Below are 70,251 nucleotides of genomic sequence, written 5' to 3'. Positions count from 1 at the left end.
GTAGCCCCCGAGGCCCTAGAGGAGTGGGTTTACTCCTCCAGGGGATTTTTTCTCCATTGAGCAAGGAGTCTTATCGTGCTTGCCGGGCCCGTGGATGCGAGTTCGGGTCGCAGGGTCTCGGCAAACTTGCAGGAAGAGCCCCCTAGCCTCTGCATGGAGCGAGAGGGCCGTCAGGTGCTCTCCTGGCTTTTTATACGCCTCTCGCGCGTGAGGGTTTGTTTGCTGAGACCCCCTCGGGTGCGAGCCTGGGTCACGGGGCCTCAGCATATCTACAGGAAGAGCTCCCTTGCCTCTGCCCGGAGTAAGAGGGCCGTCAGGAGTTCCCCTGGCTTTTTGTACGACCCTCGCGCAACCTTTTCGTTCGGAAGGAGGGGTTTGTTTGCCGAGCCCCCTCGAGTGCGAACCTAGGTCGCTGGGTCTCGGCAAAGTTGCAGGGAGAGCCCCTTAGCCTCTGCGGGGAGGTCCGTCAGGGGTTCCCCCTAGCTTTTTTATACGACCCTCGCACTTCATTTTCGTTCGGAAGGAGGGGTGGAATATGCCAGGCTACCATCGGTGGGCACGAGCAGTGACACTTCCGGTGAGCTGCTATCGGGTAAGTCCGAGTGGAGGCCCGTGCCCCATTCGATAAGGGTCGGCTAGCAGTCTAGAGATGCACTCCAAAAGTACCAGAGGGCTTCTCTATTGGGTCCCAGGGCCGTTCGATTGGCCCCGGGGGCTCGGCGCCTCCCTACGGTGGGATCCCATTCAGAGAACTCCCTGCTGGTCTCGGACACGACTTAGGGCATCCCGAGCGATCGCTTGCTCGGGCCATGGCCATGTACGGGCTCGCCCATAGCTGTTCCTGACTCTGTTGTCCTGGGGTGGCTGTCGGAACCCTCGGTGGTCCAGCCTTCGAACCCCTGGACTGTAACGGGCTCGGCGCCCTTTTTGTTGCTTTTTTCCGAATCCATGAGTGTGGGCTTGGGTCGCTTGTCCTTGTCTGGGGTGCAGAAGGAGCCCCCGAGCCGCCGCACAGAGCGAGAGGGCGGTCAGGGGTCCCCCTGACTTTTTTGTTCAGCCCTCGCGCATCCTTTTCGTTTGGATGGGGGGGTTGTTTGCCAAGCCCACTCATATGCGAACCTGGGTCGTTGGGTCTCGGCAAGCTTGCAGGAAGAGCACCTTAGCCTCTACACGGAGCGAGAGGGCCGTCAGGTGCTCTCCTGGCTTTTTATACGCCCCTCGCGTGTGGGGGTTTGTTTGCTGAGAACCCCTCGAGGGCGAGCCTGGGTCGCAGGGCCTCGGCATATCTGCAGGAAGAGCTCCGTAGCCTCTGCCCGGAGCAAGAGGGCCGTCAGGAGTTCTCCTGGCTTTTTGTACGACCCTCGTGCAACCTTTTCGTTCGGAGGGAGGGGTTTGTTTGCCGAGCTCCCTCGAGTGCGAACCTGGGTCGCTGGGTCTCAGCAAAGTTGCAGGGAGAGCCCCTTAGCCTCTGCGGGGAGGTCCATCAAAGGTTCCCCCTGGCTTTTTTATACGACCCTCGCGCTTCCTTTTCGTTCGGAAGGAAGGGTGGAATATGCCAAGCTACCCTCGGTGGGCACGAGCGGTGACACTTCCGGTGAGCTGCTATCGGGTAAGTCCGAGTGGAGGCCCGTGCCCCATTCGATAAGGGTCGGCTAGCGGTCCAGAGACGCACTCCAAAAGTACCAGAGGGCTTCTCTATTGGGTCCTAGGGCCGTTCGATAGGCCCCGGGGGCTCGGCGCCTCCCTACGGTGGAATCCCATTTGGAGAACTCCCTGCTGGTCTCGGGCGCGACTTTGGGCATCCCAAGCGTTTCGCTTGCTTGAGTCTCGGCCATGTACGGGCTCGCCCGCGGTTGCCCCTGACTCTGTTGTCATAGGGCGGCTGTCGAAACCCTTAGGGGCCCAGCCCTCGAACCCCTGGACCGTAATGGGCTCGGCACCCGGTTCCTTCACCTGAAAGGAATAGGGTGGGGGGATATTTCCCCCATCGATTCGACAATGGCCGGCGCGCCTTTTTAGGCGACTTCCTGGGGGAGGCGGAACGACGTCTGCTGCTGCTGCGGTCGGTCATGACGTGGCGTCAGTGGATGGGACGTAACTGTTCCCGCGATTAATGAGGAAAAGGTGGACACACGGGCAGTAAAATTGGATCAGGATTAATTGTGCCGGATCTGAGGGAAACTTCCCTGATTTCGTCGCCTGCCCGTTTCGCTTTCACCCTGTATAAATACGCAACGAGCCTTGCTCCTCCCCACCTTACCTTGCCCGTATTAGCTTTGCCGTGTTTGAGCCATCGCCAGAGCAGAGAGCCCCGGGAGGAAGAAAGGAAAGAGGCGAGGCAGAGGGAGAGAGAGAGAGACTCACCGCCGTAGTCGAGCCCTCCACCGCACTCATGGCGGGCGACATTGTTGTCATCGAGGTGGATCCTTGGGATCCATCCGACGTCACTGTGGAGATGCTTCAGTCGCTCGTCGACGGCGGGCTCCTTCGCCGGGTGACCGACCCCAACAGGCCGGAGTGGATCGCTCCGTCGAGCGAGCCAGAGCTGAGGCCTCGCGACGGTTACGTCGTGAGCTTCGTGTCCTTTCACGAGCGCGGCCTCGGCGTCCCTACGGACCGATTCATGCGGGCGCTCCCGCACTACTATGGCGTGGAGCTCCACAACTTCAACCCCAATTCTATCGCGCAAGCGGCTATCTTCGTCGCTGTCTGCGAGGGGTATTTGGGGATTGCTCCCCACTGGGAGTTGTGGCTCCATCTCTTCCGAGCGGGGCATACCACCAAGCCGGCGGGCACGTCGGGCATGAGGAAGGCGGTGAGGGCCGGCGGCTGCACTCTCCAAGTGCGCCAGGATCGTCAGCACCTCTATATCCTGGCCCAGCTCACGACATCCAACCGTCGATGGTACACGAGCTGGTTCTATCTTCGCAACGACGACGGCGGACTTCCCCCCTACACTGGACGGATTGTGGGGGGCTGCCCAGAGCGGTGGAAGTATGGCGTCCCGAGGGAGGATCAGCCCAAGCTGCAGCCGCTCCTAGAGGGGCTGCAGAGGCTGCAGGACCACCACCTTACTGTGGCTGTGGTCGTGGCCGCTTTCCACAGCCGGAGGGTGCTGCCGCTGATGGCTCGGCGGCGGCGCCTGTTCGAGATGAGGCCGGACGAGTCGATCGCGGGCATCCGGCTGTCCGCCTCCGCCCTTTCTGACAAGGAAATTCTTCGCCGGGTGAGGGAGACGGTGGAGGCGAAGCCACGGAGCGGTGATCTGACCACCCTCGCGATGCGTCCGTCGCGAGGGTATCTCTCGCTGGTAAGTCACGCGCCGTTGCATCCCCCGAGCCCTCCCCGTTTCTCATTATTTCTCGTTCCCTTATGCGTGTTCGCCGTTCCTGCAGGGGATGAGGGACGTGCGAGCCTCCCCGCCGCCCGTTCCCGGGGACGCGAGGTGGTGGGCGATCAATCGGGCGCACGCCAAGGCGCAGAAAAAACGGAAAGACGCCAAGGCGGCCAAGCTCAAGAAGCAGATTCTTGCGTGCGAGAAGCTAGATGCACGTCGTCGGCAGCAAAGGAAGGACGGCCTCCCGCTGGAGGAGTCCCCGTCGCCGTCGCTATCGACGGACGCCTTGGGCGGAGATGACGAGGGCGAGAGGGGGCGGGGTCCCCTGGACCATCTCCCTGATGTTGAGGAGACGGCGCCCGAGGCATCGGCAAGTAGTCCGGCGCTCCTAGGAGGAGGAGGAGCCGCCTCGGGGTCGGCGATTGCCCGCCTCGGGGCTGAGACCGACACGCCCGAGGAGCGAGTATTGGGCAAGCGTGCCGTCAGCTCGGTGGGCTCGATGGCAGCGGTGGTGCAAGTGGCGGCGGAGCTGACGCAGCTGCTCCCGCAGAGCACCGAGGGGGCGCCGGGGTCCGTCGAGGACCGACCGGCGCCGACGGATACGGAGGTCGTGCTTCAGCCGCCGTCGCCGCCTTTGCTAACGAGGGTCGCCGTGCCGAAGCGGTTGGTGCCCCGGTCGAGGTAAGCGTACTTTAGGTGGCGCCACAGCGTTTTTTGTTCGTTCCTTCGTCTTGTGCTGACCCTGTAAGCATTATGTTCTTAGCCGGAAACGACCTGCGGAGGTGCCTTCTTTGGCGCCGCTTAAGGCGCTCAAGGTGACCCCTGGCTCCACCGCCCATTGGGTGGCGGGGGCACAAGCCGCCATGCGATGCGGCGCGGCGTCAGCGAGAGCCAGCCTGACGGAGTCGGTTTCCCAAGGAGGGGCTGTCGAGGCTACCCCGACACCGACGGGGGAGGGGGCGCCTCCGCCCCACGAAGGCGAGGGCCGAGAGTCGGATGTGGTCGGGGTGTCCTCGGTTGCCGAGGCCACCGAGGTTGAGGCCCGCAGGGTCTCCGAGGCCGAGGCAACCGAGGAGGCCGCAGCAGCGGAGGTCGAAGCCCCCGCGCCCATCGAGGCCACGATGGCGGGGGCCGGAGCCGCTGGGACCACCGAGGCCGGCGTAGTGGTGGCGAGGCCGTCGGCCCAGGAAGTGGAGATGAAGGCGGTGGAAGCCTTGGTGGCACCCCTGGTTCAAGGCCCGCCGTTGTTGCAGGAGAGCGCCCGGGAAGTAGAGGTCCTTCCGATTTCCTCCGACGATGTTTCCCGGGCGCGGGAGATGGCCGACGGCGAGGTGGCCGGTGCCGTGGAACAGCCGGTTCTGACCCCAGGCGAGGGAAGCTCGGCCCTCGCGCGGGTATGACCCGAGCCCCGCGGGTGGGACCACCCACGTGTGCTGTGGCAGAGCCAGGGCGACCCTGAGGCGGAGCCTCTGTTTGCCCTCGAGGACGCGGCCGAGGGCGGGCGCTGGGACACGTTCGAGCAATACCGCCAGCTGGCGGAGCGGTCACTTCGGACGGCGCTGTCCGTGGTGGCCGACGAACTGCCCGGAGTCGCCCAGGTTCGCAATTTCTTTCCTCACGCGGTGGTCCTCTTCTGAGTTTTCTTTGTAGGGATTGACCCCTGTTCTGTTTCCCCTAGGAGCTCGAGACCCGGTCTCTCGGGAAGTCGGTCTTTCTCTAGCAGGAGAGGGACGTCTGGGACCAGCTTCAGCGGCAAAAGGGGCTTCTTGCCGGCGCCAACGAGCTCCTGTCGGCGCGGAGCGCAGAGGTGAAGGACCTCCACCTTCGTTGTGCCGATGCGAAGGTCGAGGTGGTCATAGCCCGGGAGCAGGTCGCCCCTCTAGCGGCGTGGGTCAAGGAGTTGGAGGAGGAGCTGACCCGCGAGGCCGGTGAGCGGGACGCCTTCAGGTCCTGGGCTGGAGAAGCCACAGCCTTGGGCAAGGTCCTTTCCGGGCAGCTGGGGGCGGAGCAAAGCACGCACCAGCTGACGAAAGGCGCCCTGGATGAGGCCCTTATGGTGGCTGAGGCCTCCCAGACCGAGGCTGTGATCTGGAGGGGAAAGGTAGAAGGTGAGCCTCGTTCCCTTTATTCAATTCGTTTTTCTTGTGTTTGGTCCCTAACTCCTTGGTGCGATGCAGAGCTGGCGGGAGAGGCTTCTAGGGCGGCTGAGGTAGCTCGGGTCGAGGCCCAGCACCTGAAGGAGAGGGCCGAGGCCTCTCAGGTCGAGGCCCGACGCTGGGGGCAGAAGGCCGAGGGTGAGTTCCGTAGACTTCCGCCCTTGCTCTGGCTTGTACTTTTTGCGCTCAACCTTGTTCCGTTGCGTTTGGTGCAGAGCTGGAGAGAGAGGTCACCCAGGCAGCCGAGGCCTCCGCCGCAGTGCAGGCGGTGCTTGAAACCGAGATCGAGGAGCATGATGCGCTAAAGAGCGCCTCCCGTACTGCCTGCGAGGCCCTGGAAGTCGAGGGGGTCTAGTCAGGAAGCTCTCTCGGGAGCCGCTTGGTTGAGTTGAGCGGCCAAATGCGCGAGCGACTCCGAGGGGCGCTGCATACGGGCGTCAAGCGCGCACTGGCCGTCATTGCCTCGCACTACGTTGGCGTTGACCTCCAAGCCATCAGCGACGGCTACGTCCTGCCTGATGATGACGAGGAGGCCGACGAGGCAGTGACGAAGCTGATGGAGGCAGCGGAGGGTCCCGGCGCGGCGCTGGCTGGGCTATTCGAAGAGGAGGTTGTCCCTCCTCCGCCGTCCGCCGATGTTGGAGACCCTACGCCGTGACCTGGGCCCAAGAGGCCGTGTAATTAGATTAGGGATTATGTTGCCCTATCATAACGTTGGTGGCTGTTGAGGCCTTTTTAAAGTGATCGTGCGCCGATGCTTTTTTAATCGTTTTTCCTTATTGTATTTCCGAGCCTCTGCCCTCTGTCTTGTTTCTGAACGTATCTCTTGCAAAAAATTTCCTCGGAGCCTAAGTTGCCCCTTGGGCAGAAGGTGGTGAGGGAGTGCCGTAGCCCGAAGGCGTAGGCCGTCTCACGACTCAGCCGGCCTTCTGACCTTGAGACAGTCTTTTGGTCCTTAGGTTCTTTTACAATCGATTTGTCAGAGCACGCTAGAGAGTTCGGCGTAGGAATTTTTTTTCGAAAAACGACTAAAGAACGGTGCGTGGGACTTAGGGGGGGAGTCCCTCCCTCTAGCCCCCGAGGGAGGCTCAGTTCTGGAGAGACAGAGCGGAGCCTTCCTCATGGTGTTATCGTAATGCCGAGCCCCGCGATGGGCTCGGCGGGTTTCTAGAAAATTTAGAGCAGCTAAAGAATGCTTCTTAATTGTATTTCGAGAAACAATGTGTACAATGCTTGGAAATTCTAAGGGTAGAAACGACGTAGCTGTTCTATGTTCCAAGCGTTGGTGAAGATTTCGCCTTTCTCGTTGGCCAGCTTGTAGGTCCCGGGTTTTAGTACTTGGGCGATGATGTACGGCCCTTCCCAAGGCGGGGTCAGCTTGTGGCGGCCCTTATTGCTCTGCCTCAGTCTCAGCACCAGGTCGCCCACTTTCAGGTCTCGGCTTCGTATGCGCCGGGCTTGATAGCGTCGTAGGGCTTGCTGGTACTGCGGCGGTCTCGAGAAGGTCTCGGAGCTCGCCGTGGACTCGTCGCCCCTCCGTGGTAGAGGGCTCGGGCATCGCTCGGACTAGCATCGTTGCCGCCGCGACGTTCTAGCTAGCGCGATTGAAGATTGGGGGTTGCTCACTTCCACCGTCGTTGTTGATGCGGCGGTGCACGTCGTGGGCCTTCCGCCGGGCCTCTCCGCCATCACCGCGGCCCTGCTGCTCCTGCTTGAGAATGTCTCGGAGCTGCTACAGCAGGATTCGATCTTGGTCGACCTTTGCCCGGAGCTCACGGAGCTGCTCCAGGTCCAGGCGTCGGATATCCCCGGGGGCGATGTTCACGTTCCGCGCCGTCCGGAGCTCGACAAGCGGGGGTGTGGCGTCGCCCGCCCCTTGGCGGAGTGGGGACCGGTTGCCTGCCCTCTCACCCTCATCACTTGCCCCTGGCATTCCGAGCCCGACGTGGAAGCACTCTCGAGTGGGATCGTAAGTGCTTTCGTCATCAGAGTCGGAGTGGCCGAAGCAGTAGTCGCTTGCGGCCAAGAAGCGGCGCATAGCCTCGGGGTTACGAAGCCCGGAGAAGTCCGCTCCGGCCCATGCCTCATCCTCCTCCGAGGACTCAGTGTGGGTGTGGGTCGAGATTGTGGTGGAGAAGTCGAGGGCGAATCGTTGGTGGTGTTCCGAGGGCTCCGCGTGCGTGGAGGCGTAAGCGAAAGCGTAGGCGGCGGCGATGTTTTTCAGCCCGAAGAGGTACGGGGATGGCGCCACCGCTGGGCTCCGTTCCGTCTGAGTCGATTCCTCAGGAAGTGGCGGGGCAGAGCTTGACGATGGGACGTCGCTGCGCGCTACCAGCGTCTTTCCCCTGTCCAGGCTTAGGCTAGACAGGTCCCTAGCCAGGGACTCTGTACCAACAGCCGGGCAAGGGATGTCGGCGGAGTGCGGCGCGCAGCCCTACGTTCGCATGGCGTCAGAGTAGTCCCGCTCGCGTCGTGCCTGGCGAGCGTGACGAAAGCGGCGGCCCGGGCGCCGTCTGCGCCCGGGCTGCCGATGTGTGACGTCGTCGCCGGCCGGTGGGGCTCTAGGTGTGAGGAGTACCATATCGTACTCACATCCTAGAGCCATGAACTCTAGGCTCCCAAACCAGACCACCGTGCCGAGACGTAGTGGACGTATGGGGTCAGCCATCCGGAACTTGTTGGGACGATCACGCTAACACGCAGAGGCCCCTACCTGGCGCGCCAACTGTCGGTGTTTCAGACCGGGGGGTCCTCAACCAACCAGTAAATATGAACTGCGTGCCCCTAATCGCGGATGGTGATGCAAAGAGACACAAGGTTTATACTGGTTCAGGCAATCGGCGCCCTACGTCCAGTCGGAGAGATCGATCTTGTATTCCTTGCACCGAAGTGCTTGTAGTAGGGGGTTACAAGCTGGGTGAGAGAGGGAGCTAATCCCAAGTCTTGGCGTGGGAGCGGTGCGGGCTGCTTGAGTTGTTGCTCTCGGGCAGCGTGGGAGCGTGCGTGAATTGAGTGAGTGCGTTTGCGCGTGAGGGCCGGCGTGGTCTCGATCCCTAGAAACGGCCCTGGTTGCTTCCTTTTATAGTCACATGGAGGGAGCCAGGAGTACATGAGAGAGCTACACCTGGAGCCTTAGAAGGAAGATCTAGTACTCTATCCTTGTAGCAGCACAGTGTTGGGAATGGCAACTGGTACTTGATCACTGGTGCGTCACGCAGGCCATGCCCGAGGCTGTTGAAGTCATAGGAGTCCTTGTTGACGTCTAGTCAGCATGGCCTCCACTGTAGGTGACATGTCATGCTCTGGTGGACTCTTGTGCTGGTGGAGTGCCGAGGCCTAGCGGGTGCTGGAGCTGATCGTGCCGAGGCCTTCTTTGTCGAGGCATGTTTCGCCGAGGCCTTGGAGGTGACCTGTGTGCGACGCGGGGGTCTCGGTGGTCTGTGTCGTACCCGGTTCCGGTGGAAAGGTGTGGAATGGGCGTCCGTCGGGCGCGGTAGTTCCTGCTCCGTCAGTAGGGAATGGTAAAAAGGAGATTTGACCGCCGTCCCATCGCCCCTGTTGCCATACCCTGCCAATCATGGCTGACGTAGGTGTAACCAGGGGTACTTACACGGATGGGACGGCCCGCCAGAGGGGCAGTTGAGGCGGAGACGACGAGGATGCGGGACGAGCCCGGCCTCAGCCGAGGTGGAGAAGGAACAGTACGTCCGAGGCCCTGCCGGGGGGTCTCGGACGAGGCAGAGAACGAGCAGCTGGGCTCTCCTGCGGTTTCCGAGACTACAGGGTCATGGACTTGACCTTCCATGCTGCTTTGTCCTTGGCGCAGGGGTTAGGTAGCAAAGGGCGGTATGGGTGTCAGTAGGGAGCACAGTGGTGAACACAGTGGCAGGTAACCCCTGCTGCGCCCGGACTACTGTGCCTGCGTGCGGCTGACGTTTGCTAGAGTGGTTGGGCGCATTAATCCGGACGTGACGCTTTGCCAGAGGAGTTTGGTCGGGACGGAGGTTACGAGTATGTTTGCCGAGCCCGGCCTCGAGCGAATCGGAGAATTGGCATCCCGTCCGAGGCCTTTCGGGGCGAGGCCTCGGCGAGAGGGTCTCGGCGAGGGGCCTCGGCGAGAGGGCCTCGGCGGGGCGCTTTTGGCCTTTCGCATGAGGCCTCGGCGCAAGGCCTCGGGCGAATCGGAGAATTCTGCTGAGACCTTGCGGTAGTCTTTTTGGCTTTGATTTTTGCAAGGTTTAAGCGATATTTTTGGTTCTTGCTTAGGTTAGGGGACAACTTGCGGTAGTCATGTTCGTGCAAGCAGGTTTTAAATGAGGCTGGACAGGGGACAACTTATTTGTGTTTCATATGTCTGAAACTTATTATGCAGAAAAAAATCATCAGTGACTGAAACCACAGCTCTAGATGGCACTGTTGATTTCTTACTGTTGCTGTAACACGATTACATGAATGTCTGGAACTTAAAATGCATCCATGGCTGTTGTTGTAGCTTAACCCTCTAGTCGCCTAGTCTATCTGCTACATTACTTGGATTTACCTTCACCATTTGGATAGAATTCATACAGTATTTCAGCCTTTTAGGATATATGTACCAGAATCTGTAATAATCATGTTAAAATAGTAACTGATATAGACAAATTAGATGCAAACAAGGACTCATGTTACTTACTGTAAACTCATGTTGCTTACTGTAAGTGATCTGCCGAATCTAAATACCTCTTGTTTTCCATTCAGAGAGGAGAAGAAAGAAGAACCAGAAACACCCAGGTATTGTGATCATGCTAAGGAGTGTCGTGAAGATCAAAACCCAGATTATGAACCTACAGAACTTGGTTCATTTGATGCAGTGGTACCTCCTGGGACTGATTTGTGGTAATAGATCACATGCTCATTGATCTGGCACTTCCATCTGTGCTTAGTTTATTTTTCTACATTTTCTGGAATCCTAATCTCTGCAGTGTTTGTGTCACAGATTGGTCACATGCCCACAAGATTTCAGTTGAGAAAAGCAAATATCTTGGAGGTTGGTTGTGATTCTATACTTTCTTTAAGGAGATTATTTCCTTTGTTTTTGGTGAAAATCCCTTTGGCATGTCTACTTCTTACCTCTGTTTTGTATTGCTTTTAATTCTTCTATGTGTATGTACAAGTATGCATACCTTTGCACGAGCTGTTTGAATCATGACTTCAGTACAAATAGCTGTTGTTTAACATAGTCTTATAAATTTTCTAAGTGGCATGCCTGTTGTCCGATGGCCTCAGTTTCAGAACATCATTTTTTCCAAGTGAAATATAAATCGTTAGCACTAACTCGATCATTTAACCGAAACAATCTGTCATTCATGAATTCTTGTAATAGAGAATAAAGGTAGAGAAGGCGACACTATATATTGTATATTCTCAGGTGCCGCTCTTTATGTTTCCATCTAAGGAGCTGCTCTGTGATTTGCGTTCCATTTCCACTTCATGCTTTTAAGGTGATTTGGAGCATATACATCTGGTCAAGGGCTTGGACTATGCTCTACTTCACAAAGTACGGAGTGAATTGAAAAGAAACCTGAGGCAGAAGATGGGAAGGATGCAAAGTCAAGGTAATCGTCAGCCTTATGTCATGTTATCATAGTTTTCCCCTTGTATGATGGTAACATTGAGTAGGGTTGAAAGAAGTCAGTGTATTTGTATTTTGAATGCTGTAGTATGCGTATAATAGTGAGTGTTATGTTTATGATATTCAGTTCTTCACTTGTACAGGAAGCAAGCTGGTACAGATTTTTTTATATGATGACTCCGTTATGTGGACCAAACTTTTTTCAGCTAGCTCCATCTAATGAGCTGCTCTTTGATTCTCATTTTTCTAGCTGGTGGTGCAAAACAATCAAGGCTGCTCCAAAAGAGATAAGAAAGGGACTGAATTCACTCATCATTCTGGTTGCTTGGGAGTTGTAGAAGCATAGGAATGCTTCTGTCTTTGAGTGTGCTAGTCCGTGTGTTCAAAAAGTTTTATCTGTAGTTTCTGAAGAGTGTTTGTTGTGGTTTGGGCTGGAGCTAAGGCTCTGCAATAGCTTCTTAGTAGGTTGCTACCTTTAGCTGTTTAGGGTTTCTTGGGCAGTGGTCGCCTGTTTTTCATAGTGTTCTAGAGTCCTGTAATTGGTTCTTGGGGGAGCAGCATCTGCCTCTTCTCCGTTGTTTTTATTCTCTTCTTAATGAAATGACACGCAGCTCTCCTGCGTTGTTAAAGAAAAAAAAAGTTTTGGAGTTTGAGTTGACTTAAGAGAGATTCAGTTTCTTTCCTCTTGAATTTCAGAAGTCTTATGTGTGAATAAATTTCTTGTTCCTGCATATTGGTACTATAAATTAAGGAAGGGGTTGTGCCTCCTGTAATATTTGCATTTGTTTTTTTTTCAAAGTAATGGCAGGAGCATTGCCTTTCAATTAAGAAGAATAGAATTGGCCTAGTTTATAAGGGAAACCATGCCTGAAAACTTTACATAGGCACAGATTAAAACACAGAAATTACCCACAACTCCTTTTTTATGTAGACCTTCATCATTGCCACCTGGCAGATTTGGAAGTAGAGAAACCACTTTATATTTGACAGAGGCCGGCCGTCCTTTGATTCTTGGAAAAGCTCCTTCTATGAAGAAGTTAGACTACAGGCCCATAGATTCAGTTCTGCTAAGTGCTCTGTCTTATTTTCTTGTACAGCTGCTCTAGTTTAGCTCCGCTGCCCACCTTGCACTTACTTTCCTTTTTTGTTTTCTCTTGTATAGAGTTGTTTCACTTTTTGTTTAAATAAAAAGTTTACAGTGGGGGCCTCCCCTGCTGTATTTTCCCCTCAACAAAACATCATAGCCCTGACGACTAACACACATAGGTAACACACAAACCAACGAAGCCCACCGCGTGTCCTCATTGCCGAGCTGATCACATTTGCATTTGTATCACTTGTATTACTTCATAACTTTGCCAGCATATATTCCTGAAGCCATTGTTCACAGTTGATTTAGTGTCATGCTAACTCAGATTTGTGTAAGGTCCTTTGTCTTTGTACAATCAATAATGTTGCATTGTATTTGGAGGTAAATAATTAAACATTATCTCAGCCAAATATCATTTCCTGCTGTCATTAGCACCACCATGTGCCACAATGTAAAGTATAATCCATCTCCTAATTTCAGATGTAATGATACCTGTTACAGCCTCATGTTTTTACTCTGGCTGCACCTAGTGCTTTGGGAGCATAACACTTATCTTTTACTTTGGTTGTTCAGAGCAACAAAAGAAGATCAGGCAGTCTCCTTCTCACTGCAACTGCAAAGGTATATTTCCTTTTTAGTTATCAGGTAGTTTTTATTCCTTCACATGTTAATGGTTGATACAACATGGCTGTTGATTTTCATTCTTTGCTGATTGCAGTCTGTCTACCAAAAAATCATAAAGCCTCAAAGCATAATTAAAGAGAATGAATAGTTTCTTCCTGGTCGGATGCCATTTATTTACAATATGGTAATGCCCTTAAAAGTATTCCTATTGTAATTTATTTGCTTCATTGCATAATGGAGTTCATTATGATACAATGCAGAAATTCAGAATAATCATGCATTGTAAATTGCAAACTATAAGCATTAAATCTTCCTAATTTTTTCTCCACAGAAATGACCAGTTGCATGCATTATTTTATTTTTCATCACCCATCAGTGTTCATTATACTTACAGACATGGTATTATGTATAAATATCCAAAGCATTCTGAGAAATTGAAAGTATGTTGGTATATTGGTTTACTAAGATATTCATATTTCATATTTTAACCTTCTTATCCAATAATATAATACAAATATCATATGATTATTTGTTGTCTTTTGCAGTATACAAAATGCATGATTATGTTTCATTCTATGATAAGAAATTGTCTGTTTCTCTGCTGATCACCAGAGTGCATAACCTAAATCAGTTTTCTGAATTTCTCACTTGGGAACTGAATAGTCTTGTGATTTTATTATGCCCCATATCTAGTATAGTGTTAATTTACTTCACCTCTGATGGCGTGATTTACAGTTCATGTGAATTTGATTGTCATTGCAGTGCATTATGGCTTCATGTTAGCAAGTTATGTTTGCCTCCTAGTCTATTGTGCCTGCGCCTTGGACTCTGGATACAGCCATGCGCCAGGCTAGGCACTTGTGCTATTTAGTATGAGTTAATTAGGTTCCTAGATTGTGTTCACACCTTGAACCCTTGAGTTCTCCTGCCTATATATTGTAATCCCTTGTAATCTGTGATCTATCAATATATACTATTCAGAGTTTATCTCTCTCACATGGTATCACGAGTCCGGGTAACACCCGTTTTCTCTTCCGCTTCTCTAGCGTGCTGCTTCTAGCGCCGCCGCCTCCGGGGTAACACCCGTTTTCTCTTCCGCTTCTCTGGCGTGCTGCTTCTAGCGCCGCCGCATCCGGCGTGCTGCCCCTTGCGCCGCCCCTCCCTTCTCCACCATGGCCGGCTCCCTTCACCCCTCTGCTGCTGACAACGAGGCCGAGCGCAAGCGCCAGGAGGCCGCCCGCGCCGCCCAGGCTGCCGCCCGTCGCGCCGCTCTCGCTCGCGCCGAAGAGGCCGAAGCCAAGGCCGCCGCCGCGGCAAACGAGCGCGACGCTGCGGCTGCGCGCGTCCGCGCCGCCCTGGAGCGCACGGCCCAGGAGCGGGCCGCTGCCGACCCTCCCCTTGAAGATCCGCCAGAGGACCGCGACGAGGACGCGTCCTCCCTCTTCGATGGCCCTCGTACCTCAGTTCAGGCCGCCATAGCTCTTCAGGAGGCTGCTGCTGTTCTTCACTTGCACGCCCAAGCTGTAGCCGTCCAGAACATCCGTCATCTTGTCCGCGTCGTTCTCGACGTCACCTCCGGCAGCTTCGCTCGGTGGCGCGAGCAATTCCTGCTCGCCCTGGGCAAGTACTCCCTTCAGGGCCATGTTCTTCAGGACGATCGTCCCCTGAACTCGCCAGACTGGGAACACATGGACTGCATCGTCCGCTCCTGGCTCTACGGCACCCTCTCCGACAATCTCCACGACATTGTCCGGCATCGCGGCGACCAAGGCGACACTGCCCGTACCACTTGGCTTGCCATTGAGAGCCAATTTCTCGGCAACCGGGAGGCGCGCGCTCTCATTCTTGACACCAAACTTCGCACGCTTGTCCAGGGGGACCTATCTGTCACCGACTACTGCAAGCTTCTCAAGACCACCGCCGACAACCTCGCTGATCTGGGTGAACCCGTCAGCGACCGCTCCCTCGTCCTCAATCTCATCCGAGGTTTGAACGAGCGGTTTGTCTCCGTTGGCCGTCCCTTCCCTTCCTTCTTGGAGGCCTGCGACGAGCTCTCTCTCGAGGAGCTTACCATGGGGGCCCCGACTCCGTCTCCTCCCATGGCTCTCGTCGCCAGCACAGGCAGCGGCTCTTCGTCCCCTCGTCCTGCCTCCCAGCAGATTTTTGGGCATCCCAACACCGAACCTGGGGGTGGCAAAGGGGGCGGCTTTGGTGGCAAAAACAATCGTCGCGGTGCTCAGGGCCGAGGCGGCAACGGTGGACACAGGGGCGGCAAAGGCGGCGGCTCAGGCACGTCTGCTCCATCCAACCAGGGGGCGAGTGGGTCTTGGCCCACCCACTACAACCTGTGGCTCATTGTCCCCGGGCCGCGTCCTCTGTTTCGCGGTGCACCCACCCAGCCACCACAGCAGCAGGCGTTGCTGGCACAACAAGGAGCCTTCCTGGCTTCGCAGCAGCACCCTCCAGCACCGTTTCAGCAGCAGTACCTGCAGCAGGCCTCTCCTGCTGCCTTCTATGGTCAGCAGGGTGCTCCTGTGCCTTTCTTCGGCACCTCAGCTCCTCCCGGCTTCTACACCTCTCCAACCGGTCTTCCGGCAGCCTTCGATCAGCAATCCCTTGCTTCCACCTTCAGCATCATGACACTACAGCAGCCGCCGAACAACGACTGGTACTTCAACTCAGGTGCCACCTCCCACATGACTTCTGATTCTCGCACTCTTTCACACCCTAACTCTTCACAGTATCCTTCTCCTTCTTCTATCATTGTCGGTGATGGCTCCTTACTTCCTGTCACTGCCACTGGCACCACCACTCTCACCGATTCTCTGTCCCTCAATAATGTTCTTGTTTCACCACGCCTCATTAAAAACCTCATTTCAGTACGCCAATTCACCACTGACAATAATTGTGTTGTTGAATTTGACCCTGCTGGTTGTTCTGTGAAGGATCTGGAGTCTCACAAGGTGATCATCAGGTGCAATAGCTCCAGGCCCCTCTACCCATTACATCTCCCCGGCGCCACCGCCCTTGCTGCTGATTCCTCACCTGCACTTTGGCATCGTCGGCTTAGCCATCCTGGTCGTGACACGTTGTCCAAAGTCACCTCTGTTATTCCTGGTTGTACTAAAGAACTTGGTTCTATTTGTCATGCATGTCAGTTAGGGCGTCATACACGCCTTCCGTTTCAAACATCATCTTCTCAGGCCTCTAATTTATTTGAACTCATTCACTGTGATTTATGGACTTCCCCAGTTGTTAGTGTTTCTGGCTTCAAATACTACTTAATTATACTCGATGATTATTCCCACTATGTTTGGGCGTTTCCTCTTCGTCTCAAATCTGACACGTTTACCACTCTAACTAACTTTCTCGCCTATGTTCACACTCAGTATGGCACTGCTGTAAAAGCTATCCAGTGTGACAATGGCCGGGAGTTCGATAACTCTATCTCCCGCTCCTTCTTCCTCACCAACGGCATCCACCTTCGCATGTCCTGTCCATATACTTCATCTCAGAATGGGCGGGCTGAGCGCATGATCCGCACCATCAATAATGCGGTTCGCTCCCTTCTTATTCAAGCTTGCATGCCCCCTTCATACTGGGTTGAAGCATTACACGTCGCCACACATGTTCTCAACATCCTACCCACCAAAACCCTTCACTCCTCCACACCTCACTCTGTCCTGTTTGGTGTTCAGCCCCAATACGACCATCTTCGCGTCTTTGGCTGCGCTTGCTATCCTAACCTTTCTGCCACAGCCACCCACAAACTTGCACCTTGATCCTCCTTGTGCATCTTTCTTGGCTATTCCTCCAACCATAAAGGATACCGCTGCCTCGACCTTCAAACCAATCGTGTTCTCATCTCTCGACATGTCGTGTTTGATGAAAACTCGTTCCCCCTTTCCCAGCAGCCCACTCCTCCCAATCCAGCGGACTTCGATTTCCTAACTGATGATGCTGATCCCATGCCCAGTGCACCCCTACCTTTATTTCCTACAGGTACCTCCGTTGGTGTTCCTGCATGGCCACGTGCAGCACCCCCTGTCGGCACGCCATTAGCACCCTGCATGGACTGTCCTCGTGTGGCATTCAGTGACGGTGCAGCCGTCGAGACAGCAGCTGCCACTCTGGTGCCGGGCAAGGTTCTTTCACCAATATCAGGCGCCCGGCAGGCCACTCCCTCTCCACCTGCTGCTGCTGCAGCTCCAGGCGCTGCTGCAGCCTGGCAGGCCGCTCCATCTACGCCTGTTGCTGCTGCAGCTCCAGGCGCTGCTGCAGCCCCCGGCGCCGCTGCAGCCCCCGGCGCCCCAGGTCCCTCCGTTCCTGCAGCAGCCCCCGTCATGCCTCGACCACTGCTGGTGTATTCACGGCGCCAGGCAGTCGCTCCTCCTCCGCAACCGGCTGCCTCCAGCCCGCCGGCTCTGCCCAAGGGCGCCGTGTCTGTGCAGCCCACCGTCAACAATCACAGCATGACAACACGCGCCAAAGCTGGTCACCAGTTTCCTAGTGTCTACAACAGCACAACACTGTCACCGGTGCCCCGCAGCTTCCGTAGTGCCCTTACTGATCCTAATTGGAGGGCTGCCATGGAAGAAGAGTTCTCTGCTCTCCTTCAGAACAACACATGGGAGCTTGTTCCTCGACCGTCTCAAGGCAACATTGTCACTGGTAAATGGATTTTCAAGCACAAATTCAGGGCTGACGGGTCCCTAGAGCGCTACAAGGCTCGTTGGGTCCTTCGAGGCTTTACTCAGCGCCCGGGGATCGACTTTGACGAGACATTCAGTCCTGTTGTCAAGCCCGCCACAGTTCGGACAGTGCTCTCCCTCGCCCTCTCCCGCGAATGGCCAGTTCACCAGCTCGATGTAAAGAATGCCTTTTCTACACGGAACCCTGTCTGAAACTGTTTTTGCTGCACAGCCTGCTGGTTTTGAGGATCCCACTCATCCCGAATATGTCTGTCGACTCAACAAGTCTCTCTATGGTCTCAAGCAAGCTCCTCGGGCATGGTACAGTCGCTTTGCTACATTTATTCTCTCACTTGGATTTGTGAATGCCAAGACAGACACCTCCCTATTTATCTTCCATCATGGTGCCGACACAGCATACTTGCTGCTGTACGTAGATGACATCATCCTCACTGCCTCCTCCACAGCTATCCTCCGTCGCATCATATCTGCCCTACAACGTGAGTTCAACATGAAGGACCTTGGCAAGTTACACCATTTTCTTGGAATGCAAGTTCAGCACCGGGATGGATGTCTGCTTTTGTCTCAGCAACAATACATGATGGAGATTCTTGACCGGGCTGGTATGACTGAATGCAAACCCTGCTCTACTCCAGTTGACACCAATCCAAAGCTATCTGCAGTAAGTGGTGACCCAGTTCAGGATCCCTCTGATTTTCGCAGCCTAGCTGGTGCTCTTCAGTACCTCACTTTCACTCGTCCAGACATTGCTTATGCTGTTCAGCAAGTGTGTCTCCACATGCATGATCCACGGGAACCTCACTTGGCTGCCCTCAAGCGGATCCTTCGGTATGTTTGCGGGACTCTACATTTGGGGTTGGTGCTCCGCCCCTCATCCCAACATGAGCTGGTCGCCTACTCTGATGCTGACTGGGCCGGCTGCCCGGATACTCGCAAGTCCACTTCTGGATATGCGGTCTTCCTTGGTGATAACCTCATTTCCTGGTCCTCCAAACGCCAAAACACCGTGTCCCGATCCAGTGCCGAAGCTGAATATCGCGCCGTTGCCAACACTGTTGCAGAAGCTTCCTGGCTGCGCCAACTTCTCAGCGAATTACAGTCCCCCTTGCAGCGTGCTACATTGGTCTACTGTGACAACATCAGCGCCGTCTACATGTCCGCCAACCCAGTCCAGCATCAGCGGACTAAACACATCGAGATTGATCTCCATTTTGTTCGGGAACATGTTGCTCTTGGTGCTGTTCGAGTTCTTCATGTTCCAACCACCTCTCAGTATGCCGACATCTTCACCAAAGGATTGCCATCTTCGCTCTTCACAGAGTTTAGAACCAGTCTGAACGTCTGCTGCACCGATGCTCAGACTGCGGGGGGGTGTTAGCAAGTTATGTTTGCCTCCTAGTCTATTGTGCCTGCGCCTTGGACTCTGGATACAGCCATGCGCCAGGCTAGGCACTTGTGCTATTTAGTATGAGTTAATTAGGTTCCTAGATTGTGTTCACACCTTGAACCCTTGAGTTCTCCTGCCTATATATTGTAATCCCTTGTAATCTGTGATCTATCAATATATACTATTCAGAGTTTATCTCTCTCACACTTCATAATTGCATGTTCTATTAGTGCAACCACGAAGCAAGCGAACGCTAGGCCAGTTGTCTGGCTGTGCACTTTGCACCCTGTCGGCCAGAGTTCGAATCCCCTCGGGGGCGGAATTGTTGGCTGGAGGAGGCGCAGTTTATCTGCGCGCTGAAAAAAATCTCCTTGTCTGCCCTTCGCCAAAGGTCTAAGGCGGCCAGCCCAGTCTCACGGGAGTTGCAGTGCCACTGTGTATGCATGGGGCAGAGGTTCGGGGGGTTTTCTTGACCTGCGTGAGAATGTCTTCTTCTTAAGCACAATCCCCGGGGGCTGTGCCCCCCGTGGTTCGAGGTTTTTTTTTAGCGCAATCACGAATCACAAGCCAGGAATCATGTCTGGCTCACAGTTGGGGCGTATGATGTGTATGTGTTGGTTTGCTGCATATATGCTTTCCACAGATTTTCTCAGAATAATATAGTAGGGTGCCAGCAGAGCTTATTCTCCTGAAGTTGCCAGTGTTGTTGAATTCTTTTATTTTGTATTCCAACTTTCGTTGCATCATTTCATCTGTCTCATTTTATTTTGGGTTTGAACTTTTCGTTTATAAAGCATAGTAATAATCTTTTTATAGTCCAAATCAGGAGGAGGGAGTAACCAATGATATTCCAACAACTCTTCATAGGAGCAAAGCTGATTGTCTGGTTCCCGAGGTATTCTAACAATATGACTTATCCCATTTTGGAGTGTTTTATAACTTTTCTTATTGACCTTACTTCTACAGGTGATGGTAACTGTCAGCGTGGATGTATGACATACCTTTGGCTTGGATCATCAGGGAAGGTCTTGAAGAAAAAGAAAAAGAAAAAGAAAAAGGAGAGAAATATAAAAGGTGTGTTTATGAGAATAAATACTATTCTAGGGATCTTGTTGAGTTAGAACTGAGAACAAGAGAACATTCATGGTAAAGGCATTAAAATATGCTAAAGTGATTTGTTTGGAAGAGCTAATGCATTTTTAGCTATATACTTCCTCCAGTCATGATAGCATGAGTACATGACGTTGGGACCACACAACTGAACTATAGAATTAGTTAATTTTGCTCTCTGCATGTCATGTTATAAGGACCAGTAGGAGTAGAAAGGTAAAGTTGCTTGTTTTGCCTTGGTGCATGAGTTTTATTTGAACTGTATACCTTGTATTCTTTTTAGAATTATCTTCAGGTGCTTAATAGATTAGGTATCTTGTTAATGTACTGTGTTTGCTACAATGCAGGAAGAGCAATTTGGCAAGTGGTGACTATGATGAGTCAGTAAAACCTTCCCAAATTAATGAGTCAGTAAAACCTTCCCAAGAAGATGATGTGGTGGAAGTAAGCACCCCACACTACATTTACTTTTATCCTTCCCTTGTATTTCATCTTCGTGTCCTGTGTCCAATGCCCACCCAACTTGTTCTTGTCTAGTAGTCCCACAATTATAGCTGTTCTCTTGTCCATTTCATATTTCTGATGCATAACAGCATAAGTCGAAGAATAACTCTTGATGCTATGGTTAATTTGTTACCATTGTTTTGACATGATTACATGAAGGTCTGCAACTTAGAATGAGCAATCACAGCTGTTGCTGTAGCTTAACCCTTCAGTCATGCTGTCGGACTGCTACATTACTTGGATTTACTTCCACCCTTTTGGTGAAGATTCACTGATCCCTGTAATCTTTTGAAAAATAAACACAAATACCTGCCATTATGTTTGTCTGTATCTGTAATATATTATCCATCTCTACAAAATTCTATTTGGCATGCGTATCACAATTCACAAGCTATTGATGAAAAGGAAATGATTTAAATGGCCCAAATGCTAAACCAAGGGAGCTATGAAAATATGCAGGACCACACACTTAGGATTGTGGTCTTGGACAGAATTCAGAGACTTTTTCAGCCTCTCAGTATATGTTTTACAATCTGTAATCACGTGAATGCAGTAAGTGATGATGATAAAATAGAAGTACCTACAACATAGGACTCATGTAACTTATTGTAAGTGATTTGGCAAACCTAAATATCTCTTGTTTTCCAATCAGAGAGGATGAATAAAAGAACCAGAGACCCAGAGACACCCAGACATCCTGATCATGCTAAGGAGTGCTGTGAAGATCAAAACCCAGGCATTGAACCTATGAAGCATGGTGCATTATTTCATGCTGTTACACCTCCTGAGACAGATTTAAGGTATATAACAGTATAGCACATGGTTCATTTATCTGAGACTTTTTTTTTTTTTCTGCTTACTTTGTCGTACATTTTCTGGAATTTCCATTTCTGCAATGTTTGTGTCACAAGCTGGCAGGTGCACACAATTTCAATTGAGAAAAGCAAATATCTTGGAGGTTGGTTGTGTTTCTGTACTTTTTTCTAAGGAGACAATTTCCTTTTTGTGGCGAAAACTCCCATTATCATGCCTATTTCTTACCTCTGTTTTTTACTACTTCTGTGTATGAACAAGTGGGCATACCTGTGCATGAGCTGCCTGAATCATGTCTTCTGTAAAAATGAGAATGGTTGAAATAGTCTTATAAATTGGTATATTGGTAATGCCCTATATCCTAAGTTTGTGAGCATCATTTTCTCGAAGTGAAATGTAAAGAATTATTATACTAATTGTCAACGTCAAGACCAAGATAATGGCTTCCGTCGCTCCCGCTCCCCCTCCCGGCGCCTCCCTGTCCCCTAGCTCCACCAGCCGCTCGCCGCTGCCTACTCCGGGCGCGCCGACCACCCAACCCCCTCCCTCTCCGGCGCCTGAGGGCCCCTTCTCCTCCACCCCCCGGTGCCACGGCTGGGCGCTCCAAAGGCCAGCGATGGTGCGACGACTCCCCGTCTTCTGGTGGCTTCCCTGTGGAGCTGGAACCCCCTACGTTCAAGGATGTCCTGCTGGGCGGCGGCGATGCATCTCCTCTTGCTGCCCCGGTGCCAGCTGCTGCCTCGTCGGCCCTTCTTCAGGCGGATGTCTCGTCTGCGGCCACGGCACCTCCTCGTGCGCCGGTGCGGATTATCCTCCGGCCGTGCGATAGGCGCACTCGTCCGGCCGCGGCGGCTCCTCCTGACCGCGATGGTTGGGTTACCTCGGAAAGTCGTCGCCGCCGCCGCGAGCGTCATCGGAGAGCGCTTCCCCCTCGGCGGCCAGTCCCGAAGGATCTACGAGGGCGCTGCTTCAACTGCTTGTCTACCGCTCACTTGGCCGCGTCCTGCCGTTCCCGTCCGAGGTGCTTTGCTTGTCGGCGTCTTGGGCATCGCTCTGATGTCTGCCCATCCCACCGTCGTCCCCGCCCCGCTTCTGGCCGTAGGCTGCTGGTCTGGCGTCCCAAGGTCTCGGCGTTGTCGCGACCGACGGACACGCAGTCTCCAGTTGTTGCTGGTGGTGGAACGGGCGTGCAATCCTCGGCCTCGGGCGATGGCACGACGCACAGGCGTAAGCGACGCCGTCGCCCGCGGAGGGCGCGTCCCGCAGCGGATGCGGCTTTCCTGGGTGGCGATACCGGCGATGAAGACGACGCCCCCGCCCACCCTCTGCCGGAGCCTACCGTCGAAGCTACGCAGGGCGTTGATGCTCCAGCGGTTCCCAGACGCATTCTCGACTGGTCAGACCGGCTCTCCCGCTGCGAGGATGCCTTGAGCTGCGCTCTGATTATCACCTGGCTTGGAGGTTCAGGCGACGGCGGGATCGGGTTCGTACGTGCCACAATTGCCCTTAGGTTCGAGATCGAAGAAACTCGGCTGTCCCTTCGTCCCTGGGGTCCGTCCAGTTTCCTCTTGATCTTGCCTAATGAGGAACTCGCTGGCACTATCTATAATGGAGGGCGACCTATCGTCACCAGCTCTGCCCGTTTGCACGTCAGGCGGTGGACGAGGTTTGTCCAGGCCACGGCGGCGAGCCTCCCAGTGGCTGTAGAGGTTGATCTCGTGGGCATCCCTACCCATGCCTGGAGTTTGGAGACTGCTGAAGTTCTCTTGGACGAGCTTTGCTGGATTGATGGACTGCACCCGGGCAATGCTGATCGTCGTGATGTATTCATGGTAAAGGCATGGTGCTCCGATCCCGCTCTCTTCCCCCCGGAGATGATGCTGGAGATCGTGGAGCCCGCCTGGGAATGCGGTTCCAGCGTACGGACGTTAGCCTACCCCATCAAGGTCAACGTTCGTCCTCTCGCCGAGCCGGGTGCATATCAAGATCCTCCCCACCCCCCTCCAGAAGATGCAGAAGATGAGGATGAGGATCGTGATCGTCGCCGGAGCCGTAGGCCTCGTTCTTCTCCGTCGTCTCCTATGGCTCCGGCCGCGGCGCCGGGTGAAGCTACGAACGCCGGTCAAGCGAGCAGGGCTCCTGTTCACCAACGCTTGGGTCCTCGCGTCCAGGCAGCAGTGGATCTTGGCATTGATGATCAGTACGACGAGACTACTGGGGCCTTGCGACGCGCGCATAGTCTCGAGGCGGCTCGCTCAAAGTCCAAGGCGGCCGGGCCTGCGGGTGATGCCGTTAACGCGGGATCGCTGCCCGAGGGCTCATGCTCTCGTGCTACGACGTTTATGAAGAGCGCGGGCAATCTGGACGTGGATACAGCGGTGGATACGGCTGTGGCTGCGAATGAAGATTTAGATGTCGGGCAGGTTAATGACATCGTGAGGCGACGGATCGAGATCCCTCTGGAGCTCTCCGATGGGCCTTCGGTGTGCCCTGAAGGGCATCAGCTGGTGGTTTCTGGGCTGCTTTCCATATCCCGCCTGGATGGGCTGTTCGAGGCCCAAGCTCCAGGTGGCCCAACTTTCAGTTTTGCTAGCACATCTATTCCGGCTGAGACTCCCGTCAGCCTCGTGTCACCGGCCACGTCTCCGTCATCCCCAATCCCGCAACCGTGTTCTTCCCCCGCCGCCCCCTCCCCGCCGCCCGTCAGCGCCTCTGCTGCTATCCCGCCACTGAGCTCACCACCCCCTGCTACCGCTGCTCCCACCGCCTCTAACTCTACCTCCTCGCCACGGCCATCCCCTGCGCCCCGGCCGAGGTCTGTGACTTCACAGCGGACCCAACGTGTCTCCTCGAGTCGCCAACAGCTAGCACGTTGTGCCCCAGCGAGGTACGCCCGACCCATCCAGGTCTACACCCGCCGTCGCACCAGGAGGAGATCACTTGGAGCTCGCTCTGTGGCTGCGGCGCCATCCAGCCCGGTCAGTCCTGCATCAAAGTTCATTAGCAAGCTCTCTAAGCTGCCGGGGCGGATCCTGCCAATCCCGTGCATCAACATACGGAGGAGAAAAAGGATTCCGCCACCCAGCGACGCACCAAGACGAAGTCGCCGCCTCGCCGGGCTGGGCGTACCAGAAGCGTGTCCTGACCACTTAAAGAAACAAGTTGTGCGGGCCCTGGATTTTGATGTGGAAGAAGAAAGGGAGCAACTCAGCCAGCACATTCTGGAGGAATATGTACGACGATTTCAACAACCTCTATCACCCCTGCACATCAAGGCATTGGCTGCTCTATTTGGATGGCTCTCTCCTGATGAGATCCCTGTTGAGGAGCCAGTTGAGTACCTGGTATGATGGAGGCTTCCTCTTAATTGGTCGTTTTTTTTTTTTTACTCTCAATATTTATGGACCCATCTCATATATTGATATGGAATGTAAGGGGGCTTAATTCAGTAAATAGACAAGATGCCGTCAGAACAGTTGTAAACTCTTACAAAATTGATGTTGTCTGTTTACAAGAAACAAAAATGACTACATTTTCACGGCAGCTTGTGCTCTCTATGCTCGGTATTGATTTTGATAACAACTACATATTTCTACCATCGACCGGAGCCAGTGGAGGGATTCTGATTGCCTGGAGAAGTTGCCTGGGTTCAGTAAGTGCAAGTAGAGTGGATACTTTTTCCACATCTGTTCAATTCAACTCTGATAGTAGAGGCTCATGGTGGTTGACATGTGTATATGGGCCACAAGATAATGAAGCAAAGATCCAATTCTTGCAAGAGCTGCAGGATGTACGTGTCCAATGTACAGGCCCTTGGATGGTGGCAGGAGATTTTAATCTCATATATAAGGATGAAGATAAAAACAATAATAATTTAAATAGAGCAATGATGGGAAGATTCAGGAGATGGATTGAGGATATGGCGGTTAATGAAATCCCCTTGCATGGTCGTAAATTCACATGGTCTAGTTCCCTAACCAGTGCTTCTCCTACTCTGGTAAGACTAGACAGAGTGTTCTGCTCTCTTGACTGGGAGGAAATGTTCCCGGAAAGTCTTCTTCAGAGCTCAGCTTCTGATGACTCTGACCACTGTCCGCTCATCCTCGGATTGTGTGACAGACTGCCAAGCAAAAGACGCTTCCACTTTGAAGCCTTTTGGCCTAGTCTTGATGGATTCCAGGAAACTATTGAAGAGATGTGGTCTTCTGTCCAACCCCGTCGTTGCCCTTTGGAGACTCTATCCCTGAAACTTAAAGCAACGGCAAAAGGCTTACAAAGATGGAGTCAAAAGAGAATTGGTCACATCAGTTCCCAACTGTCCATGGCAAGGGAAATTATTCATCAGCTTGACATAGCCCAAGACAGTCGTGCTCTCCAGCCTGACGAGCTATGGCTGCGCAACAACTTGAAGAAGCACTCGCTCGCTCTAGCTTCATTAATGAGAACTATAGCCAGGTCAAGATCTCGAATAGGTTGGCTTAAAGAAGGGGATGCCAATACCAGATTGTTCCATATGCATGCACGACATAGAAAAAGGAAGAATTTTATTGCTAGATTGAAGGCGGGTGATCACATTGTCACTGCACATGAGGAAAAGGAAGCTGAAATCTTCGAGTTTTACTCAAACCTGATCGGCACAGCCTGTGACAGAGAAAGAACTATAAACCTTGAAGCACTCAATATCCCAGAATATGATCTAGAGGCCCTGGACATACCGTTTACGGAGGAGGAGGTTTGGAGAACCATCAAACACTTGCCAACTGATAAGGCCCCAGGTCCAGACGGGTTCACAGGAAAGTTTTATAAAACCTGCTGGACAATAATCAAAGAGGATGTAATGTCTGCTCTGCACACCATTTGGGAAAAAAGATTCAGGAACTTGTGGATGCTAAATTCTGCATTTATCACCCTAATCCCAAAGAACTATGAGGCTGCTCAGGTAAAGGACTTTAGGCCCATTAGTCTGGTACACAGTTTTGCTAAGCTAGTGACTAAAATCCTTGCCAACCGGTTAGCTGGCCGTCTTGATGAAATGGTTTCCCCCAACCAAAGCGCCTTTATCAAAAGACGATTTATTCAGGACAATTTCATGTTGGTGCAGCAGACTGTAAAATACCTACACTCTCAAAGGCAGCCAAGAATACTCCTGAAATTGGATATCACAAAGGCATTTGATTCAGTAAATTGGTCTTTCCTGCTGGAGGTACTCCGAAAGCTCGGCTTTGGTGCTCGATGGTGTGATCTTCTTTGCGGACTGCTCTCAACTTCCTCCACCCAAGTGCTCCTAAATGGCAGCCCTGGGGAGACTATTCAACATAGAAGAGGGCTCCGCCAGGGAGATCCTCTCTCTCCAATGCTTTTCATCTTGGTGATGGATGTGCTGAATCGGATGGTCACACAGGCTGATGAGGAAGGAATCCTGCAACCCCTGGCTAGAAGGCCTATTCAGCACAGAATTTCCTTATATGCTGATGATGTAGCTCTCTTCCTCCAACCTGCAGCAGCGGATATCAATTTGACTTTGAGAATACTCCAGCTATTTGGGGAAGCTTCTGGACTCAAAACAAATGTGTAGAAAAGTAACGTAATGCCAATCCATTGTTCTGAAGAAAATATGGGAGTTGTTCAGAGTCTGCTACCTTGTGGTATTCAGGGATTTCCTTGCAAATATCTTGGTTTGCCTCTCTCCATCAAGAAGCTGACCAAAGACCAAATCCAACCAATTATCGATAAAATAGCTGATCAGTTGCCAAGATGGAAAGCAGATCTAATGACAAAGGTAGGAAGGGTGGTGCAGGTGCAACATGTCCTGACTGCAATGTTAGTATACTTGGCTATGGCAATTGAGCTTCCGCCTTGGGCTATTAAGGCAATTGATAAAATCAGAAGAGCGTTCCTTTGGAGAGGCAGAAAAGAAGCTAATGGAGGACACTGCCTCATCGCTTGGCCCAAAGTTTGTCGATCTAAAGAACTTGGGGGCCTGGGAATTGCGGACCTAAAATCCCTAGGTTTTGCACTCAGAGCTAGGTGGCCATGGCTGAGAAAATCTGAACCAAGTAAACCTTGGGCAAGTCTGCCATTTCAAGTGAGCAAGGAGGTGGATGGCCTCATCTCTATGGCAGTGTATACCGATGTAGGAAACGGAGCTAGCACTCTGTTCTGGAAGGATAGATGGCTGGAGGGGAAAAATATTGAGGAAGTAGCGCCTAAGATCCTTAGTTTGGTCTCTAAAAGAATAATAGGCAGGCGTACAGTAGCGGAGGCCTTGACTGATGAGAAATGGATCGAGGACATCCGAGTGGGAGTACCTGTGGAAGCTCTGATGGAATATCTGGAATTGTGGGATAAATTATCTAATATTGAGCTGCAGGATGGGGCACAGGACAGACACATTTGGAGGCTTTCGGCTTCAGGAAAATACACAGCGAAGTCTGCCTATGATGTATTTTTTCAGGGCGCCATATACTTCAGGCCATATGAGAGAATATGGAAGTCATGGGCTCCTCCCAAATGCCGCTTTTTCATGTGGCTGGTGGCTCATAAACGGTGCTGGACAGCTGACAGGCTTGCTCGGAGAGGACTTCCTCACCCGGCCAAATGTCTACTCTGTGACCAAGAACAAGAAAACATTGATCACCTCCTAGTTGGTTGTGTGTTTGCCAGACAATTCTGGTTTGCCCTCTTGCAGCGCTTCGGACTCTCTTCACTCACGCCTCAACCCGAGGATTCAGCTTGGGAGGATTGGTGGGAGAAGGCAGAGGCGGCCACCACTGGAGATGTGAGAAAAGGATTAAACTCCATTATCATCCTTGGAGCCTGGAGCATCTGGAAGCACCGGAATGACTGTGTCTTCAATGGGGTGGCACCTAACATTAACACAGCCCTTAGTATAGCTAGGGATGATGCCCATTGGTGGTGTTTGGCAGGAGCCAAGGATCTGTCCTTGCTCACTGCTAGGGGTGCTTAGTTAGTTAGCATGCTTGGTCGCTGTACTCTCAGACTCAGGTGATGTAGCTTTAGAAATCAGGGAAGGTGTGGGGGTGAGTGTTTTTGGGTCTATGTATGACTCCTTATTCTTCTACTAATACAAATGATACGCAGCTCTCCTGCGTGTTCGAGAAAAAAAAAAAAGAAATGTAAAGAATTACCATCAACTTGATCATTTAACCTAATCTAAGTCATTGAATTCTTGTAACCGAAAAGAAATATAAAGAAGTGACATTACATATTGCATATATTGGTGTGGATCTGGTGACCCAACAGTCTCAGATGCGTTTTTTGCCTTCCATCTTATGGGTTGCTTATTGATTGACATTCCATTCACCTTATCATTTTAAGGTGATTTGGAGCATACACATCTGGACAAGGGCTTCCACTATGCTCTACTTCACACAGTACGCATAGGAAGAATGCAAAGTCAATGTAACTGCCAGCCTCATGTCATTTTATCATAGTTTTCCCCTATATGACCGTGACATTAAGAACGGTTGAAAAAAAGTCACCATATGCAGTTTTCATTTCACATGCTGTAACATGCCTATTTTAAAGCTGTGGCCATAACATCCTACTTTCTGATTGCTTGCCACTTTTCAGGCACGCCCAAGTTACCAAAAGACTACGTGAAGAAGCAGCATCTTTGAGGCATGGAATCTGCACCATCATTAAGCAGGATTGCCTCGCAGAAACCACCAGAAATCAGGACGTAGAAACGTACTACTAGCACACTGGAAATGGCTGTAAACTCGCCGCATTGTGCACAGAGAGTTGTCATTGTTAGCCGTCCTGTGAATAGTGGCCACATGAAACTCAAAATTCTAGTATCGCTAGTTTATTACTGAAAAAACTTTCTTGTTTGATCCGTGTGCAGTGCACTGTTTTGGTCTGAAACTTAGATGGTACCAGTTACGAAACAGATGGAGATGGGTTATTCTGAAACTGTCTTTTCATCATTCAGAAAACCTTTTTCTCTGCCTCAAACTTAGAGTGCAGTAAGTGATGATGATAAAATAGAAGTACCTGCAACATAGGACTCATGTAACTTATTGTAAGTGATTTGGTAAACCTAAATATTTTTTGTTTTCCAATCAGAGAGGGTGAATAAAAGAACCAGACACCCAGATATCCTGATCATGCTAAGGAGTGCTGTGAAGGTCAAAACCGAGGCATTGAAGTCTTGAACCTATGAAGCTTGGTGCATTTCATTCTGTGACACCTCCTGAGACAGATTTAAGGTAATACTTACTATATCACATGGTTCGTTTATCTGAGACTGCATTTTTTTTTCTTACTTTGTCGTACATTTTCTGGAATTTTCATCTCTGCAATGTTTGTGTCACAGGCTGGCAGACGCACACAAAATTTCAACTGACAAAAGCAAATATCTCGGAGTTTGGTTGTGTTTCTAAACTTTTTTTTAAGGAGATAATTTTCTTTTGTGGCAAAAACTCCCTTTATCATGCGTATTTTTTACCTCCGTTTTTGACTACTTTTATGTGTATGAACAAGTGGGCATACCTGTGCATGAGCTGCCTGAATCATGTCTTCTGTAAAAATGAGAATGGTTTAAATAGTCTTATAAATTGGTAATGCCCTTTGTCCTAAGTTTTTGAACATCATTTTCTCAAAGTGATAAAGAATTACCATCAATTTGATCATTTAACCTAATCTCAGTCATTGGATTCTTGTAACCAAAAAGAAATATAGAGACGTGACATTACATATTGCATATTGATGTGGATCTGGTGACGCGACAGTCTCAGATGTTGTTTTTAGCCTTCCATCTTATGAGCTGCTCATTGATTCCATTCATTTCATGATTTTAAGGTGATTTGGAGCATACACATCTGGACAAGGGCTTCCACTATTTTCTACTTCACACAGTACAGATAGGAAGAATGCAAAGTCAATGTAATTGCCAGACTCATGTCATTTTGTCATAGTTTTCCCCTATATGACCATATGAAATTAAGGACGGTTGAAAAAAGTCACCTATGCAGTATTCATTTCACATGCTGTAACATGCGTATAACAGTGACTTTCATGTGCATGATATTTACCTGTACAGAAAGCAAACCAGTACAGAAATTTGTTCCATGGGGACTGAATTATATGGACCAAACTTTCTTATGCGATGATAAATTTCTTGTTCCTGTAAATTGGTATTATAAATTAAGGAAGTGGTTGTGTGCCTCCTGTAATATTTTGCATTTGTATCACTACGTAACTTTGCCAGCTTATATTCTTGAAGCCATTGTACGCAACTGATTTATTAGTGTGCTAACTGAGATTTGTGTGTGGTCCTTTTTTTGTACAATCAACAATGGTGCATTGCATTCAGAATGTATATAACATTCTCTCAGCCTATATATATCATTTCCTGACCATATATAGCACCGCCCTGTGCTCCAATGCAATTGTTAATATAATGTCCGTGCATCTCTCAGTTTGTGATGTGACAATACTTGTTAATAGCGTCATTTTTTTGCTCTAGATGCATTTAGTGCTTTGGGAGCGTAACACTTATCTTGAACTTCTCTTGTACTTGGCAATAAAAGAAGATGAGACAGTTTCCTTCTGCAGTCTCCGCACTACAACTGCAAAGGTATAGATCCATTTTTTTTTACATTTATCAGTGAGTTTTTTGCCTTCATATGTTAAGGGTTAACACAATATGGCTATTGACTTTCATTCATTGTTGGCCGCAGTCTGTCTACGAATGGGATGTTTGATGTTTTGGTTTGCTATATTGAACCAAGGGTGCCGTTGAAACTGTGTACGCTACTGTTGAATGTTCTGATAAACCGAAGGTTCAGAACTGCTGCTCTGTCTCTTTTTCTGCTTGCTTCAGTTGGCAGCAGCCCAGCACTCAGAGCCACCTACTGCTCCACTCTATCCAACATGCAGTACAGAATGTGAAGATCTGTAGAATCAAACCCAGACTGACATGAAAATCTTACTCCCTTCATTCCAAATGATAAGTTGTTTTGGCTTTTCTAGGTTCATATCTTTTGTTATGCACCAAGATATACGTTATGTTTTGATACGTAGCAAAAGCTATGTACCTAGAAAAGCCAAAGTGACTTATAATTTGGGACGGATGTGGTACTATTTTAGATGATAGAAGTGCTGCATTTCTCAATATCTTAAACACTCGCACTATTGTTGTAAAACGACATAGTGATATCGACTATAAGAAGTTGTGTTGTGAAGTGTGTCATACAGTTACAGTGTCAGAACTCGCAAGCACAGGGTATTCAGGTCCTTTACTTAATCTTGTTTCGTTGATTGATATAAAAAGTTAGAGCCTGAGTGCATTTCATATACTGAAGTGCTGTATTGCATCTCTTTCAGGGAAAAGGCTACTCGGCCCATTTCATCTTCAGCTGCTTGTCATGAAGCCAGAAAGGTAAGCTGTGCCACAATCTGAGTTCATCTCCTCATAATGACCGTACCCGACCTTCTGCTAAGCCCTTCAGCATTTATATGTGATATACACCATATAAATAACAACATGAGACAAATGTTTGAAGGTTAGGCACTGCAGTCTTATAGGAGATTTAAAGCTGCATTTGTAGGAACAGTTGTGCCCCTTGATGTGGCTATAACATCCAACTTCTGATCGTTTGCCAGTTTTGGAACAGAAGAAGTGGCCCTTTTCATGCACGCCGATGTTACCCAAAGACTCTGTGAAGAAGCAGCATCTCTGAGGCATGGAATCTGCACCATCGTTAAGCAGGATGGCCTCGCAGAAACCACCAGTACTATGAGCACACTGGAAATGACTGTAGACATGCCGCAGTAATTACTGTGCTGTTGTGGACAGAGAGTTGGCCACATGAAACTCAAAATTCTAGTATTGCTAGTTTGTATTACTGAAAAAACTTTCTTGTTTGATCTGTGTGCAGTGCACTGATTTGGTCTGAAACAGTCACGAAACAGATGGAGATGGCATTATTCTGAAACTGTCTTTTCATCATTCAGAAAACGTTTTTCTCTGCATCAAACTCAAAGCTTGAAGGATGCATATTATGCATCGATCGAAAAGACAGCAATCTTACATCGACGAGCAGATAATAAAACAGTCTTAGAATTACAACACATTACATTACATCGTCAATGACTGATAATAGACGACTGCTGACTGCTAATAATGGAGGGAGGCTAATCAATGGAATCGATCCTCTCTGTCACCAGCTGGTGCTGAAACTGGAACTCTAATCCAATTCCAACTCCTGACGCCGTGCTCGTCGTCCTCTTGCTCTTCCTGCGGCTGCTGCTCGTCCTCCTGCGCGGGCAGCGGCAGCTCGCGGCGACAGATTGGGCAGACGGCGTTGCGGCTGAGCCACTCGGAGATGCAGTGGTGGTGGAAGGCGTGGGCGCACACCGGCATCGCCCTGATCTTCTCCTCGGCGTCGTAGTCCTGCAGGCACACGGCGCACTCCGTCTGCGACGACGCGTCGCCCGCCCTCACCTCTCGCAGCAGGCGCTCCGTGGAGGCGGCGGCGACGCGAGCTCGCTTGGGCCCCGGAAGAACGTACTCGTAGCGTACGCGCCGGCCCATGTAGTCTCTGACCTCGTCGGCTCTCGGGTCCCGCCGCCGCGCCGGCCTCACGATCCTGTAGCTCCGGCCATTATACTCAACCACGCGGCTGAAGCTGTGATCCATCTGCTGCTGCTGGGCGGAGGAGCGAGCTGAGACGGCGATGCGCCGGCGGCGATCCAATCCAACTGGAAGGAAGGAAGCAAGGGAGAAGAAATCGGAGGGGTGGATCGTACCAAAAAAAAGGGGGATCTTGCCTTACCGATCTCTCTCTCTCCCTGTGAGCGGATGTGCCATTAATTTATACACACATGGGTTGGATGGATGGCGGCGGGGAGCTCGACGCCTACTCGGAACAGGAACGCGGTTCCGACTCTCCCAATTCTTCAGAATCCTTTTCTTGCGAGTATAAATCGTCAACAAGAAATCGGAGGGCAAAACCGTCTTGTTAGGCCCTAAAAACGTTTCTACTCCTAAACGACTTTTGGACTTTTCATAAAAGTATACATGTATCATTTTTTCTATAAATATTTTTATAAAAATAAGATGTGAAAGTTGTGTTTGAGAGGCCGTATCGCTGTCCTAAACGACTTCTAAATCATATACGGAGGGAGTATATCCTACAATTGCGAAGCGTGACGATTGAGTCTCATGTTAATTTGCTCTACTGGGACCCATTCTTCTTCGACCTTACGAGTTACGAAGCATGTCGGGGTGGGGAATGGGTCGGGAGGGAGCTACACGCCGCTGGAGGTGAGAGGCCGCGCCGGCGGTCTTGGGGGGTCAGGATGTAGAAGGTTGTCGTGTCAGGACTCATGGAATAGGATCTCGTCGCGAGGAGGCGGGAGCCGGGCGCCGTCGCTCCCCGCCGCCAAATCCGGTGGGCCGCGATCCAGTGGGGTGGGAGTCATGTGCTGTAGGAGAAGGGGCAGCGGCGGTGAGAGGGAGGTGGCAACCAGGGTGGAGTTGGTTTAGGGTTTAAAAGAGTATATAAGGCCCACGAAGATTGCCCTTGGTGGGCCGGTTGCTGGGCCAGCGGGATGGTGGGATGGGTGGCAAAGCTCGTTGGGTGAAACCAGGAACCACACGTTTAGGCTGGTGCTTCCAATATTTATTGGGAGCTTGAGGCTCCCAATAAATATTTACTGTGCTGGAGCTGGCCGTGGCGACCCAGAAGACGATGATGACGATCGCCGCCCTCCATCAGCGGTAGCAACTGCTGGTGCCGCCGGAGCCTGAGTAGTGCTTGCGACGCCCGTGAGCCTCTGTACGGTGTTCGCGAAGTCCTGCGGCGGCACGCTGTAGACCTTGTCCCCGCTGGGGTCTCGCTTCATCCTGCTCCTCCTCGGTGGCGCCGACGAGCCCTCTTTGGTGGCGTTCGGCTGGCTGGTGGCTGGCTGGCCAGCGCACTCACATGTTCACTGTTCACGTGAACAGTGATTTCAGCCAGAACAGTATTTTTCTCTCACAATAATCAGCCGAAATAGTATTTTAGCTTATTTTTCAGTCCTGCCGAGCAGGCTCAAATATCACTGCTAGGGTTTGCCATGGCTACCAAGCTAGGTGGACGACGCACCAATAATGCAAGATCTCGGCTAGCAGCTAGGTAGCAGCTGGGAGCTGGGCAGAGAGGTTAAGTGTAAGCACATGTAGTGTCATCTGCTAACTATATGTGTGTGTATATATATACTACATCCATATATGAAGCCACGTGTGCGAATCAAAAGTCAAATTCGGAGCTTTTTATATTTTATCTGAAAAAGAAAGTCGGGGTCGGACGGCGACTCACTCAAGTGTCCACGTACGAGATGATGTCAGCAGGCGGCTGGTCACCATGAGCTTATGACTTGGTTGCTGGATTGCTTGCATCTCGACCTGAGCAGGAAGCTACCCTGCAGGCTGCAGCAGGTTGCATTGGGGAGATATGATCCTGACGAAGACAAGCAGCAGTTGTGTGTTTGTGTGTGTTCCCCGGCCGGGACCCGGCCCTGTTCATGTTCATCAAACTAGGCCTTGTTTAGATTGCTCAAAGTTCCAAGTTTTTTCACTCTCTCTCCATCATATCGAATCTATGGACACATGCATATAGTAGTAAATGTAGATAAAAAAAATAACTAATTACACAGTTTGATTGTAAATTACGAGACGAATCTTTTGAGCTTAGTTAGTTCATGATTGGACAATAATTATCAAATACAAACGAAAGTGCTACAGTGCCCAATTTTCTAACTCTTGCAATCTAAACAAGGCCCTAGTCTAATTAAATGAGGAAGAGGTCAGCTGGTTAGGCATAATCTCCACTACTTCAGATTGTTACTAGTGCAATGCAAATGTATAGCAGCTTCTTGCATGCACTAAGTATAGTCTGAGTGAGAAAGAAATAAAAGGTGTAGACTTGGCTTCTACTTAATTTTACACCAACAAACATGCTCATTTAAGAATTACTATACAACGCAGACACCCACATAGAAATGCAAAAAAAAAAAAACATGGAGGAGCATATATGTATGGATTGTTTTGGGCACAAAATAAGTACCAACGTACAACACAAGATCTTTGGTGCGGGATGTACTCTCTTATGATGTCTTCAGTGTACACGACTTCTTCATGGGAATAACGACGATAATGCTTACTATAAGTTATATGCAGGTCACTTTGAGGTTGTCGTAAGTTAGACTTCTCTAAATTTAACCATGCTTTTTTAGAAGAAAAAAATTATTAACTTCTGTAAATTCAAATGAACACAGTATGAAAGAAGAATGTAATGAAACTATACTCGATCCTGGTGTATTTTTTATAAACTTGTTTAAAGTTAAATAAGTTTGACTTAGTATAAAATGGCCTGTTGCTAGATCTAAATCCGGTATCCGGCAGTGATGAGGCAAGCCATCATTGCCGGTTCTAGATGATAAAAAATAGAAATTTTGTTTCTAGGATTTGAATTGAAGAGCTCAATGTTCATATTTCCTCAAGCATCCATATATACCATTCTCCTTGAGTACTACAACTTTGATATTCATTTTGTCTGCATTCAACATTGTTAACCATTTCAGGTCTGATCCAAAAACTTACATTGAATATTTAGACATGTAAATCATTTCAAATTAAAAAAACCACCTACAAGATTTTAGATTTTGATATAAAGTTTGTCTTAAACCCCCATGCAAAAAAAAGTTATATATTTTTTTGTGTGCAAAACAAGCCCATCAACCATAGTGATAGGGTAAACCATCACTGACGGCTCGTATCTTCAACAAACAGTCACTATTAGAGATCTGTGTTTCCATGACCATTATTTTTCGTCACTGAAGAAGCCAAAATCATCATGATTTCACTATCTGCAGGGAGAATGATGAGTGGAGACTCTATGATGAATGGCAATCGTCACGGATGAGTATCTGAAGGTCCCACAGGTGGGTCCCGAAGTACACGTCGGATGAGTAACTGCAGAAAGAAGCGGAGCGGAGACTATGACGAATGGCAATCGTCACAGATGAGTAACTGCAGGTCCCACAGGTGGATCCCGAAGGTACACGTCGGATGAGTAACTATAGAAAGAAATGGAGCGGAGACTATGACGAATGGCAATTGTCACAGATGAGCAACTACAAGTCCCACAGGTAGGTCCCGAAGGTACACGTCGGACGAGTAACTGCACGCATAAAGACTATGACGAATGACAATTCACGGATGAGTAACTGCAGGTCCGACAGGTGGGGGTCCCGAAGAAGCAGAGGTCCTATGATGAAAGGCAATTGTCACAGGTGAGTAATTGCAGGTCCCACAAATACACGTTGGATGGAGAGCGGTCACATAGGCACGCGCGGAGATTTTTGATGAAATGCAGAAAGTCACAATTTGAAAATATTCATCATGGAAATGTAAGAACTTCAATGACGAAGTCCGATCGGTCACAGATGTGTAGAAAATCGTCACAAATTAGGGGTGAACGGTGTCGCCAGCAATTCCTTGACGAAACCGGGGTGGTTTCCATGATGATTTTTATGACCATTTTTTTCGTTGTAAAAGTGAGAATCATCATGGAGTTCTGTGACGAAACCTAAAAATTCGTCATGAAAGTGCGTTTTCTATGACCAGTTTGGATTCGTCATGAGCAAAATCGTCATAGAAGTTCAAATCTCCTCTAGTGAGTTATAACACACTGCCTATCACTGTAGTTTAAGCCACGAACCGATAGTGATAGTCCAACCTATCACTATCACGAATCTATAGTAATATACTGCCATTGCCGGCTGTAAAGTAACCGGTAGTGATAGTCAAGTTGTTCTCTGTGATAGTGATATATACGCCTTCCTAGGATAAGACTCGCCTATCCTATTATGTTTCTTATATCGTCTACTCGTCAAGCATTTTGATTGAGGGGGACCTAAGGTCAGGGAGTACCTTTCCTGTCATGTTATACTCCCTTTGTCTTGTAATATACTGTATCCTATAAATTTTATAAAAAAAATTAAAGAGAACATAAAAGACACATGAATCCTTATTTTATTTTCTAATCAGATGTTATCATCAACATAGTTAGTAGTGATTGGTTGATAAATGAAAAATATTTAATGTAAAATAAGTTTTTGTCCTTAGAATACATTATATTTGAGAATAAATTTTGAACGCTAGAATGCAATCTATTACGGAACGCAGCATGTAGTGTCCATTGTCTCTCTGCTTAATTAATTATTATTAATTGGACGATGTAGAAAGGAAGGCGTCTTATTAGACCCGCTAACTTGTCCTAGGAGGAAACGACATCACTTGTGTTTCCCCCACTCTACACCGCCGGCGACCATGCATGTCGTGATTTTTGTCAAGCGGCCGGGAAAGTTTTGTGATCTAGCATGATAGCCCAAATTTTTTGTGTTTTTTAGTGTAAACTCAAGACCTCGACGTTCACTTTCTTGCCCCATTCAATTTTTGTAGTGGTTTTTGGCCCACATTTCTTTGGGCTCAAATCAGTCTCGGATCAGCCTACGCCCAAAAAATATTTTTTCAGCTCATACACAGTCCAACCCAAGCCCACGCAGAACAATCAGCCCACACATTTTTTTAGCACGTGGCCATTTTTTTATCACGATTGACAGCCCAACATTTATAGCCCAATAATGTGAAACTCAGAAAAAAAGATACATTGATTAATATAATAATAACAATTTATAGTTACGTCAAACATGAGAAATATAGTATTACAGTGAATTATAGCCTAACTATCAAAGTGCCTAGCTAGTTAGTATCAGTGGAGAGTTTTCATTGTGTTATTTCCAAGACTACCGTGTCAAACTCGGATGAAACACTCCCTCTCAATGCAGCAGGAACTGGTGCGCCAGCGTGCCGCCGTAGCTGTGCGCCACGACGGTCACCGGCCTGCCGCCGTTGATCCGGCCCGCCCTCTCCACCAGCCTCTTGAGGCGGCCGAAGAAGGCGTCGCCGACCCTCGACGGGTGGCCCGGCGGCGCGACGGCGTACCGGAAGTTGTAGGGCGCGCCGAACAGGGTTTCGCCGTCGCGGTAGCCGAGCCGCTCCAGCCGCGACACGAACTTGTCCATGTAGGAGAAGTTCCTCCGGTCTGGGTCCGGGTAGCGGAAGCTCCGGGTGGATCCGAAGAAAGGGACGCGCGTCTCCACGCCCGGGGCGGCGTTGCGGTAGTCGTCGGACGCCGCGTCGTACAGCGCGACCATCTGCTCGGCGAAGCAGCGCACGCCGGCGGCGTCCTCGAGCGCAGTGTAGTTGAGGTAGAGGCGGAACCTGTAACACATAAAAAAAAAGAATAATCTAGAAAGGGCAAGGCCCAGCCAGCCCACCCCTCCCTTGGCCCAGGTCGCCCCCCCAACCCTCACCTTCTCCTGCCCGTGAGGCTGACCCCCAGCGCCGCCTCTCCTGCCTCCTCTCCCCAGCACGTTTTTTTCCCTCTCCACAACACCTCTCCCTCCATAGATCTCCTCCATCGCAGCGAGAATCAAGAAAAGAAGCAGAAGATGGATTGAGGAGGAAGAGAGGATCATGGAGATGTGCTAGATCGGTGTTCTCTCCAACTTCCCCTTGCGGATTTTCATGGAGAAATCTTGGGTAAGAGTGGAATCCATCTTTATACCCTGTAATTAGGTGTTTTTGAAGGTTCTGGGCGTGGAGGATTAAAGGACTAAGGGTCGGATTGGAGTTTAACTACGTTTTGGCTGCTGCTTCTTGGCAGATATAGCAGTTCGCCTAGGTCATGAGTTTTGGATCTGTTAAGGACCAAATTGGTTTCTACAATATTTTAGAATGTTGTAGAGATTTTATTCAGCTTTCCAAATTGTATTTTATTGCAATTTTTGGTGGAGTATAACTCGAGGTATGGCCAGTTTATGTTGACTGTTCAAGTTTTCCTGGCAGATTTAGTGAGGCCTGTTCATTGGTGTTTTTCTTATGGTAAATGGTCGAATTAGATCTTCTAACTATGGAGACATTTGTAGAGGGATAAAAGTTCTTTCAGCCTGCAAAAATTCATAATTTTTGGATGCATATTTTAGGAGATATATATTTTTATATGTTGATGCTCGAGCTGTTAGGCAGATGAGGAAGAGCTGTTTTGGATTACATTTTAGGCAACCTTAGAGGCCTCATAAAATTTTAGTTTTGCTACCAAAATTGTAGCATATTCTCTGTAGTTTGTAAATATCTATTTATTTGGCACCTAATCTGTTGTATAAAAATAAATATGAAAAAGAGAAGCACTACTGCTCTTCATCGAGGACGACAAGAAGGAATATTGTTTGTCGGTTGACTTTGGTGTTGGGGATTTTGGACTTATAAATACTTTATGTTCTATATGTGAATGTCTTTTGGAGTGGTTATGCTAATATACAAGTGGTTTTAGCAGGTGTTGTTGCCGCAAGGCGTGTATGCCATGTCTACATGGTCGGTAAAGGCAAGTGAACGTAGCTGTTGCGTTGCTACAACTTTAACATGCTATTTTACTGCCTCCACTTATATAATGTAGCACACATACTTATATGTGATAATCGGAACAGTTAGACATGACTTTCATAATTAATGGAAGAGGGATGAATATGATATTGCTAACTAATGTAGCTATGTGGTCGGTATTTTCCTTTCTACTTTAACATGGATTCATAGATAAATAAAGTGTTCTATAGATGATGGTTTGAGATTATGCTTGAGGTTGATAGATTATTGCACATGTGGCATATGCTTGGTTACCTAACCTATGACATGTTCTTTTACTCTAATTGAGGTCCATAGAATCCTTAGTGGCATAATAACTAATGGGTTTGTTACAGAGGTATGTTAATCTTGGTGTATGAAAGCCTCTGTAGCATTTACGCTGCTTTATGACTCTTGGTTGCTATCATGTTTAAGTAAAAGGATGTTGGGTTTGTGAGTAATGATAGGATTAATCTTCTATAAGTCTTTGGGGTGTTGTGTTAAAACATAAGAACTGAATTTTGGGTGCCTCTTTATTTGTAAAAGGTCCGTTGTGATTTGATACACATGTGAGAGGTTTAGATTATTGAATTGGTGTCTTTCCTTATATCAAGATTTGTTAATGGCTGTATGCTACCCTAATTTATTAAAAGGAAGGAGGTCTATATATATCACGGTATTAATAATTAGCTTACTAATGGTTGGCATATATGAGGTTCTATCATTTCATCCTGGTTGATACTACTCAGGTTGAAGGAGCTCTATATGTATCTCTTTATATTGAATATCATGTCTTATTCTCTTATTCATCAGGAGGTATGTGGTATTTGGATCTTTTGGAGATGGTATTTACCTTGTGGCATTGCATCACATTGCATTGCATGGCATTTGGAGTTATGTCGCGAACCTATGGTTGCGACCGTACCGGTACAGCATCGTCATAACGATGCGGCTTCATACCTTGTTGGGTATGAAGGCAGGAGACATGGCATTTGTATTGCATATGCATTATGAATTTGGATTATGGTATATCGGCATTTGGAGTTATGTCGCCGCTTGATAGCCGCGACCGTACCGGTACAGCATCGTCATAACGATGCAGCTTCATACCTTGTTGGGTATGAAGGCAGGTGTTCATATGCATGCATATGCATATAGCATCGTTTATTGGGCATAACGATGCAAGCTTCATACAAATGATGGGTATGAAGGCAGGAGTTCGTGTGCATTTATATGCATTTCTGTATGGTTTGAAGGTTGAATGTGATGAAGTATATTGTGATATACTATGAATAATTATGTCTTACATTGTACTATGGCTTATCGGACTTTGGATATACTACATGTGGTCTGTATGGATATTTAGATATTGGTTTGAATGAGTTGCATCGTAACTAATATGACAAGTGATCCTTCTTTCTAGTGAGTCGAGTTATGGTACGGCTAATGGGTTCGTGGAGATATTATATACAGTTTCTTCCTCACATTCGTAAGCACTTCAATTGCTTTAAATGCTATTTCATTTTGTTATGGGATATGATATGCATTTATGCTATTTTATTTCCCCGGTTATGGTAACCTATGTATTATGGCTTTTGCGGGTGACTTTCTATTGTTCTATATGGGTCATACATTATTCATCAGGGGTAACTCATTACAAACTAATGCTATGTTTCTTAGGCCATGATCACTTAATTCTTAGAGGTGGAAGTGGATATGCGGGGCTGTCCTTTAATACTTGTTGCAATACTAAATGATTAATTAATCTAATGTGGTTTAAATAGCTTGTTAAAGTAGTTCGCTTGCTGAGATTATTCAATCTCACCCTTGTTTTTCCCTCCCCAGGTTGTCCTTTGAAGATAGCATGGAGGGAAAAGGGTTGGTTGCACACCTTGCACCTTTACATGATCTCATAATGCTAAGATGTTTTCTCCTAAGTCTGAGAGATGGTAGAGTACTCTTGCTCATGTTTGATAAAGATAGAGTTGTTATGTGGAGTATCACGCTTTATTTATCTATCTATCTATCTGTCGTTGCTTCCACGTTGTGCTCGTTTCTAGGCTTATGTTGTCGAATTTTTTTTCTACTTCGACATTCTATGGTGTAGATGTGTGGCATCCCAGGGTTGCGTGGTACCTGGGGTGTTACAGAACCAGCCTTCTTCTTTCCCCTCGCGCGCGCCGCAGCGCGGTGACGACGACGGGCGGTACAGCTCCTCCGTGAGGCGCGCGTCGAGCTCGTTGGTGGCGTACCCGGGCACCACCACCACGGGCGGCAGCGGCAGCTGGTGCGGGGCGCGCCTCGTCGTGCTCACATAGTTGGATAACAGGATCGCTGCCGCGACAGGAAAAAGAAGCCATGTCGTTGCCCATCGCAACCGCACTAGTGTGGGCGCCATCACCAACGCGTGGCGTGCTTGCTTTTGCAAATGGTACTAACGATCAACGAATGCATATGCACACCACCTTAATTACTACAATGTACCTGCCTATATGTATGTACAGTATACCTCAACGGTTTCCATGCTGAGTCATTCCATCTCATCTTATTCACTTGAGACGTTGACCTTGACCGGATATGATCGAGGTCTTTTAATTTTTTTCTTTGTAATGTAATAAGGTCAGATACTCAGATGCAGCCACCTACCCTCGTGCTTTGACGGTTGAATTGAATGCACCGATATACGTATATAAATTTAATTTAAGTGTACTTGCTACAACAAATCTAAATCTATGAATCAAAATTTAAGTTCCACCGCAATGATATATAGTGTGACCCAAGCCAATTGATGGTGGTTTTGTCATAAAAACTAGGTAAATTCCCCGTGTATTGCAGCCAGAATCGCTGTTAAAACTATACTATTTATATTTACAAATATACATAAATAAATATCATAATACATGTTAGTGGATGATTTTTAACATTACATGTAAGTAAATGGGTGGTTTGCTATATAAATAGCTTAAATGAAGACATAATGGCATGTGCTAGTAAATGTTGATGTGAGCATTTCGTATGGGGGGATTGTTATATGTGCTAGATAGTGTGATCTTCTAGTGGATGCTGATGTAGACACTTTACATGGCAAGATAAATTGCCTGTAAGGTTTTGCTTTTATAAGAGAGATAGATTAAGGTCACGCATGTTCCACACCTAGATGAAGCTATATGTGAAGTCTATGTTTCATGTCTTTTAGAAGAGCGAAAAATGAGAAAACACGACCAGCTAGCTTGACTAAGCAATCTATCTCACAGGAACTATTTCCAGAAGCCAGATGTGTAGTTTGTTCCTCCACAGGAACTATTGCCCACTCGTCTGGATTTGTTGTGGTGCTTGTATTGGTCTTAAAAAATTTATCAAGAGCTCCTCTTTGTGATTCTTTGAAGTTCTCTAACCTTCTCTTTTTTTTTTCCTTTTCTCACTTCCAAATGGATGTTTTTTGGGCAACATGAATTCATTGTAAGATTCAATATGATTGCTGCATTCTATGGGGTTCCTAATAAATCCAAAACCCAAATCAGTCAAGAATAAAGATTGGGGAAGAGCAGTTCTGTACCTCTGTAGTCTGTAGATGTAGGTCAGCAGGTACGTGAATGCGTGATCGTCTAATCGACGGCTGAACATGCAGTGCAGGCTGGCGACGGGCGATGGCCAATCGCTCGCAAGGAAATAAGAAGTCGAGGCCGGGCGGCGGCGCGGCGCAAGGGCACGATCGCACAGGAGTTGTGGTCTCGCGGATGCCACGGAACTGCTGAAGGGGAGGGCAGCTCAATCGACATGATGAGAGCCTGTATACCTGTACGATGGCCTTCTTCCTTCTTGGGCTGAACAGATGAATACAGAATACTAGTACTACTTACGTATATGGGGTTGGGTCCCCTGGCCTCAAGGTCCTAGTTCGGCCGCTCCGCAGGAACCCCAGCGCTAGGCTTATGTAACTGCTGCAACTTTTTTCGTGCTATGCACGACAAGATGATCCAAACAGACCCATAATGTTTGGTTCGAGTATAACATGTATATGCAAATTGTGGAGCCTAATGGGTTTTGAGGACCAAACAATGGGTTGGATGGTTATTTAAGGTGTTAGGTGCATGTGGTGTCTCGTCTACAACTCGTTTGGGTCTCGATCCTTCGGGTTCTATTTGGGTGTCTCCCCCTTTGATGGCGCCACTTGGTCTGTCTTAATTTTTGGAGGACAAAGGGAATACAAAAGTGGTTATAGGGTTTTCTTGGCTAGAAAGGGAGGTGGCTCCTTGACTAACCAGGCAATTCTAGGGCATTGCTATCCTGGTCCTCGAGTCGCTAGATGACTGATGTGTCCTCCTTCTGTCGATGTTTTACCACCGATAGTCTGCCACGGGGGTACCCGGGACAGTTGTTCGGGCTTCGGCGAATAGTGGAACTCGGCGGTTATGCAAAAGAGACTCACGATTTATACTGGTTCGGACCCTCGACTTGATGGAGTAATAGCCTTTACGTCCAGTCGGCGTTAGCCTGTTTGCGTCGTGTTGCTTTGAGTATTGAGTATGCGTTGTTTACAAGGGGTACCCTTACCAGTCCTTTATAGTCCAGGTACTGGAGAGAGTTGTTTGTGTCGTACTCAGATACAAAGTTAGAGTTCTAAACTATGCTTTGGGTGCCTTTCCTTGTATAATCCGAGTTGTATCTTTGATCCTGCACGCAGCTCTGCTCCGTGCCTTCTTTGATAATCGGTCCGTGGGCTTGCTGAAGGCGGCCCATTTCTTGATATCCAGCCCATGGGGGATCCCGTGGATCCCCCATCGACAAGCCCCCGAGCATTTCATGATTGAGCTTCGAAGGGCCGGGTTGTAGTAGACTTGATCCGGGTTCTTCTGAAGTGAAATCTTGAGATGGTCTTTTTTTGTTTGTCTGATGTGCACTTTTATAAAAAAGTGCATTAAGTGAGTGTAGCCCCCGAGCCTCTTGCTATTTGGCACAAAAAGCTAGAGGGTCTTTTGGTCTTGGTGCCTTCCAAGTTCTCCTTTTTGCCCACTGAGTATAGCCCCCGAGCCTCTTGTTTTTTGGTAAAAAAAGCTGGAGGGCCAAGGATTTGAAAATGTGTTTTTCTGTGGTGGGTACTTGCAGCTTTCGAGCCTTCTCCAGGTTCTTTTCTGTTGTAAAAGAAGCCGGTAGAAGGGTCTTTTGAATTCTGTCTTCTGAGTTTTGTCGTTGTTGGTCATGGATGGGTTCTGTATACCCACGGGTAGATGCTCTCTTGTGCTTGTATGTCGTGTTGTTGCCAGAAATCTTGCTTTTTTGTCACTGTTTGCTTTTTTGTTGTTTTGTTGTTTTGTCTCTTCCTTTCTTCCTTTCTCGTGAACCTTGGCCTTGTATATCTTTGGCTGGCTATAAATACCCTCCTGGTATCTTGTAGTCTTGGCTTTAGTAGGAAATTTCTTCAATTCTTTCTCATTCATGGGTATGCAGGTGTGTGAGGCCGAGCAGCCCCCGGGCTTATGTTTGCTTCATCGCCTTTCCTTTGGCAGTTAGAAGAGTTCTTGTGTAAGGGATCAGAAGCAGACTAATCCCGTAGGGAGATTTTCCTGAGAAGTCTGAGGGAGCAGGTAGAAGAGTCCTTGGGAGGCTACTTCCATGCCTGCTCTATTTGCTTTTCAATCTTCGGGCTGTCACTGTTGCCGGTCCTGGGTTGGCAGATGTGGTGCGCTCCACCTTCTTGGCGGTCGATGTTTGTACCAAACTCATGCTGGCTGATCCTGAGTTGGAGTTTGGCCGGGGTGTTCGTGCATGATGTCTCAAGCTTTGATGGGCTGTCTACAGCCTAGGATTTGCTATGTCTCTTGAAGTTGTAGTATATCCGGGTTGTTTGTATTCTGCTTTATATTTTGTCTCTTGTGGTCCTTGGTGGTAGTCGAATTCTATGGGGTTCCTTGTCATGGTATTTAGAATCTTCCTCTGTTTTTATTCGCAGGTCTACTATATCCTTTGTAATCTGTGTAATTCTTGTATCGCAATGATAAATGTAAAAAGTTTCTTGTTCTGTCTTGTCTTGATACTTTCTCTTTGTGGCCACGAGTTGTTTCTTCAATTCTGAGCTGTATGGTCAGTTGCTGGTTGCTGTGCTTGTTGTCGTACTGTTTGTTGAGTAGTTTTAATGCATGTCCTCTCGGTTTGTACCATGATGTGGAATATTCCTTTGAATATGCTCTGTTCTGTTCTTGGGAGGTACTGCTCTTTAGTGCTGATCTAGTCATGCTTGTCCTCTTTCTGTAGTGGCTCACATGCTTGTCCTTTTGGAGCTCTTGTTCCTTTATGGACTCGGTGTATGTGTGTCTGAGTGTGAAGGTGAGCACCTGTTTTGCTCTGTGCTGTGCCATTTTCGTACGGTTTGGTGCAGATCAGCACGTGTTGGGAATTGATGCCGGGTTGTTGAGGCAGATCAAGCTTTCGACTTGGAGAGCCTATGCGTCACTCTGCCACCTATAGCAATCTTGGATGTACGTCCTTCCTTCGGAGCGAACACATTCGGGTTGTTTTATCCTGCTTTGTAATATTGAATCTTGGTGGAGGGGCTGTAGCCTTGCATTCCACTGGGTTCTTTGCTGCCGCGCTGAATGATTTTCTTTGCTTTCTTTGTCGAATTCATCAGATCTTGTACTCTGTTGTAATCCAGTATCTTCTTGACCAGTGTAATGAAAAAATAAGATTGTTTCTGCTGTGATCCAGGTTGTTCTTGTATCTCCCGAGTTGTATATTTCATCAGTACTTTTTCTGTAAGAGTGTTATAGTCCGACTTGTTGTGTTCTTCTTTCTCTGTTGCTTCCTTGTGAATGGATGATTCTGACATCTAGCCGTTATGGTCTTGTCGATGTTTTACCATCGATAGCCTGCCACGGGGGTACCCGGGACAGTTGTTCGGGCTTCGGCGAATAGTGGAACTCAGCGGTTACGCAAAGAGACTCACGATTTATACTGGTTCGGGCCCCCGACTTGGTCGAGTAATAACCTTACGTCCAGTTCAGCGTTAGCCTATTTGCATCGTATTGCTTTGAGTATTGGGTATGCGTTGTCTTGTTTACAAGGGGTATCCTGACCAGCCCTTTATAGTCCAGGTGCTGAGAGGAGTTGTTTGTGTCCTACTCGGATACAAGGTTAGAGTCCTAAGCTATGCTTCGGGCGCCTTTCCTTGTATAGTCCGAGTTGGAGTTTTTGGTCTTGCTCGTTGCTTTGCTCCATGTTCTTCTTGGCGATTGGGCTATGGGCCTTGTTACCAAGGCCCACTTCCCTATAGTACGGTCTATGGGGGGCCCATAGGGTTCCCCATCGACAAGCCCTCGAGCATTTCATGATTGAGCTTCAAGGGCCGAGTTGTTGTAGACTTGATTCGGGTTCTTCTTGAAGTGAAATCTTGAGATGGTCTTCTTTGATTCTTCTTTTGACTGATGTGCACTTTTGTTGAAAAAAGTGCACTCTGTGAGTGTAGCCCCCGAGCCTCTTGCTATTTGGCATAAAAAGCTAGAGGGTCTTTCTGTCTTGATGTCCTCCGAGTTCTTTTTCCTTTGAGTGCAGCGAGTGCAATTTTGCAAAAAATTGCACTCATTGAGTGTAGCCCCCGAGCCTCTTGTTTTTTGGTACAAAAAGCTGGAGGGTCAAAAAATTGAAAATGTACTTTTCTGTGGTGGGTACTTGTAGCCCCCGAGCCTTCTTCGGGTTCTTTTCGGTTGAGAAGAAGCCGGTAGAAGGTTCTTGATTTGTACTCCTTTGGTCTTTGTCGTTTGCTGGTCACGGATGGGTTCTATATACCCATGATTGAGCATCTTCTTTTACTTTTTATCAGGAATCTTGCTTTTGAGCACTATTCGCCTTTGTTGCTTTGCTCTTTTGTTCTTTTCCTCTTTCTTTCTTGTGATCTTTAGCCTTGCTTGCCTCCGGCTTGCTATAAATACCTTCTTTGTTGGTTGTGGTTCTGCCTTGAGTTGGAAATTTCTTTTTCAATTCTTTCTTCATTCGTAGATATGCTGGTGTGTGAGATTGAGCAGCCCCTGGGCTTTTGTATACTTGATAACTTTCGCGTTGGCAGTTAGAAGAGTTCTTGTGAAAGGGGTTAGAAGCAGACTAATCCCTCGGGGAGATTTTCCTGAGAAGTTTGAGGGGGCAGGTAGAAGAGTCCTTGTGATGTGGCTTCCATGCTTGCTCTATCTGCCTTTCAATCTTCGGGTTGACGCTGTTGCTGGTCTTTGGTTGGGAGATGTGGCACGCTCCACTTTTTTGGCGGTCGATGCTTGCACCTAACTCCTGCTGGCTGACCCTGAGCTGGAAGTGACCATATCGGTGTGCTCGTCCAGGACGTGGCTGTCTCCCTGTCCACACCCCAGGATTTGCTTCATCCTCTGTAGTTGTAGTGTATCTGGGTTGTGTTTATTCTGCTAGGTATTAACCAGGGTTCTCTTGTTCTTTACCACGGTGATTCTATTGTGGCCTTGGTTTTATCTTTGTATTTTGTGACTTGTGGTCTTTTGTAGTAATCGACTTCCTCAGGGTTCCTTATCAAGGTATTTAGAGGCTCCTTCTTATTGTCATTCTGTAAACCATGTAATCTTGTATCCTTGTAATTGAGAAGATGAATGTATTCCCCAGTTCCATTTTGTCTTGATGCTTGCTTTTCTTGTGATGACGGGTTCTTTTCTGGGTTCCAGGTTGTTTCTTTGGCCGATCCTTGCTGCTGTTAATCTGGCTGTTGAAGAATTCAATGCATGTCCTCACGGGTTGTACTGTTGCTGTGGCATATTCTCTTGGATATGCTTTATCTTGTACTGTGATTGTTCTGGGTATGTACTGTTCCCTCGTGGTAGTCTGGTCATGCCTGACTTTTACTGCAGTCTTTGTGACTCATGAGGATTGTCCTTTTAGAATCTTATTTTTTCCTAGACTTGGTGTATGTGCACCTGTTGCCGCTCTATAAATACTTGTCGGTCTAATGCTTCTTGTTCTTGTCTTGCTTGTAGTCTCCTCTTCTATTTCCTTGTAACCATGTGTATTATAGTTTGCGAACTTGATGAGCCTCCGGGCTTGTTCTCTCTCTTCTATCCCTTTTGTTAACAAATGGTGTAGGTCTTGTGATTGAGACTAGTAGCAGGCTAGTCTCGAGGTGGTATTTAGCTTTAAGGGGCATTGAGGCAAATGGTGTAGGACTTGTGATATAGGTGGTGCATGTTGCGTTGCCTAGTGTTCAAGTGCCTGCCCTCTATCCTTTTTGCTCTCCTTATAGTGATGATTGGCGCGTGGTCCGGCTTGTTCTTCGACAGTCCATTGTAGATCAGCCATTGTTCTGTCTTCTGCTGTGCCATTGTGGCTCAGTCTGGTGTAGATCAGCACGTGTTGGGAGGAGGTGCCGAGTTCTTTTGTCAATCTTGGATGACTTGTGGGTGCCGCCTCTGCCACCTATAGCAATCTGGATGTGCGTCTTTCCTTTGGAGAAAAGTACGTCCGGGTTGTTTTTATCCTACTTGGCAATATCGAATCTTGGTGCGGAGGGTTTCAACCTCGAATTCCACTGGGTTCTTTGCTGCCACTCTAGAATGATCTCCTTTGTTTTCTTTGTTGAATTTATCAGATCTTGTACTCTGTTGTAATCTCAGTGTTCTTCCAATCAAAGAAATAATGAATAAGATGGTTTCTGCTGGAGGCCGAGTTGTCTGCCACTATGTCCGAGTTCTTCTTTGTATTTGCATGCTTTGGCTGTAGTGTAGTGTTGTTACCGACTTGTTGTATCCTTTTTCTGCGTTGTTTCCTTGTGAACGGTTTTGGCATCTGACCATTGAGATCTGAATTGACCATTGCTTTCCTTTTCTGTTATGCATGCCATTGATTGCGGAATGGTAATTTTTGGTAACCGTTTCATTTGGGTCGCGTGGGCCGTGTATTTTTCCCTTTATAAAAATGACTGCCCTATTATTGTTGCTTTCACTTGCCTTTGTGGTGAAAAATTCCCCAATCCTCGTTGCTGAGAAAACCCTAACATTGCATCCGCCGCCTCAAATCTCTTGCTACTGCATCTGGCCCTTGCTTTTGATTGATGGTGAAGAAGAACAGGGGCAAGGGTGAGTTTGTTGACGAGGAGAAAGCTCTCAAGCAAATTGACAATCCTGAGTTCATGGCCATGAGGCAGATGCAAAGGCAGTTCCCGAAGCCGTCGACGCAGGAGGCGGAGCTGGACTTGCTGGTTGCCCATGGGCTCATTCAAGAGAAATTTCTTTCTAATTTCTCTTCCCCTGGTGAGCATTTGATTCCGTCTCCTTCTCCTGATCAGTCTGTTCTTTTTATTCCTTTTGTGCGGGCGGGACTCTGTTATCCCCCATCTGATTTCTTGTTAGAATTTTTTGAATCTTATCAGATTCAAGTTCATCATCTTACCCCCAAATAGGGTTCTTTTTCTATCTGCCTTCACACATTTTTGTGAAGTTTTTCTTGGAATTCCACCTTGTCTTCTTCTTTTCCGCTACTTCTTCCGCATGCGGCTCTCTGATTCTAAGAATCCTCCTTTCTTTGGTTGCTGCCTCATCCAAACCCGTCAAGGGGTGACTTTTCCTTCTCTTACTCTTTCTGATTTTGTTAAAGATTGGGCTGAGAAATGGTTTTATGTCCCAAAACCGGCTCCTTCTTTTTCTTCTGATCTTTCCGTGATTCCGAGTCCTCTTCCTATTTAGAAGGATAAGCTTTATGCTGCTGAAACTGCTGCCCTTAAGCCTGTACTCACCCGAGTTAAGGTTTTGTAGCAGTTGAGCTTAACTGGTAACTGCATAGTTGCTAGTTTTTTGCGTCGCCGGGTGCAGCCTCTTATGCAGAGGGTGCACTATGGTTTTGAATATACTGGTCCCTTAGATCCTTCTCGGCTTGTTGTTGATGCTGAGTTGACTGAGGAGATGATTCTTGAACGTCTTGAGCGTATTCTAGGGGGTGTTTCTGTGATGCCTGCCTGAGTTGATGAATATGATGCTGCTCATCCTCCTCCTGCGGTATGTTTATGATCCGTCGAGTTCTTTTTTTAATGTTTATAATTTGCATCTGTTGTTGACTTTGCCTGGTCTCTTTTCGTAGGGTTTTGGCCGAGCTTTTAAGCTCGAGATAGCTGTTACTGGTGGTGGTGGGGCTGCTATTGAAGAGCCCGGAGATGAAGATGATGATGCTGTTGCCGATCCTGCGGTAGTTGCTGCCACCGGGCCGGGTTCTTCTTCCGCCAGGTTGTCTACTGGCTTATTTAAAGGTCAACACTCCTATGTTGAGTATGTTCCTGATCCTCGGATTGCTCAATACATCTTGTTATCTAGGAAGCGGCGGACTAAGGCTGCTTCTAAGCAGTCGTTGCCCAAGAGGCGATGTTCAACTCGTCAACATCCTCCAATAGGTAATATTCTCGTAGGTGAGCTTGTGCTAAGCCTTTCCCGAGTTGTTTTCTGCCTCTATCTTGCTTTTGTGTATTCATCCGAGTTCTTCTTGTCTTCTGATAGATGGTCAGTCTGTCACTATTGATGAGGAGGTGACTGATGATGAAGTCCCCCTTAATCTTTGTTCATAAGTTTTTACTTCTCGAGTGCCCTTGTATTTTGTAAGATTTGCTCTGACTGAGTTCTTTTTTCTGTAGTCGTGCACGGGCTCCTTGTGTCCCAAATGTAACAATTACTTCTGCTTCTGTCCCGGAGGCCATCCCAATCCCCTCCTTTGAGGTGGTTGAGGATGATTTGTTTTTCGTGCCACTTCTTGACTTCATTTTCTCAGAGGTGGCTAGTGATTTTAAGAAGGTCATCAAGTAAGTTTTTCTCCTGGTTGTTCTGATTTTGATATCTTATTCTATTTTTTATAGACCCGAGTTCTTTTTCATTGTAGGCCTTCTGAGGATGCCTCGTCTTCTCTAGCCCTTGGGGCTAAAAAAGCTTTACAAGAATCTACTGTTGGTGAGCTCTTGTTCTGCCTTGCCTTTGTCTCTTGTATAATTTATGCATTCTATATCCTTGTAGACTTATAATTCTGCTTTTTGTAGCTTCTCCTCCTCGCGTTGCTCCTCTTGAGCCACATGTTGAGGAGCAGAATGTTGAAGCCCTAGTGTCCTCTTAGGAGGAGCACCGGGTTGTGGATAATCCTTTGAGGATTTTTGCTGCTGCTCGTCTGCCATCAGGGTCATCTCTTCTGGATACTCTCGAGGCTGCAGCTCGGGTTGATGCGACAGTGGGTGAGGGTTCTGATAACTACCCTCCCCCTGCTTCTGCTGCTGATGCTGATCGGCCGTCAACATCTGGGCCGAATACTCTTCTGCTAACTCGTTTAGGAGAGGAAATGGCTTAGCTTGGCCAAGTTGAACGGTTGGCCAAGTTGGTTTCTTCTTGGGAAACCTTTTCTGGTGCTTATGGCGCCGAGCTCAAGGTATCCGAGTTCTTTTTTGACTTTCAATATTGGTTTCTTCTGCTTCTGTCTCACATATTTTTGTTTTGCAGTCTTTACTTCAAGATCAGGATGTCTTGTTCGGTCCTCATGAGGTGCAATTTACTGCCATTGCTGAGGCTAATTTGAAAAGAAAGGAAGATGAGCTGGCTCAGGCTCAAGTTGTCCTGACTTATGAGAAGGAGTAGCGTGCTCTGATGGAGGCCGCCCTCAATGCCAAGGTGCTTGAGGCTGAGAAGGCGCATGACTCCACTCAGGCTGAGAATTCTGACTTAAAGGAGAAACTGGCTGGTAAGTTGATCTTTTTGTTGATCGACTGCTTTTCCCTTGGTTTTGCTCTTTTTTTCTCTTCTGAGTTGTTGATTTGCTTCCTTTTAGTTCTTGCTCGTGAAAAAGAAACCTGGTTGAAGGATAGGGAGGCGATGACTGACACCCTCCGTACTTCACAAAATCAGGCTGAGTCTGTAAGTACCCTTACTGATTTGAAGTTGAAAGAAGCCCAAGATATTCTTGCTCAGGCAAAATTGATACGATCTGGCGCTGACTGAGATCTTGTTTAGGCCATGAAATCAGTACAAGACTTGCAGGGGAAATTGAAGGCTGCCCATGATCAATTCTGGGCTCTTTATGCTATAGTCGCTCCAATCATTGCTTCAGTCTGTCGGCGAGAAGACAGGGATCTAGGCCTTGGAGGCATAATACCGGTGCTTTCTTCCTGGTTTTATGATTTTGTAAAGAGTGGCTTTCACCGATGCATCAACAATGTGGTTTCATATGTTCGGGTTGTTGCCCCTGATGCCCCTCTTGAGCGGATTACTGAAGCTTCTGTAACGGCTGAGTTTTCAAGACAGTGGGAGGAGGCCAAAGTAGAGCTTAGTGGTCTATCGGACCAAATTCTTGATCAAATGAATGTACTTCCTCCTTCTCCTCCGTCTTCTTGAACAGATGTGAAAAGTCAACTTTCTTCTGATGTCCTTGTAATATACTTTGTCTCTGAGATTTTAAGATGTGAGCAGGCTTCATCCTGTCTTTCTTTTCTTCAGATTTGTCTTTGAATGATATGGACAGGTCTCGCCCTATCTTTCCTTGTGCCTTTTTCGTGCTTTGCCATAGCTTGTTTCCTCTTGGTGATGTAATAGAGTTGAAGGAGTTGATTATACTTCTCTTGGGGTAATCAACCGATTTGTATTGTAGATCTGCCCCATTCTTGGGGCGGAGTATTTCTTGGGGTAGGCACCCAAGTTGTAATTGTTGCTTGTGCTGTTCTTAGGGCGAAACGGTCGATCGTACTGCTCTTTGAGTAGGAGGCCGAGTAGTTGCTTGATTGTCTCGTTCTTGGGGCGAAGTAGTCGATCGTTCCGCTCTTGGGGTAGGCGACCGAGTTGTTTTGTTGATTTCGCCGCTCTTGGGGCGAAGTAGTCGATCGTGCCACTCTTGGGGTAGGTGACCGAGTTGTTGGAGTGATTGTGCCGCTCTTGGGGCAAAGTAGTAGATCGTACCGCTCTTGGGGTAGGCGACCGAGTTGTTGGAGTGATTGTGCCGCTCTTGGGGCGATGTAGTCAATCGTTCCGCTCTTGGGGTAGGCGACCGAGTTGTTGGAGTGATTGTGCCGCTCTTGGGGCGAAGTAGTCGATCGTACCGCTCTTGGGGTAGGCGACCGAGTTGTATCTTTGTAGATGCCTGCTTGTTGGGCGAAGTAGTCGATCGTACCGCTCTTGGGGTAGGCGACCGAGTTGTTTTTGTAGATAGCGCCGCTTGTTGGGCGTAGTAAACGATCGTACCAGCTCTTAGGGTAAGCGATCGGACCCGTATAGCACAACCGTTTCCGAGTTGGCTGTTTGCAGGGTAAGTAAGCAATCGTACCAGCTCTTGGGGTAAGCGATTGCGCCCGTATAGCAACAACCGTTTCCGGGTTGAGCTGTTCGTAGGGCTGCCCCTTTTTCCCCAACCTGATTACGGGTTGGTTCTGTCCGTTGGATAGGGCTGTTAGTCGTACCATCTCTTTTATGGTAGAGTGACAAATGCTAGCTTGGGTCTCCTTACCCAAGAAGCTATTTGGCCGTTGGCCGTTAGTCAAACCATCTCCATATGGTTGAGTGACAAAATTGCCCGTGTAGCGCAACCGTTTCCGGGTTGGCTGTTAACAGGGATGCCCCCTTTTATCCCCAACCTGATTACGGGTTGGTTTGTCGGTTCGACAGGGCTTATATCTGAAGTCGTTCTTCTTGAAGAATTTCTACTTTATTTCTCTTGAAGCTTGAGTACAATATGTTGTACTAATTGTAGAATCTTTTGAGTTGGCTGATATGCCAAGTATTCTTCACTGGTATTTCATCTGGAGTCATCAACTCGTATGTGCCGGGTCCTGTTGCGTTTTTCACGATGAAGGGTCCTTCCCATGGACTGAGTAGTTTGTGTCATCCATCTTTCTTCTGGATTAGTTGTAATACTGAGTCCCCTGACTTTAGTGATCGGGGCTGAGTACTTTTGTCATAATGTCTTCGTAGTCCTTGTCGATATTTTGCATTTTGGATTATTGCACTGTCTCTTATTTCTTCTATTGAATCAATTTCTAACCGCCTTGTTTCTTCAACTTCGCCTTCTTTGTATTGTTCTATTCTTGGAGATAGCCATATCAAGTTGGCTGGTAGTACTGCTTCTGATCCGTAGACCAGAAAGAAAGGTGAGTAGCCGGTGGCTCTACTGATCTGGGTTCTTAAACCCCATACTACTTTTAGTAGTTCGTAGATCCATTTTCCACCATAATCTTTCAAATCTTCATATAATCTTGGTTTTAAGCCTTGCAATATGAGTCCATTTGCTCTTTCGACTTGTCCATTGGCCTGTGGGTGTGCTACTGATGCAAAGTCGATTTCTATCCCATAATCTTTTGCCCAGTATTGAAATTCTCTTGCTATAAATGGTGAACCAAGATCCGTGATTATTCTGTTGGGCATTCCAAACCTGTGCATGATGTCTTGTATGAATTCCACTGCTTTTTCTGCACTGTATTTGACCAAAGGTTTGTATTCAATCCACTTTGTAAATTTGTCGATTGCCACAAATATGTATTCGAAGCCTCCTTTTGCTTTTTTGAGTGGTCCGACTTGATCTAGCCCCCAACATGAGAACGGCCAAGCTGGTGGTATGCATATCAAATTATGAGCGGGCACATGTGATTGCCTGGCAAACATTTGGCAATTCTTGCATGTTTTGATGAGCTCTTCTGCATCTTTGAGTGCTGTTGGCCAATAGAACCCAGTTTTGAATGCTTTGCCGACCAGTGTCCTAGAGGCTGCATGATTTCCACAACATCCTGAGTGGATTTCATCCAAGATTTCCTTTCCTTTATCTGTTGGAACACATTTAAGTAGTACTCCAGATGATGCTGCTCTTTTGTATAGTTTGTCTCCCACCAGGACGTAGTTTTTGCTTCTTCGTACAACCCGGGTAGCTTCTGCTTTGTCTTCGGGTAGTTTCTTCTCTTTGATAAAATCAATGTATGTTTGTCTCCAATCATTTTGTATGACCATGATTTGTCTTGACTGGTCTGGTTCTTCTGCTTGATCTATTTCCATTGGATCTGTTGTTTCCTTCTCTTTTCCTGTATTCCTGAGTTGTTTGATGGATGGAGCTGTGAGTTCTTCTACAAATATACCAGGTGGTACTTTTGCTCTATATGATCCCAATTTGTCTAGCAAATCTGCTGCAACGTTGGAATCCCTAGTACATGATGGATTTTGAGCCCTTAGAAAAATTTCTCCAATTTTCTGACTTCTGCACAGTATGCGTCCATATTGTCTGTTGTACAATCCCAATCCTTGTTGACTTGATTGATTACTACAGCTGAATCACCGTAGACAAGTAGTCTTTTGATCCCAAGTGAGCTTGCAACTCTTAGACCATGTATTAATGCTTCGTATTCTGCCTCATTGTTAGTTGCCTGCCAAAGTATTTGTAGCACATACTTTAACTGTCTCCTTTCTGGTGATATGAATAGTACTCCTGCTCCGGCTCCTCCTAACTTTAGGGAACCATCAAAATACATTTTCCAATGATCAAGTATTGGTTCGGGCTCTTTCTGACTAATTTCTGTCCATTCAGCAATGAAATCGGATAATGCTTGAGATTTGATTGCTGTTCTTGGTTTGAAGTCTAGGTTGAGAGCACCGAGTTCTACTGCCCATTTTGATATCCGACCTGTTGCATCTTTGTTGCGTAGAATGTCTTGGAGTGGAAAATTGGTCACTACCATTATCTTGTGTTCATGGAAATAGTGCCTCAACTTTCTTGATGATATCAATACGGCATAGAGTAGCTTTTGTACGTGCGGGTATCTTGCTTTTGACTCTATTAGTACCTCACTTATGTAGTAGACCGGCCTCTACACTTTGTATGTGTGACCGGGTTCTTCTCTTTCAACCACTATTGCTGTGCTGACAACATTCTTTGTTGCTGTAATATATAGCATCATATCTTCTTTGCCTTTTGGTGGTGTCATGACTGGTGATGAGGCCAAGTACTCTTTTAACTTTTGAAAAGCTTCCTCCGCTTCTTTTGTCCATTCAAAATTTCCAGACCTTTTCAATAATTTGAAGAAAGGTAGTCCTTTTTCTCCTAACCGGGAGATGAATCTGTTGAGTGCTGCCATGCAGCCTATAAGCTTCTATATGTCTTTAATCTCTTTGGGGGGTTGCATATTCATGATGGCCTTGACTTGTTTTGTGCTTGCTTCAATTCCTCGATTACTAACTAGAAATCTGAGTAGTTGTCCCGATGGGACACCAAAAACACATTTTGTGGGATTTAACTTCCATTGCCATGCTTTCAAATTTTTGAAAGTTTCTTTGAGGTCTTCTATTAAAGAGTCGGGTTCTTTTGTTTTGATCACTATGTCATCAATGTAAGCTTCTGCATTTCTTCCGACTTGATCTCCCAAGCACGTTTGTATTGCTCTTTGATAAGTTGCACCTGCGTTCTTCAGCCCAAATGGCATTGATTTGTAGCAATATGCCCCAAAGGGTGTAATGAATGATGTTTTGCTTTGATCTTCTTCTCTTAACGATATTTGATGGTAGCCTGAGTAGCAATCCAGAAAGGATAGTAAAGCTGATCCTGCTGTTGAATCAATAATTTGATCAATCCTTGGTGGGCTATATGGATCTTTTGAACAGTACTTGTTGAGATCTATGTAATCAATGCACATGCGCCATTCCTTCGAGTTCTTTTTCTCTACTAGGACTGGGTTGGCAAGCCAATCCGGGTTGAGTATCTCTCTAATGAATCCTGCTGCCATGAGCTTGGTAATTTCTTTTTTGATTGCTGCTTTTCTATCTGGAGCGAACCTTCGTAGTTTTTGCTTGACGGGTTTAGACCCTTTGTTTACATCAATTATGTGCTCAGCCAACTTTCTTGGGACCCCTGACATGTCGGCCGGCTTCCATGCGAAGATGTCTTTGTTATCCCGAAGAAAGTTGGTGAGCGTGAGTTCCTATTTGGGGTCAAGATTTGCACTGATGATTGCTGTCTTCTCTAGGTCACCAGTCAACAAGTTAATTGTTTTTGTGGCGGCTTCTTTTGGTGGAGCAAAATTGCTTGGCTTCTTGGCTAGGATTTGAATTTCATCTGGGTTTATTTCTTTTGCTAGAACTGCAATCTCTTTTCCTGTCTTCAGGTCTTGTAATCTTTCTGATATTTGTATTGCTTGTACATCACAATTGTATGCCTTCTTCATGTCTCCTTTTAGTGATAGTACCCCTTTCGTTGTTGGCATCTTGAGTAGTAAGTATGGGTAATGTGGTATGGCCATATATTTTGTTAATGCGGGTCTCCCAAGTATTGCAAGATAGCAAGATTCAAAGTCGGCTACTTTGAATTTGATAAATTCTATTCGATATCTCTCTGCTGTACATGTGACTGGTAGAGTTATCTGTCCGAGTGGCATTGCTGCTTTGCCGGGTACTATGCTGTAGAACGGTGTACTGGTTGGCGTTATCAGTCCTTCATAGTCTAGATTCATCTTTTTGAGTGTGTCGGTGAAGATAATGTTGATCCGGCTCCTCCGTCGATGAGGACTTTGGTTACAGCAACTCCTGCAATGGTTGGGCCTAATACCAACGGGTAGCATCCTGCGTTTGCTGCACTGGTCCACTGATCTTCTCTTGTGAAGTGAATAGGATATTCTGACCAATCTAGGTATCTTGGGGTGGCGGGTTCTGCTGCCATGATTGCCCTGTGTGCTAACTTCTCTTGTTGCTTGCTTCTTGCATTGGGTACTCCTGATAAGATAACTGCTAATTGCCGTTGGGGTTCCTGATAGTCCCCTTCCGCCTTCTTTTCTTCCTTCTTGGGTTCATCTTGTTTTCTTCCTGAGTTGTTTTGGGATCTGCTTTCTCATTTTGTGAATTGTTGCTGGAAGGTGAAGCAATCGACTAGCTTGTGTCTGGAGCCTGGGTGTATATGGCATGGCAAATTTTCTAGATTTTCTGGCCTTCTCCCTTGATAATTATTGCCTCGGTAATTGTTATTGCCACTGCTGTTGTTGTAATTGCCATTGTAGATATTGTTGTTGTTGTTGTACCTTTTTTGGTATCTGTGGTTGCCACCATATTGTCTTGCCGTGGCCTTTTATCTTGCTGCCTGTAATCTGGTCTTCCTCTATTGTCTGGGTTATCTCTGGCAAATCTATGCCGGGTTCTTTCTTCTGAAGAGATTAGTTTTTCAACTATTCTTTTAAAGTCTTCATTCGTTCTTGGATTCTCACTGTAGTAGTCTTTGAATTGCCAATTTGCGAAGATTCCTTCTACGAAGGCTTCTAGCACTTCTCTATCCGTGATGTCATGAACCTGAGCTCTGAACTCCCCGAATCTTCTGTAATAATCCCTTAAGCTTTCCCCTCTCTTTTGCTTTACTCCTTTTAATTCTGCTGCTGTCATAGGGTGAGTGATTATGCCCGCAAAGTTGTTGGAGAAGGCTTCTTGCAAGTGTTCCCAATATCGGATTGATCTTGGCTTTGGTTTGTTAAACCATTGTAGTGGCATTGCTTCGAGTGCCATTGGGAAAAATAAAGCTTTGATGTCGTCATCTCCTCCTGCTAACTCAATGGATTGAGAATAAACCCTAAGCCATTGTCTTGGTTCTACTTTTCCATCGTACTTGGAATGGTTAGCCGGCTTGAATTTAAGGGGTAATTTCATTGTTTGAAGTCATCCTATGAAGCAAGGGAATCTGTCATAGGGCTTTGCTCTATCGTAATCCGGTGATCTTGCTCTTCTGTAATAGGATCTGTCCTCCCTTAACTCGGATTCTCCCTGATCGTCTTCTTTGTCAAATCTTCTTGATGCTTCTTGGAATCTGTGGCTCAATTCTGGCCTACCTCTTTCTTGTTGTTTTGAGTAGTGTTCTTGCTTTCCATTGATGTCGCCGCTCTCTGACGGACCTAGTCTTTTTCGGTTGAGAAGAAGCCGGTAGAAGGTTCTTGATTTGTACTCCTTTGGTCTTTGTCGTTTGCTGGTCACGGATGGGTTCTATATACCCATGATTGAGCATCTTCTTTTACTTTTTATCAGGAATCTTGCTTTTGAGCACTATTCGCCTTTGTTGCTTTGCTCTTTTGTTCTTTTCCTCTTTCTTTCTTGTGATCTTTAGCCTTGCTTGCCTCCGGCTTGCTATAAATACCTTCTTTGTTGGTTGTGGTTCTGCCTTGAGTTGGAAATTTCTTTTTCAATTCTTTCTTCATTCGTAGATATGCTGGTGTGTGAGATTGAGCAGCCCCTGGGCTTTTGTATACTTGATAACTTTCGCGTTGGCAGTTAGAAGAGTTCTTGTGAAAGGGGTTAGAAGCAGACTAATCCCTCGGGGAGATTTTCCTGAGAAGTTTGAGGGGGCAGGTAGAAGAGTCCTTGTGATGTGGCTTCCATGCTTGCTCTATCTGCCTTTCAATCTTCGGGTTGACGCTGTTGCTGGTCTTTGGTTGGGAGATGTGGCACGCTCCACTTTTTTGGCGGTCGATGCTTGCACCTAACTCCTGCTGGCTGACCCTGAGCTGGAAGTGACCATATCGGTGTGCTCGTCCAGGACGTGGCTGTCTCCCTGTCCACACCCCAGGATTTGCTTCATCCTCTGTAGTTGTAGTGTATCTGGGTTGTGTTTATTCTGCTAGGTATTAACCAGGGTTCTCTTGTTCTTTACCACGGTGATTCTATTGTGGCCTTGGTTTTATCTTTGTATTTTGTGACTTGTGGTCTTTTGTAGTAATCGACTTCCTCAGGGTTCCTTATCAAGGTATTTAGAGGCTCCTTCTTATTGTCATTCTGTAAACCATGTAATCTTGTATCCTTGTAATTGAGAAGATGAATGTATTCCCCAGTTCCATTTTGTCTTGATGCTTGCTTTTCTTGTGATGACGGGTTCTTTTCTGGGTTCCAGGTTGTTTCTTTGGCCGATCCTTGCTGCTGTTAATCTGGCTGTTGAAGAATTCAATGCATGTCCTCACGGGTTGTACTGTTGCTGTGGCATATTCTCTTGGATATGCTTTATCTTGTACTGTGATTGTTCTGGGTATGTACTGTTCCCTCGTGGTAGTCTGGTCATGCCTGACTTTTACTGCAGTCTTTGTGACTCATGAGGATTGTCCTTTTAGAATCTTATTTTTTCCTAGACTTGGTGTATGTGCACCTGTTGCCGCTCTATAAATACTTGTCGGTCTAATGCTTCTTGTTCTTGTCTTGCTTGTAGTCTCCTCTTCTATTTCCTTGTAACCATGTGTATTATAGTTTGCGAACTTGATGAGCCTCCGGGCTTGTTCTCTCTCTTCTATCCCTTTTGTTAACAAATGGTGTAGGTCTTGTGATTGAGACTAGTAGCAGGCTAGTCTCGAGGTGGTATTTAGCTTTAAGGGGCATTGAGGCAAATGGTGTAGGACTTGTGATATAGGTGGTGCATGTTGCGTTGCCTAGTGTTCAAGTGCCTGCCCTCTATCCTTTTTGCTCTCCTTATAGTGATGATTGGCGCGTGGTCCGGCTTGTTCTTCGACAGTCCATTGTAGATCAGCCATTGTTCTGTCTTCTGCTGTGCCATTGTGGCTCAGTCTGGTGTAGATCAGCACGTGTTGGGAGGAGGTGCCGAGTTCTTTTGTCAATCTTGGATGACTTGTGGGTGCCGCCTCTGCCACCTATAGCAATCTGGATGTGCGTCTTTCCTTTGGAGAAAAGTACGTCCGGGTTGTTTTTATCCTACTTGGCAATATCGAATCTTGGTGCGGAGGGTTTCAACCTCGAATTCCACTGGGTTCTTTGCTGCCACTCTAGAATGATCTCCTTTGTTTTCTTTGTTGAATTTATCAGATCTTGTACTCTGTTGTAATCTCAGTGTTCTTCCAATCAAAGAAATAATGAATAAGATGGTTTCTGCTGGAGGCCGAGTTGTCTGCCACTATGTCCGAGTTCTTCTTTGTATTTGCATGCTTTGGCTGTAGTGTAGTGTTGTTACCGACTTGTTGTATCCTTTTTCTGCGTTGTTTCCTTGTGAACGGTTTTGGCATCTGACCATTGAGATCTGAATTGACCATTGCTTTCCTTTTCTGTTATGCATGCCATTGATTGCGGAATGGTAATTTTTGGTAACCGTTTCATTTGGGTCGCGTGGGCCGTGTATTTTTCCCTTTATAAAAATGACTGCCCTATTATTGTTGCTTTCACTTGCCTTTGTGGTGAAAAATTCCCCAATCCTCGTTGCTGAGAAAACCCTAACATTGCATCCGCCGCCTCAAATCTCTTGCTACTGCATCTGGCCCTTGCTTTTGATTGATGGTGAAGAAGAACAGGGGCAAGGGTGAGTTTGTTGACGAGGAGAAAGCTCTCAAGCAAATTGACAATCCTGAGTTCATGGCCATGAGGCAGATGCAAAGGCAGTTCCCGAAGCCGTCGACGCAGGAGGCGGAGCTGGACTTGCTGGTTGCCCATGGGCTCATTCAAGAGAAATTTCTTTCTAATTTCTCTTCCCCTGGTGAGCATTTGATTCCGTCTCCTTCTCCTGATCAGTCTGTTCTTTTTATTCCTTTTGTGCGGGCGGGACTCTGTTATCCCCCATCTGATTTCTTGTTAGAATTTTTTGAATCTTATCAGATTCAAGTTCATCATCTTACCCCCAAATAGGGTTCTTTTTCTATCTGCCTTCACACATTTTTGTGAAGTTTTTCTTGGAATTCCACCTTGTCTTCTTCTTTTCCGCTACTTCTTCCGCATGCGGCTCTCTGATTCTAAGAATCCTCCTTTCTTTGGTTGCTGCCTCATCCAAACCCGTCAAGGGGTGACTTTTCCTTCTCTTACTCTTTCTGATTTTGTTAAAGATTGGGCTGAGAAATGGTTTTATGTCCCAAAACCGGCTCCTTCTTTTTCTTCTGATCTTTCCGTGATTCCGAGTCCTCTTCCTATTTAGAAGGATAAGCTTTATGCTGCTGAAACTGCTGCCCTTAAGCCTGTACTCACCCGAGTTAAGGTTTTGTAGCAGTTGAGCTTAACTGGTAACTGCATAGTTGCTAGTTTTTTGCGTCGCCGGGTGCAGCCTCTTATGCAGAGGGTGCACTATGGTTTTGAATATACTGGTCCCTTAGATCCTTCTCGGCTTGTTGTTGATGCTGAGTTGACTGAGGAGATGATTCTTGAACGTCTTGAGCGTATTCTAGGGGGTGTTTCTGTGATGCCTGCCTGAGTTGATGAATATGATGCTGCTCATCCTCCTCCTGCGGTATGTTTATGATCCGTCGAGTTCTTTTTTTAATGTTTATAATTTGCATCTGTTGTTGACTTTGCCTGGTCTCTTTTCGTAGGGTTTTGGCCGAGCTTTTAAGCTCGAGATAGCTGTTACTGGTGGTGGTGGGGCTGCTATTGAAGAGCCCGGAGATGAAGATGATGATGCTGTTGCCGATCCTGCGGTAGTTGCTGCCACCGGGCCGGGTTCTTCTTCCGCCAGGTTGTCTACTGGCTTATTTAAAGGTCAACACTCCTATGTTGAGTATGTTCCTGATCCTCGGATTGCTCAATACATCTTGTTATCTAGGAAGCGGCGGACTAAGGCTGCTTCTAAGCAGTCGTTGCCCAAGAGGCGATGTTCAACTCGTCAACATCCTCCAATAGGTAATATTCTCGTAGGTGAGCTTGTGCTAAGCCTTTCCCGAGTTGTTTTCTGCCTCTATCTTGCTTTTGTGTATTCATCCGAGTTCTTCTTGTCTTCTGATAGATGGTCAGTCTGTCACTATTGATGAGGAGGTGACTGATGATGAAGTCCCCCTTAATCTTTGTTCATAAGTTTTTACTTCTCGAGTGCCCTTGTATTTTGTAAGATTTGCTCTGACTGAGTTCTTTTTTCTGTAGTCGTGCACGGGCTCCTTGTGTCCCAAATGTAACAATTACTTCTGCTTCTGTCCCGGAGGCCATCCCAATCCCCTCCTTTGAGGTGGTTGAGGATGATTTGTTTTTCGTGCCACTTCTTGACTTCATTTTCTCAGAGGTGGCTAGTGATTTTAAGAAGGTCATCAAGTAAGTTTTTCTCCTGGTTGTTCTGATTTTGATATCTTATTCTATTTTTTATAGACCCGAGTTCTTTTTCATTGTAGGCCTTCTGAGGATGCCTCGTCTTCTCTAGCCCTTGGGGCTAAAAAAGCTTTACAAGAATCTACTGTTGGTGAGCTCTTGTTCTGCCTTGCCTTTGTCTCTTGTATAATTTATGCATTCTATATCCTTGTAGACTTATAATTCTGCTTTTTGTAGCTTCTCCTCCTCGCGTTGCTCCTCTTGAGCCACATGTTGAGGAGCAGAATGTTGAAGCCCTAGTGTCCTCTTAGGAGGAGCACCGGGTTGTGGATAATCCTTTGAGGATTTTTGCTGCTGCTCGTCTGCCATCAGGGTCATCTCTTCTGGATACTCTCGAGGCTGCAGCTCGGGTTGATGCGACAGTGGGTGAGGGTTCTGATAACTACCCTCCCCCTGCTTCTGCTGCTGATGCTGATCGGCCGTCAACATCTGGGCCGAATACTCTTCTGCTAACTCGTTTAGGAGAGGAAATGGCTTAGCTTGGCCAAGTTGAACGGTTGGCCAAGTTGGTTTCTTCTTGGGAAACCTTTTCTGGTGCTTATGGCGCCGAGCTCAAGGTATCCGAGTTCTTTTTTGACTTTCAATATTGGTTTCTTCTGCTTCTGTCTCACATATTTTTGTTTTGCAGTCTTTACTTCAAGATCAGGATGTCTTGTTCGGTCCTCATGAGGTGCAATTTACTGCCATTGCTGAGGCTAATTTGAAAAGAAAGGAAGATGAGCTGGCTCAGGCTCAAGTTGTCCTGACTTATGAGAAGGAGTAGCGTGCTCTGATGGAGGCCGCCCTCAATGCCAAGGTGCTTGAGGCTGAGAAGGCGCATGACTCCACTCAGGCTGAGAATTCTGACTTAAAGGAGAAACTGGCTGGTAAGTTGATCTTTTTGTTGATCGACTGCTTTTCCCTTGGTTTTGCTCTTTTTTTCTCTTCTGAGTTGTTGATTTGCTTCCTTTTAGTTCTTGCTCGTGAAAAAGAAACCTGGTTGAAGGATAGGGAGGCGATGACTGACACCCTCCGTACTTCACAAAATCAGGCTGAGTCTGTAAGTACCCTTACTGATTTGAAGTTGAAAGAAGCCCAAGATATTCTTGCTCAGGCAAAATTGATACGATCTGGCGCTGACTGAGATCTTGTTTAGGCCATGAAATCAGTACAAGACTTGCAGGGGAAATTGAAGGCTGCCCATGATCAATTCTGGGCTCTTTATGCTATAGTCGCTCCAATCATTGCTTCAGTCTGTCGGCGAGAAGACAGGGATCTAGGCCTTGGAGGCATAATACCGGTGCTTTCTTCCTGGTTTTATGATTTTGTAAAGAGTGGCTTTCACCGATGCATCAACAATGTGGTTTCATATGTTCGGGTTGTTGCCCCTGATGCCCCTCTTGAGCGGATTACTGAAGCTTCTGTAACGGCTGAGTTTTCAAGACAGTGGGAGGAGGCCAAAGTAGAGCTTAGTGGTCTATCGGACCAAATTCTTGATCAAATGAATGTACTTCCTCCTTCTCCTCCGTCTTCTTGAACAGATGTGAAAAGTCAACTTTCTTCTGATGTCCTTGTAATATACTTTGTCTCTGAGATTTTAAGATGTGAGCAGGCTTCATCCTGTCTTTCTTTTCTTCAGATTTGTCTTTGAATGATATGGACAGGTCTCGCCCTATCTTTCCTTGTGCCTTTTTCGTGCTTTGCCATAGCTTGTTTCCTCTTGGTGATGTAATAGAGTTGAAGGAGTTGATTATACTTCTCTTGGGGTAATCAACCGATTTGTATTGTAGATCTGCCCCATTCTTGGGGCGGAGTATTTCTTGGGGTAGGCACCCAAGTTGTAATTGTTGCTTGTGCTGTTCTTAGGGCGAAACGGTCGATCGTACTGCTCTTTGAGTAGGAGGCCGAGTAGTTGCTTGATTGTCTCGTTCTTGGGGCGAAGTAGTCGATCGTTCCGCTCTTGGGGTAGGCGACCGAGTTGTTTTGTTGATTTCGCCGCTCTTGGGGCGAAGTAGTCGATCGTGCCACTCTTGGGGTAGGTGACCGAGTTGTTGGAGTGATTGTGCCGCTCTTGGGGCAAAGTAGTAGATCGTACCGCTCTTGGGGTAGGCGACCGAGTTGTTGGAGTGATTGTGCCGCTCTTGGGGCGATGTAGTCAATCGTTCCGCTCTTGGGGTAGGCGACCGAGTTGTTGGAGTGATTGTGCCGCTCTTGGGGCGAAGTAGTCGATCGTACCGCTCTTGGGGTAGGCGACCGAGTTGTATCTTTGTAGATGCCTGCTTGTTGGGCGAAGTAGTCGATCGTACCGCTCTTGGGGTAGGCGACCGAGTTGTTTTTGTAGATAGCGCCGCTTGTTGGGCGTAGTAAACGATCGTACCAGCTCTTAGGGTAAGCGATCGGACCCGTATAGCACAACCGTTTCCGAGTTGGCTGTTTGCAGGGTAAGTAAGCAATCGTACCAGCTCTTGGGGTAAGCGATTGCGCCCGTATAGCAACAACCGTTTCCGGGTTGAGCTGTTCGTAGGGCTGCCCCTTTTTCCCCAACCTGATTACGGGTTGGTTCTGTCCGTTGGATAGGGCTGTTAGTCGTACCATCTCTTTTATGGTAGAGTGACAAATGCTAGCTTGGGTCTCCTTACCCAAGAAGCTATTTGGCCGTTGGCCGTTAGTCAAACCATCTCCATATGGTTGAGTGACAAAATTGCCCGTGTAGCGCAACCGTTTCCGGGTTGGCTGTTAACAGGGATGCCCCCTTTTATCCCCAACCTGATTACGGGTTGGTTTGTCGGTTCGACAGGGCTTATATCTGAAGTCGTTCTTCTTGAAGAATTTCTACTTTATTTCTCTTGAAGCTTGAGTACAATATGTTGTACTAATTGTAGAATCTTTTGAGTTGGCTGATATGCCAAGTATTCTTCACTGGTATTTCATCTGGAGTCATCAACTCGTATGTGCCGGGTCCTGTTGCGTTTTTCACGATGAAGGGTCCTTCCCATGGACTGAGTAGTTTGTGTCATCCATCTTTCTTCTGGATTAGTTGTAATACTGAGTCCCCTGACTTTAGTGATCGGGGCTGAGTACTTTTGTCATAATGTCTTCGTAGTCCTTGTCGATATTTTGCATTTTGGATTATTGCACTGTCTCTTATTTCTTCTATTGAATCAATTTCTAACCGCCTTGTTTCTTCAACTTCGCCTTCTTTGTATTGTTCTATTCTTGGAGATAGCCATATCAAGTTGGCTGGTAGTACTGCTTCTGATCCGTAGACCAGAAAGAAAGGTGAGTAGCCGGTGGCTCTACTGATCTGGGTTCTTAAACCCCATACTACTTTTAGTAGTTCGTAGATCCATTTTCCACCATAATCTTTCAAATCTTCATATAATCTTGGTTTTAAGCCTTGCAATATGAGTCCATTTGCTCTTTCGACTTGTCCATTGGCCTGTGGGTGTGCTACTGATGCAAAGTCGATTTCTATCCCATAATCTTTTGCCCAGTATTGAAATTCTCTTGCTATAAATGGTGAACCAAGATCCGTGATTATTCTGTTGGGCATTCCAAACCTGTGCATGATGTCTTGTATGAATTCCACTGCTTTTTCTGCACTGTATTTGACCAAAGGTTTGTATTCAATCCACTTTGTAAATTTGTCGATTGCCACAAATATGTATTCGAAGCCTCCTTTTGCTTTTTTGAGTGGTCCGACTTGATCTAGCCCCCAACATGAGAACGGCCAAGCTGGTGGTATGCATATCAAATTATGAGCGGGCACATGTGATTGCCTGGCAAACATTTGGCAATTCTTGCATGTTTTGATGAGCTCTTCTGCATCTTTGAGTGCTGTTGGCCAATAGAACCCAGTTTTGAATGCTTTGCCGACCAGTGTCCTAGAGGCTGCATGATTTCCACAACATCCTGAGTGGATTTCATCCAAGATTTCCTTTCCTTTATCTGTTGGAACACATTTAAGTAGTACTCCAGATGATGCTGCTCTTTTGTATAGTTTGTCTCCCACCAGGACGTAGTTTTTGCTTCTTCGTACAACCCGGGTAGCTTCTGCTTTGTCTTCGGGTAGTTTCTTCTCTTTGATAAAATCAATGTATGTTTGTCTCCAATCATTTTGTATGACCATGATTTGTCTTGACTGGTCTGGTTCTTCTGCTTGATCTATTTCCATTGGATCTGTTGTTTCCTTCTCTTTTCCTGTATTCCTGAGTTGTTTGATGGATGGAGCTGTGAGTTCTTCTACAAATATACCAGGTGGTACTTTTGCTCTATATGATCCCAATTTGTCTAGCAAATCTGCTGCAACGTTGGAATCCCTAGTACATGATGGATTTTGAGCCCTTAGAAAAATTTCTCCAATTTTCTGACTTCTGCACAGTATGCGTCCATATTGTCTGTTGTACAATCCCAATCCTTGTTGACTTGATTGATTACTACAGCTGAATCACCGTAGACAAGTAGTCTTTTGATCCCAAGTGAGCTTGCAACTCTTAGACCATGTATTAATGCTTCGTATTCTGCCTCATTGTTAGTTGCCTGCCAAAGTATTTGTAGCACATACTTTAACTGTCTCCTTTCTGGTGATATGAATAGTACTCCTGCTCCGGCTCCTCCTAACTTTAGGGAACCATCAAAATACATTTTCCAATGATCAAGTATTGGTTCGGGCTCTTTCTGACTAATTTCTGTCCATTCAGCAATGAAATCGGATAATGCTTGAGATTTGATTGCTGTTCTTGGTTTGAAGTCTAGGTTGAGAGCACCGAGTTCTACTGCCCATTTTGATATCCGACCTGTTGCATCTTTGTTGCGTAGAATGTCTTGGAGTGGAAAATTGGTCACTACCATTATCTTGTGTTCATGGAAATAGTGCCTCAACTTTCTTGATGATATCAATACGGCATAGAGTAGCTTTTGTACGTGCGGGTATCTTGCTTTTGACTCTATTAGTACCTCACTTATGTAGTAGACCGGCCTCTACACTTTGTATGTGTGACCGGGTTCTTCTCTTTCAACCACTATTGCTGTGCTGACAACATTCTTTGTTGCTGTAATATATAGCATCATATCTTCTTTGCCTTTTGGTGGTGTCATGACTGGTGATGAGGCCAAGTACTCTTTTAACTTTTGAAAAGCTTCCTCCGCTTCTTTTGTCCATTCAAAATTTCCAGACCTTTTCAATAATTTGAAGAAAGGTAGTCCTTTTTCTCCTAACCGGGAGATGAATCTGTTGAGTGCTGCCATGCAGCCTATAAGCTTCTATATGTCTTTAATCTCTTTGGGGGGTTGCATATTCATGATGGCCTTGACTTGTTTTGTGCTTGCTTCAATTCCTCGATTACTAACTAGAAATCTGAGTAGTTGTCCCGATGGGACACCAAAAACACATTTTGTGGGATTTAACTTCCATTGCCATGCTTTCAAATTTTTGAAAGTTTCTTTGAGGTCTTCTATTAAAGAGTCGGGTTCTTTTGTTTTGATCACTATGTCATCAATGTAAGCTTCTGCATTTCTTCCGACTTGATCTCCCAAGCACGTTTGTATTGCTCTTTGATAAGTTGCACCTGCGTTCTTCAGCCCAAATGGCATTGATTTGTAGCAATATGCCCCAAAGGGTGTAATGAATGATGTTTTGCTTTGATCTTCTTCTCTTAACGATATTTGATGGTAGCCTGAGTAGCAATCCAGAAAGGATAGTAAAGCTGATCCTGCTGTTGAATCAATAATTTGATCAATCCTTGGTGGGCTATATGGATCTTTTGAACAGTACTTGTTGAGATCTATGTAATCAATGCACATGCGCCATTCCTTCGAGTTCTTTTTCTCTACTAGGACTGGGTTGGCAAGCCAATCCGGGTTGAGTATCTCTCTAATGAATCCTGCTGCCATGAGCTTGGTAATTTCTTTTTTGATTGCTGCTTTTCTATCTGGAGCGAACCTTCGTAGTTTTTGCTTGACGGGTTTAGACCCTTTGTTTACATCAATTATGTGCTCAGCCAACTTTCTTGGGACCCCTGACATGTCGGCCGGCTTCCATGCGAAGATGTCTTTGTTATCCCGAAGAAAGTTGGTGAGCGTGAGTTCCTATTTGGGGTCAAGATTTGCACTGATGATTGCTGTCTTCTCTAGGTCACCAGTCAACAAGTTAATTGTTTTTGTGGCGGCTTCTTTTGGTGGAGCAAAATTGCTTGGCTTCTTGGCTAGGATTTGAATTTCATCTGGGTTTATTTCTTTTGCTAGAACTGCAATCTCTTTTCCTGTCTTCAGGTCTTGTAATCTTTCTGATATTTGTATTGCTTGTACATCACAATTGTATGCCTTCTTCATGTCTCCTTTTAGTGATAGTACCCCTTTCGTTGTTGGCATCTTGAGTAGTAAGTATGGGTAATGTGGTATGGCCATATATTTTGTTAATGCGGGTCTCCCAAGTATTGCAAGATAGCAA

General features: G+C 47.4%; 3 protein-coding genes across 3 annotated transcripts; 1 reads left to right on the top strand and 2 right to left on the bottom strand.

Moving 5' to 3' along the window:
* Positions 1–2,803: 2,803 nt before the first annotated feature.
* On the top strand, positions 2,804–5,848 carry LOC136506855 (uncharacterized). The gene is made up of 7 exons (XM_066501762.1): positions 2,804–3,310; positions 3,396–4,018; positions 4,101–4,692; positions 4,780–4,935; positions 5,061–5,445; positions 5,515–5,631; positions 5,709–5,848. The coding sequence occupies exons 1-7, from the start codon at positions 2,804–2,806 to the stop codon at positions 5,846–5,848; spliced, it is 2,520 nt and encodes an 839-aa protein (XP_066357859.1).
* Positions 5,849–32,270: 26,422 nt separating this feature from the next.
* On the bottom strand, positions 32,271–33,255 carry LOC136509452 (uncharacterized). The gene is made up of 2 exons (XM_066504249.1): positions 33,146–33,255; positions 32,271–33,071 (listed from the first exon to the last, which is right to left on the bottom strand). The coding sequence occupies exon 2, from the start codon at positions 33,007–33,009 to the stop codon at positions 32,509–32,511; it is 501 nt and encodes a 166-aa protein (XP_066360346.1). The 5' UTR covers positions 33,010–33,071; positions 33,146–33,255; the 3' UTR covers positions 32,271–32,508.
* A 4,940-nt stretch (positions 33,256–38,195) lies between these two features.
* Positions 38,196–43,741, bottom strand: LOC136506853 (lecithin-cholesterol acyltransferase-like 1). Its single transcript, XM_066501761.1, has 2 exons — positions 43,376–43,741; positions 38,196–38,640 (listed from the first exon to the last, which is right to left on the bottom strand). Exons 1-2 carry the CDS (start codon positions 43,441–43,443, stop codon positions 38,196–38,198), a joined length of 513 nt encoding a protein of 170 aa, XP_066357858.1. The 5' UTR covers positions 43,444–43,741.
* Between the last annotated feature and the right edge of the window lie 26,510 nt (positions 43,742–70,251).

The sequence above is a fragment of the Miscanthus floridulus genome, chromosome 15 (assembly GCF_019320115.1).
Source record: "Miscanthus floridulus cultivar M001 chromosome 15, ASM1932011v1, whole genome shotgun sequence".
NCBI classification, from domain to species: Eukaryota; Viridiplantae; Streptophyta; class Magnoliopsida; order Poales; family Poaceae; genus Miscanthus; species Miscanthus floridulus.
Note: the sequence above shows the minus strand (reverse complement) of the source record. Positions and strands in the feature narration are given on the sequence as shown.

Excerpts from the sequence above, each read along its gene's own strand:
- LOC136506855 (XM_066501762.1), top strand. The coding sequence starts at position 2,804 with ATGAGGAAGGCGGTGAGGGCCGGCGGCTGCACTCTCCAAGTGCGCCAG. Across the intron at positions 4,019-4,100 it reads CGGTTGGTGCCCCGGTCGAG|CCGGAAACGACCTGCGGAGG; the intron begins GTAAGCGTACTT and ends TTATGTTCTTAG. Across the intron at positions 5,446-5,514 it reads CTGGAGGGGAAAGGTAGAAG|AGCTGGCGGGAGAGGCTTCT; the intron begins GTGAGCCTCGTT and ends GGTGCGATGCAG.
- LOC136509452 (XM_066504249.1), bottom strand. The coding sequence starts at position 33,009 with ATGGATCACAGCTTCAGCCGCGTGGTTGAGTATAATGGCCGGAGCTAC.
- LOC136506853 (XM_066501761.1), bottom strand. The coding sequence starts at position 43,443 with ATGTTCAGCCGTCGATTAGACGATCACGCATTCACGTACCTGCTGACC. Across the intron at positions 38,641-43,375 it reads TACATCTACAGACTACAGAG|GTTCCGCCTCTACCTCAACT; the intron begins GTACAGAACTGC and ends TATGTGTTACAG.